Source organism: Oreochromis niloticus, linkage group LG17, assembly GCF_001858045.2.
Source record: "Oreochromis niloticus isolate F11D_XX linkage group LG17, O_niloticus_UMD_NMBU, whole genome shotgun sequence".
Classification (NCBI taxonomy): domain Eukaryota; kingdom Metazoa; phylum Chordata; class Actinopteri; order Cichliformes; family Cichlidae; genus Oreochromis; species Oreochromis niloticus.
In genome coordinates this window covers 26,077,962-26,150,050 of record NC_031981.2, presented here as the reverse complement: position 1 = coordinate 26,150,050, position 72,089 = coordinate 26,077,962, and the positions used below count along the sequence as shown (strand labels likewise).

The following is a 72,089-nucleotide window of genomic DNA, read 5'->3' as shown; positions in this document are numbered from 1 at the left end:
AGAACTCTGGGAAATGTTGATATTTAATAATTGCGGGCTCGTCCGGGATTTTTTCTGACTCAGCCAAGTCAGGGCTTCGAGCCTCCTTGGTGCGGGCCTTCTGAATTTCTGCCAACCCCCTTCGTGGTTATTGCTGTAGTTCTGGAATCCTTTCGAGGTGACTAGCAGGAGCCCAAACGGCATGACCCTTGACCCCAATTGCTGTCTTGGCAGTCTCCGTGTCTGCTGCGAAGGATCCTCCTATCTCTGTGACCTCGTCTTATGTCTGCTCCTTTCTCTGTAAGAGACAGAAAAGGAAAACACCTCTCTGCCTCTACTGAGAAGTGTGTTGTCTTCCATCAGATGCCTATGTGGAATCAAAAGAACTCGGGGAAGTGTTGATATTTAATAAGAGACAGGGACACAACTGGGGTGACAGACAGTAATCAAATCGCAGAATAAACTAGATTATAAACAGACTACAAACAGAGGATATGTTACATGACCAGGGAAATTTTAACAAAAAAACAGATTTAAACACAACAAATTCCACAAAAAAACTCAAAACACTGTGTCAGATGCGGTCTGAGTTCTGCCTGACTAAGAGGCACGTACCTTGTCACAGGACTACGAATTGCTAGAAACAATAACATAAAAACAGTTCAAAAAGCAAATGCACATTTAAACTGTGACAATATAAAGCCTTTGTTGTCTTGAGAAATGATTATGATTAATTTCTGCAGTCAAAAATTTCTAAATACAGTAGTCCTAATTCTGAATTTCTTTCATCAAATCATTGCCTTATGCTTTCAGTCTCCTCTACCTTGTTTCAGACTCTGTTTCAAAATTCAGGACACCGTGAGAGTAATATAAAATGCTAAATGGCTGGTTCTTATATAGCGCTTTTCTACTCTGAGAACTAAAAGCGCTTTATACAACTTGTTAACTAACATTCATACACTCCGATGGATGCCTCAGAGAACAACCTGGGGTTAGTATCTTGCCCACTGGAGCAGACTGGAGCAGACTGGGATCGAACCAACAACCTTCCGGTTAGTAGGTGACCTGCGCTACAGCCACCCCGCAAAAATACACAGATATTGTGTATAAAAATATACAATATCCGGTGACATTAACTTAAAAATATTGTTGTGTCATTTTTGCTATTGAATCTTCTTTAGTATTAACTGCATGTTTAAAATGGAGGTCAGAACATAATTAATACAACACACACTTTGGCAAAGCTTTCTTATGCATGTACTATCCACACACACATAAACAGGCAGCAAACTGCTTTGCACTGCACAAAATGCTCCTTGTCCTTTGTTGGGGTTATATTTTTACTATCATGTGCTTATTTGGATAATGATTCTTCATTAATGTATTGACCCAAAACATTTTTACATGAGACTGATGAGTTTTGCAAAAATTCGATGAGATTAATGATGTTTTTTCTGGTTTGATGTAAACACGAACATGATCATGAGATTTCAAGTTCAAGTTTCAAATAAAAACTGGAGCTGTATTACAAGTTACAGTTGCCAAGACTTAATGATATGTCAGGCTAGTTGTCTTAACTTTAAAGTCCTGAATATTTTTGATTTATTGCCTTAATAAACAGGACTGGTGATTGTGCTGTTGGTGTTCCTCACCACACCTGCTCTTGTTGAATGGATGTCACGACTACTCTTACTTTCAGCAATAGGGCAGTTAACGTCAAAACTTACCTTCTTCACTCAACTGGTTGAGCAACACACAGAAACACCTAGGTTATTATAAGGTATTGTTGTTGGCGTCTTCATCACTATTGTGTGTTTATTAATTAAGGTTGTTAACAACACTATGATGAAGATACATGCACCAGCCTGTGTGTTCATTTTGATTCTCCATTCAACTGGGCCTAAAGTAGTCTGCGTTTAATATGGCTTTTGTGTTGTTAACAGGTTTAATGTTTTGTATTTTCTTCTATTTAATCTCAAAAAGCTCCTAAAACAGTCAGTGATCACTGTTGACCTCCCTCAGCTTTTATTATTGCTAATCATTTATTTAAGCTCAGTTTTTAAAACCTTACGATGTAACTACAGCACAGCCCATGCAGCAGTATATGAATGACTAACCTCGTATTGTGGATGGATTATCTCACTTGTTCTCCTGGCTGAAGTTTAGTTCTTTTACAGCATCCTGCCATGCGATTACATTTGTTCCTGACCACCGAGAACACTCACGTTAACTTTTATCGAGTGGGGAAAAAAGTTAGCTTGTTTATGTTATGCTAACATAGCTGTGTCGCTAGCCGTCACGTAGCACATCATTATAGCTGTGTCCCAAAACGTTGGCTGCATCCTCCGGAGGCCGCATTTGAAGGCCGATTACGTCATAGCCAGGCGACGAAGGCTGTCCCAATTCGTCGACTCCTTCAAATGCGGCCGACAAATGCGTCCTTCATTTCCCCGAATTTGAAGGATGGGTCCGGTGTGTCCTTCGTGGCCCACCATATCCCAGAATTCATAGCGCGACCCAGCCAAATTTCAGCTACCAACAATGGCGGCCGCTACTAAGATTTAAAATTACTCTTATTAATCTTTCTGGGTCACAAAATAAACTTTTAACATATTTTCAGGCGAGAAAGTAGCTGTGTAAACTTCAAATATCTGCTTGGTTTATCAAGACATCGCATATTTGCAAAAGTGTGCCGACGTTTTCGGAGACGTCTGTTACCCAACCGCTCGATAGCAAGCCGGGGGGTTCAATTGGTCGCTCGAGCCGGCGAGAGCAGCAGACTCCCGGCTTCATCGTTTTCAGACCCCCGCTCTTTCGCTACTCAGGTTAAACATGATATATAAGTCCCTCGGATAACTTAAAAATGTAATTGTTTGCCTTTTTTCGGTGTTTTATTTGTTCCGGAGTAAATCGGTTTGGCTGAGATCAAAGTTATTAGATTATTAGATTAAATAAAACTTTATTAATCCATCGGGTGGGTTCTTCCGGGATTTTCACACAGCTGAATAAACGTCAAACAGAAAACTGATTAAACCGAAGTGTGAGACGGTCGAGAATTTACGCCAGTGTCCTGTTATATTTTAGATAGCAAGGAGCAGACGGCCGAGTTTATTAAACTCCACCGACACAGCGGTGACGCAAATCTGAAGGCTAGACCGTCCCATTTCACAGCCTCGCACTTCCGGCCTTCTCGATCTTCGAAGGACCCGGCCCACGTAGACCACGAAGGCCGGGTCCTCCGAAGGATGAAGCCGACGTTTTGGGACACAGCTAAAATACCAGCTAGCCAAACTTCAGTAACCCTACAAACGTCACTGCTGTTTAGTTTTCTGTCTTCATTTATGTTGGAAGTTATAGCAGAGCTGTACGTTTGAATTTTTTTCCAAAACCCCGCAGTCAGGACATGCTATATTGTATTTAGATAGAAGCTAGCGAGCTAACTTCCCGCTAACTTCTAATGCCGTTAAATGTCATAATTTCCATTTTCATGGATGCCTGGATGTTAAACTCAATTGTTACACCTGGTAGAGCAGAACACTGATCATTTTTTTAAAGATGAAAGACTTTAGACAGTTTTTCAACTCTCAGTAATGCCACAGTGATCGTTTGATATATGGACCTGCAGCGGAGTTTAGGCCCAGACACGGCCAGTGACGTCAGACCGAACAACCGGATTGCATACATGGCAAATGACTTCTCTCTTCTCATCTGTGTTCTTGTACACACAGGTTAGTTGATCTGCACAGATTTCAGTTTGTTGAGCTATTTCAACTCCACAAACAGCCAAGACTTGGTTTGTGACACATGTAGTAAGACCAAAAACGTTGTCAGACAAACAAAACCAAATCATAACAGAGAATATGAGTTTCTGATGAGGAGAGGGACAGCTGCTGTCTCAGCCTAGTTTATAGATGCATGTTACAGATAATAACATGTATCTATAATAACTATTGTCACAAACACTTTGTTCTTTCTAACATTCACAGATGGGGATCAAACCACCAACTTTTCAGTTAGTAGGTGACCCCCTCTACCACCCGAGCTACATTTTCATACAAAATTTAAATAATTTCCTTGTTTACTCCTAAATCTATGACATGAGTGTATATACACCAAAATGGTACCTTTGTATCACATTGTTGTCCTGAAGCATTGAACCAAATTCTGGTGAGTGTGGGATAGATGGAACAAATTTGATAACTTATATATCAACAGGGATCCACAAGCTCTTAAAAAGTAGAGTGTAATATTTTCACTCCAAAAACAAAGTTTATGCCATAGACAGTTAAGAAACTTTGTTTTCCGGGTTAAAAATTCTGATCCTTATGACCAATTTTGAGATTAAGTTTTATTCTGTTTGCTAAAGTGTATGTAACATTTTAATATCCAAGAAGATTTCCGTGATTTGTAAGGAATACAATTATAGCAACTTTCATAGAAAGTAAAATATCCTTATTTTAAAATGCCTCAGGAAATGTTTTATCTGCATCCTCTATAATTATTTCATTTGTATTTATTATTATTTTTATTATTATTATTAGTAGTAGTAGTAGCAGCAGTAGCAGTAGGATTATATACAAATCAACTGACATGCTGTCAGTTTTTCGACTTTATTTCCAATGTCCTTGTTTTCTTATTCCAGTTGTCATGTGCAGTCATTTAAAATTAAAATGACGTGGACTAACATTTTATATAACAATTATATAACACTTTTTTAATCTTACTGACTATTCAAAACACTTTAGATTACAAGCCACAACCCTTAAAATCTTTCAGGACTTCGTTCTGTACATTTTAATCACTTGATCTACCTCCTGTCTATGGCCAGTCTAGAATTACCAAATACTCTGACATGCATGTCTGGTGTACCTGGAGAAAACAAAAGAGAATGGGATGATTGGAAATTTTTGCCATAGTAATGACATGAAAGGGGCTTAATTTGTGAATTTGTCAGAACTCTGTCGGCAGAAAAAAAAAGTGATACATTATCCTACCCTGTATTTTTGATCTGAACACATTTGTTTTGTCTCACGTGTTTGTGAGAAAAAGCGAAGAGAAGGGTTTGTCAAAATGGCCCACAGAAACTGGAAAAATGTTAAGCTCTGTATAATAGTTAATACCCAGTTTTCCACAACAACAAAGTCCAAATTAAAGTATTGCTCTTTCTTCTCTTTTTTATTGCATACTTCAGTGTTGAACAACGATTACTGAAAATTATGCAAACAGCAAAATGCCTCCACTGCTAAAACATAACAATATAACTATGTGGAACCAGTTGTGATGGACATCTCCAATGCCAGTCTGGCCACTACCTTGTGGTTCACCTTTGAAGGCTGGCAAAAAAAAATTACCCAGAGTTCTAAAACTCAGAATCAGTTGTAATATTTAAAGTTTCAAATATATTTGCCATTGACTGTATTACAGACATAAAATCACCACATAGTTTCAGTTCAAGTCAAGAAAATTCTTTTCTCTTGTGCTGTCCTGTTAATGGTATTTGCCACACCTGCTGAACTGATGTTAATGCTACTCCAAATATTTATATTAATAATAAGATGATTGATGTCTTTATATATCTTCCTATTTAGTACAGCTAATTAGAGTAACACTCACACCTAGGTTACTGTGCTGTGTTTATAGGCATATTCATCACCATCTCTTGGCTGTTACCAGGGGGAAAAATTGCTATGTTCCATTTATTTTAGTTTTAGATTTGTGTTGACAGTAGTCATTAATAAAATATTTACGGCCATAATAGGTGTGCCCTTCCGGGCAGATTATGAAGCCAAGTTTTGCTTTCTTTATTAAGTAATAAAGCTTGTGAGGCTGTCTTAAGCTAGGCCACGAGGAAAGTATCACAAAGTTCTATCTCAGCTTAGCAGCTATGTTATGTATGTAGTTTGTTGAGCATTAATTAAAAAGTTATAGAAGCACTGTATTGCTTTGCCACAGGTTTTGACATACATTGATAATGCAAAACATGAAAACACACTGCTCCCAGGTTCTGTTTTATGCAGCACCTTTCAGCAACTGAACAAAAAATTAGAAAAATAATTAGTGTTCTCTGGTTAGTTATTCATTTATATCTTTATTTCACCAAGGTCCAAATCAATTTATTTTATGATACTGTTGGACCTGAAAGATGCACATAATACTATAAACACCGTAAGGTACACCTGTAACAGGTCACCAGTTTGTTGCGGGGTTAACACGGACAGCATGACCACTGTCTCTCCCTTAACATACATTTCTGGGTTATGGGAGGAAGCTGGGCCAGAAAGGGCCTCATTCTGGATTTGAAACCAGGACATTCTCGCTGTGTTTTAAGCGACATGCTACATGTTTCTCTGAAAAAAATGGTAAATGGACTGACTGCTCCTTATATAGCACTTTTTTTCTGTCTTACACTGTTTGAACACCCAAAGTGCTTAATGCAACTGGCCTCACTCACCAATGTGGGGGGGGGGCTGTTCTATCATGTTACGCACAGGGAAACAGTGGACCAACTTAGTAATTTAATAACCTTATTTGTGTTACCGCTTATCCTGATCACTAATGTTAGGGTAATTGAATCCAAATAATGAAAAGATCCGGGTATGTTGAACTCATTTTGTAGCACAGAGCCTTAGCTACAGCCATCCTGTGAAAAATTAATTAATTAATCTTACAGGTTATGTTGCAGAAATGCTTTCTCACATTACTGGTTTTACATGGTTTTAGATGATATTTTACAATATAAATATTTTGGACTTTGCATATTTTAAGTTTATTATAAATTCGGCATGATGTCAACAAGTTTGCACACGTCTTAACACCTTAACACTAGTTTTATTAAGTAATGGTTTAATTACTGCCACCTTAAAGGCCTAATGTACATAGCCCATTAATAGAGATAAACTAATCATTTTTACTCTGGTAGCTGGGGATCGGTCCGCCAGAGCCTCATGGCTACCGCCCAGCACACATTGCACCCGATCCCTATGGCACCTCCTGTGGGTGCTAAGCCTGCAGGAGGGTGGGCCCATGTCCCTTTTTCGGGCTGTGCCTGGCCGGGCCCCAAGCACAGAACTAAGGCCCGGCCACCAGACGCTCGCCCTCGGGCACCCTACCCGGGCCTGGCTCCAGGGCGGGGCCCTGGTAACCCTATCCCGGGCAGGGTGAACTGTTCCCTCGATGGTCTTCTCACAGGAGTCTTCTGAATCACTCTTTGTCTGGTCCCTCACCCAGGACCAATTTGCCATGGGAGACCCAACCAGGGGGGCAAAAGCCCCCAGACAACATGTCCCTGGGATCGCTGGGACACACAAATCCCTCCACCACGATATAGTAGCGATTTGCACAGAGATTTTTGCCCTGGTTGTGGAGCACTTGACCAGCTCTTGATCCTCTTAAGGATACTTGAGGAGGCATTGGAGTTTGCCCAACAAGTCTACGTGTGTTTTCTGGACTTGGAGAAGGCATTCGACCTTGTTCCTTGGAGTGTCCTGTGGGAGGTGCTTCGGGAGTATAGGGTGTCTGGCCCATTGCTACAGGCCATTTGATCGTTATACAACCATTGCAAGAGCTTGGTCTGCATAGCCGGCAATAAGGCGACCTCGTTCCCGTTGGGTGATGGACTGCCAGGGCCGCCCTTCTGTTTGTAACTTTTATGGACAGAATTTCTGCTTTTTGCAGATGATGTGGTTCTGTTGGCTTCATTGGGTGATGGCCTCCAGCACGCACTGGAACAGCTCGCAGCTGAGTGCGAAGTGAAACTCAGCACCTCAAAATCTGAGGCTATGGTCCTCAGCCGGAAACGGTTGGTGTGCCCACTCCTGTCCTTGGAACGCTTTGGTGTTCCTCCGGACAAGCACCATTCATATTCGTCACACAGAATTCAGAGAGTAATTTGTCCAGTATGACACATATTCTCTCTATTTAGCTTGCACACACCCTGGCTTGACTTGATGTTGTGTACTACTGTATTCTTATTGTTCTTATTTGTTTATTGTTGTTTAGTAACAACACACAACATTTATTATTATTTCATTTATGAGTACCTTTCAGGTTAATAGACCAAAGTTAGTCATGAATGCAATAGTAAATACCCTTGGGCATGCTGGGTGTGTGTGTGTGTTTGTTAGTCAATCAAAGAAGGTATGTTTTAATTACTATTATTTAGCTTAAAATAGTGTTAGTGACGTTAATTCAACAACAGCAGGTGTGGCAGAGCATCAACAATGCTGAAATTACTGAGAAAACATACTGAAATGTAGAATATTTAGTCAGCTAAGTCCATATTTCCAAACAGTTCAAGGTTCCTCTCAGAAAGTTGCCAACATAGCACACCCAGCTTCAAAATGCCTTGTGAAAATTCTCAGAAGAACTCTAAGCAGGGAAGCAGCTGTGGTCACACTAGGCAGCACTATGTGCTGGGCCCAGGCAGGCTTAAGCAAAACATGATTCAGTTGTACTTGGCCAAGGCATGCATGTGACGCTTCCTCAGTGACAGCTGGCTCGATAGAAGCTGTTGTAATTAATAAACATGTGAAAGCACAGTCTTCCCCTGTTTCCTTAATCATGAAATGTCTGTTCTGCAGTAGCACATTTCAAAATTGTGTGTGCGCATGAAATGGCACACAAGTGAGGACTCTAGAAACAAACTGATGTGCATTCTGGTTGGGTCAGTGTGAGCGCAGGCCAGCAGGTGAGTGAGGAGGCATAACATTTGTGCTTCAGCAGGGTACAGTGGTGTGAAAATGTTTGTCCCCTTCCTCATTTCCTTTTTTTCTTTTTCTTTTTTTGTATGTTCAAATATTAAACAAAGACAACACAAGTAAACACAAAATGCAGTTTTTGCACAACAGGGTTTTTACATGAAAGTTTATTACTTGTTTTTTTTACATTTTTTCTTCTGTTTTCAGAAAAACAGTTTTACAGGAATTTTATTGTTCTGAAAGTGTTACTATCTTTTACTATCCTAAAACAGTACTTGCTGACAACTATCAAATTTGGACATAGATTATGTTTAAATTCTATTTCTGTGTTTGACCTTTAAATCTTTAATGTTTATATTTGTTCCCAAATTGTAAAACTCTGAGTTAAGCACTGAGTCTGCAACTGAGAGAATCAAAACTAAAACTGTCAGGAGCAGGATATGTTCAGTTTCAGTTTCAATTTGACTAGGAGCACTACATTTTTACTCATTCTTTTTTTTAAAACATGTTTAAAATTTGTTGGAAGAATATGTTTTTATATTTGCAGCTTGTTAAGTCATGCCTTACTAAAACAACTGAATTAAAATCTGGTGACTTAGAAAATGTGTAAAATGTGGTTATACATGATTTGAATCTCCTGCCAATTTTCTTTTACACAGCTGGAAACACAGTACACACATCAAGAATACCTGTTAAACCAATCAAATTAATTTGATTTTGATCTGTGCAAACTAAAGGGATTTCCATGTCTCTTTATCAGGCTGTAGGACAGTAAGGTTTAATCTTTAAATGGATACAGTTTAGAGTTTCAGAGTTCTAATCTGCAGCCTTAACCTTAGAAATGAACAGCAGTACTGAGAGTGTACTCAGTGATAATAAAATAATTAACTGGAATAAAAATGTTGATTTTTACCAGTCTGTCTGAATCACCAGATTAATGATTAACGATCATCTCTGGTTCTTTTTAAAACAGCACTGTGTTTTAATGTTCTTTATAGATTTTGAATCTGTATTTCATAACATCTCTGGAGTAGTTGGTGTTATGGTGCTCCCTTTTTTTCCAAAAAACTGGATTTCTTATTTCCAACTGAAACCTGGCAGCGCGATGGTGACTATTCATCCCTCATCGAACTTTGCCCGGGTGGGTACTCCTTCATCAGCCAGCCTTGGACGTCCGGTCGAGGAGGAGGTCTCGCTGCGGTGTTTAGAAGCCGGTTTCACTGTTGTTCAGTAATGGTCAGACACTTTTCATCATTTGAACTACAGTTGGTTAGAATTGGAAATAAAGATCCGTTTTATTGCGCTGTAGTGTATCATCCACCTGACCTAAATAGCATGTTTTTAAAGGAGTTCAGTGACTTTTATATCCTCCACCTTGAAGGTGTCCAGACTGGTTATAGTCAGGGATTTTAATATCCACATTGATGATGACTCAGACCTCTTTGCCAGAGGTTTTCTTAGCCTCATGGATTCTTTTCATTTTACACAGCATGTGTCTGGTCCCACACACACCAAACGGCACACACTGGACCTTGTTTTTACTTTAGGTTTAAACATTGATTTTATTTGTACTGAGGACATTTTTATTTCGGACCAGCGTTGTATTCTTGTCTTGTCCTGTTCGACATGTGGTTAGCTCTTGCATCTTAAATTCCTCTACTGCTGTTAAATTTTCCAATGCTTTTAATCTAGTTTTACCTCCTTATAACTAGAGATGGACCGATCCGATATTAGGTATCGGTATCGGTCCGATACTGACGTAAATTACTGGATCGGATATCGGAGAGAAATAAAAAATGTAATCCGATCCATTAAATATCAAAAAAGTACCTCACAGAACTTGCGACACGCGTAACTCGGCTCATAACCGTAGCATGTCGGAGTAGTGTGCGTCACGTGATTGAGCGGCTGTGTGTATTTGTAGCCTCCTAGCAATCCAGCATTTCATCTCCGAGGAAGTTATCCCAGAGAGAAGTAAAGCAAGTGTGTACGTTCATCTCTGAATGTTTGTAAAGCGTTCCCATGTTAAGCTTAACAACCGATATATGGAGCGAGTGCCTCTTCTCTCTCCCTCCCTCTCCTGCCGCTACGTCAATCGTGAAACTGATCAATGATCAGCTGATCGGCTTTTCTGTCGCGAGTCCGTCTCTCTTCTTTGTTTTTGGCCCACTTTGCACCAGAAAGAGGAAACCAGCGGCTGAACAACAGCAGCACGTTTAACCTTGATAAGCTGTTGTTAGAATTTATTTAATATTACTTTCTACACCAGGATCCTTTTCTACGTAGCTGACGGCTGGTAACTGTGCAGGGGCGGATCTAGCAAAGTTTAGCCAGGGGGGCCGATAGGGCATTAACAGGGAAAAGGGGGCACAAAGACATACTTTTCTTTCTTATTCTCATTTAAAATATCTAGCTTTTAATAAATAATTATCTGAATCTTACACCCAAAGTTTTAATCTGATGTAAAATGTATAGAAGTCCATTACTGTATATAGTAACTGTTAAGTCTAATATACCCTAGTAAGGTATAGTACTTTTTCCTTTGGGAAGGTACCATCTGTGCAGTCTGCAGTTCTGTAGAAGAAAGATGTTGAATCTATTTAATTATTCTTGAAAAATAATTTATTTCTGTGCATTTTTTTTTTCACACTGTATCAAATTAAAGTTGATTACGTCGATTAAGCATCATGAGGTGGAGGGTGGGGGGTGGTTCCCTTTTTTTTTTTTTTTTTGCTGGGAGTTTGCAACCCTATTAGTTAGGTTGCTTAATATTTCTGCTAAGTACTCTTTAAAATACCAGAATAGGAAGGATGGTGTAGGTTTAAGTTTATTAGATTGATCAGTGTTGCTGAACTATGAAATATTTTGGGTGCAGTGTATTTTTTTACATACAGGTATAACAGAATAGCTTTAGTGTTGTTGTTTATTTAAACTGAGTATGAACTTATACAAAATGCAGCAAGATATTAAAAAAACAGTTTTATTGATTAAAAAACACACAATATCGGATTCATATCGGTATCGGCAGATATCCAAATTTATGATATCGGTATCGGACATAAAAAAGTGGTATCGTGCCATCTCTACTTATAACGATGTGGCTTTACTAACAAATCTTTTTTAAAAACTCTTGTTCTGTTATCACTAAAAGTTGTAAAATGTTGTATCACTAAAATGTCATTCTGTCAGTTGTTATTCATTATGTGTTTACAGCACCCTCTGTGGTTGCTCCAAGTAATGCACTTAGAAACGGCTTTATTTTGAAAAAACTTTATTGAACAGGAAGTCCGCTCAATCAAGAAAAGCGAGTGAGCAAAAAGAAGGGAAACATATCGACACACAGTTTATGGTGTCCTGTTGGAGAAAATACTGTCCACATCTTCTGTTTATGGTTGTATCGCGGGTATGCAGGGGCGGATCTAGAAGGGTGGTATGGGGTGGCAAGTGCCACCCTAAAACGATCCCTTGCCACCCCAAGTGCCACCCCAGTTTTGCATATGACAGTGTTGTTTATTAAAATAAGACAGCATTAACAGTTTAAGCGTAGTTACAGTCAACAGTGAATATAAATGCTAAAACTGAATATATTGCAGTGTTCCCCCCCTCCACCATTAACAAATGGTTCAGCCCATAGCAGACCGGCTTTTTTCTTGTTTTCAGTAGCAAGCGATTTTTATGATTGTGCCAGAGCACATTTTGAACAACACCATGGGAATTTCGGATTTTACACAGGTGGTTGGATGTTACACTCTGGAAATGGAAGGAAGGTGAGTGTCATTAACTCTCTGTGGTCCACGGACACGCTGCACCTCCAAATCACATGACTATTTTAAGCTGACATAGCAACAAGCTGCAGCAACGCTGAGTCTCTATTTCAGCTCACATTGAAAGTTCGAACTTCAAAGTTTTTACATTTTAATTAAAGGCCAGTAAATCCAGAGTTATGATAATATATATAAGCCATGCTTTTTTCTAAATACTGTCGTCACGTTTTTGTGTGTGTGTGTTTTAAGCGTTTTCTAAGGACAGCGCGAAAACAGTAAAGAAAGGGGGAAAAAAGCCACCGCTTTCCTATCGGTGGAAAAATGTACCATGTCGACCAATTGAAAAAACAGTCAACACGTGGGATTTGGTTGGTTAGGAAGAGGGGAGAGTTTTGGCAGTGACGGTAACGCCAGCGAGACAGAGCAAGCGAGTGTGAGAGAGAGAGAGAGAGAGAGTTTTTAGATGTGGGAGATTTGTGACGTTTAGTGTGGAGTGTATACTTAGTGTGTTGTTTTGTCTTGTGTAGTTGTTCTGTTGTGTAGTCGTTTTGTTTTGTGTGTCAGTGAGGGCACTAATGAATTTCACAAAGGCACATTTGCAACGTAAACACTGTCACTAAGTAGAAAACCAGCGGAGTGATCAGAGGTGGGACCAAGTCATTGTTTTGCAAGTCTCAAGTAAGTCTCAAGTCTTTATCCTCAAGTCACAAGTCAAGTCTCAAGTAAAGTCAAGCACGTCAGAGTCAAGTCGTAAGTCAAGACAGACAACCTTCAAGTCAAGTCCCAAGTCCGAAACTTTGAATTTTAAGTCCTTTCAAGTCTTTTTTTTAACCCTCTGGGGTCCCGGGTATAATTGGCCGTTCTTGACTACTTTTGATTTTACATCTATATTTCACCTTTAAAATATGTTTTTCTTGCCTTGTTTGGTATCATTATTTTCAGCACAACCTCAAATATCTGAAATTTGAGTTATTTTTTTCATTTTGGTATACTATATTAGCACAGTTGATCTAAATTCAGACAAAAAATTCAGAATCCGAGTAGAAAAAAAGTTATATTTTTTTACATGTTTAAAGAATCATTTTCATAACTTGAAATGCAAATAGAAATTGTACATTTCTAAAAATTATGAACAAGTTTTGCAAACAACAAAGTTATATGGTACTATTTACCTAAAAATGCAGCAAAGGCCTCAGGCGTTTTTTATATAACCATTTAAATCTATTTACAGAACTATCAGGTGTGCTGCATCAAATAAGAAGGCACACAAATTATTTGTGCCAGTCCAAAAAATGTAGTTTGTGTTCAGTATAAGACGGAGGAGAACACCACAGGCCTAAACCCTGCAGGTCTGACAACTGGAAGTGCAACAGTCCAGTTTTCTATGTGGAGACAGCGTTTACACTGGAATCTGCCTTTGACAGCTTTTTTAGATCAAATATGAAATTCAGCAGTCTAACTGACACACAATACAAAACAATAACTACACAACAAACTAACTACAGCCTCCAAACACGCTAAACGTCACTGTCTCACATATGAAAACTCACTCTCTCTCTTTCTTTCGCTCGCCCGCTTTCCGTCGCGGGTGTCACTCCTAAAAACTTCCCCTTCTCCCTAAACAACCAAATGTCACATGTTGCCTTATCATTTTTTTTGATTGGCTGACATGGTAAACTCTAACACCAATAGGGAAGGGGTGTTTTTCTTTTTTCACTCGCAAGTGGAGAGCGTATGCTAGGCTGTCTGTAGAAAACGCCGTTTTTGTCTAGCATCCCTGTTGAGAATAACCTTTGCAAATAAACAACAGCTAATAACATAAGATCAAAGTATTTTATTTGATGTATTGACATAAATGACAGAAGAAAAAGGCCATGTATAGCAGGACTACTCAATTACACACTAAGGTGGGCCAGATTTTCTAACCAAAAAAAAATTTCCCAGGCTCAGACATGCAAAAGTTAAACACGACCATACACTAATTGCAAATTAAACACAGTGATTTTGAATTGTGATGCGATGGTAAAATAAATATTTGTCAGTCTAAACTGGGTTAAATCTACGGGGTTAATGATGGGGAGGAGACGGAGAGAGACTGAGTACAGCTACAGAACCCACTTTCTGAAACGGACCCTGCTCACCATTCACCGACAATTCTGAGCTAACAAGTTGCATGTTATTCTTGGATGCGCTTGCAGGACCGGATTTAAAATAGCATGACAAACATATCATACCTGTTAAAGCCAAGCAGTATCATCAACGTAGCCCGAAGAACATTTGCTAATAAGATGAAGTTAGCTAAGTCAGCTATTTCATCGTAGCAAAAAAAAAAAAAAAAAAAAAGCAATTTCAAATGTCAGACAAAGTTGGAAGTTGTTCCATCTCCGTCTGTGATTCTCTTCTTGCATGTTTTGCATATTGCATTTCGTTTTTTGTTCACTACTTCGTAGTTTATGTACCCGAAAGAAATTACTCTTGGGAGCATTTTTGGCTCGAGCGTTTTTGTTCTTGTTTTTTTTCAAATCTGGTTAATTTGATTGGCTGTGCTACAGCCCACGCTCACATACATACGGAGTGTGGTAAGAATGAATGAATGAATAAAGTGAATTAATGGTCCGCACTTTTTATATAATATGTATGTTAAATTTTAGATTTGGGTAAAATATCAAGTCTTTTCAAGTAAACAGGTTCAAGTCCAATTCAAGTCCCAAGTCACTGGTGTAAAAGTCCAAGTCAAGTCACAAGTCTTACAACCTTTTTTCAAGTCAAGTCTAAAGTCATAAAATTAATGACTCGAGTCTGACTCGAGTCCAAGTCATGTGACTCGAGTCCACACCTCTGGGAGTGATACACCTCCTGTTGTCAGGCCTGCAGGTTTATCCCTGTGCTGTTCTCCTCTGTCTTTTGGTGGAAAAACTTTTTTTTTTTTACTGGCACACATCATTTGTGGGGCATCTTATTGCGACACCTGATTGTTCTCTCATTTCAGTTTTAGTAATATTTTAAAAGGTTGTACAAAATGAAAAAACGGCAGGTGTATTGGCTGCATTTTTAGATAAATAGTTGTATATGTTTACAAAATTTACAATTTATATTTGCATTTCAAGTTATAAAAATTTACTCAACATGTCTGTTTTTTTTTTTTTTACAGTAAAAAAAATACTACTAGGATTTGAAGTTCTTTGTGTGATTTCAGATCAGTAATACTAATGCAGTATGTCAGTGAAAAAAACAACTAAATTCAGTTGAGCTGAAAAGAATGATACCAAATAAGGCAAGGGGGAAAAAATAAAATGAAACAATTTGAGGGTGAAATACAAACGTAAACTCAAAAGGAGTCAAAAATGGCCGGTTGTATTTCAGACCTCAGTGGGTTAATCCAACAAATCATGAAAAATTAGGTTTAAATTTTTGTTCATGACAGTGCAGATTTCTGACATTTTGTGTAATTTAAGCATGTAACAATTTGATTATTTTCTAACAAAAAACAGTGTGAAACTTAAATTAGACTTGTGTTTGTAAATGAACCGCCCCATGTTGTGTAGCTTTCTGGATTTTATACTTATTGGTAGAGCTGGGCGATATATCGAGTTTTTTTAAAAATACCGATATATTTTTTATACGAGATATAAGATGTGACAATATCCTTTATATCGATATAGTCTATGTTATGTTATAATTATAGTTGCGGAGCCGCAAGTTTGCCTCTCTTTCGTCCACTTTTGTCTTTACGCAACGTTACTCGACCTCGCCTCTCCTTCACTGAACACAACTCCCCCTCCTCCCCCATCGCTTCACCTGCAGGCAGCGACAAGATGGACATGGCAAATCTCCGTTAATGAGTTACTGCGCATCGCCCCGTGCATGGGGCTGGACGGCGTCAACGTGTTAACGAGCTAACCACGCTAACGAGCTAGCCACGCTAACGCCATGCACGGCCTGAAATCCTTTCATTTTCTCAAAAGTTGACTGCGCGCCTTTTGTATGAATTCTGGTTGTGCTTGATGACCACGAACCGATTTTATGTGATACACAGCACTCAGCAATCTGTCAAAAAATGTTTTAGTTCGACTTTGGTAAGCTACGGAGCTGCACCGCTTGATGGATTGTCGGAGCATTATGGTTACCAAGGAGCCTCACGGAGTAATACGTACTGTGCTTCAACGTAATATTACCGTATTGTGTGTGTATAAGGACCATAAATGGCACCTGTTCAGAAACATGGTTACGAAGCAGATTTCAAACTCCAGGCTGTCAGTCACGCAGTAGAAGTTGGGAACAGAGCAGCTGTGAAATCTGTCTATGTTATTATGCTCAGCGTCTTTTAGTTTACATTTTGACTGCACAATTGTGAGCTCTTTGTTATGCACAAAACAACATAGTTTTCTTTTATTTATAGAGCATCATTATTTAATAAATGCTCATAATTTATTTTTGAGTAGTTTTTTTTCATGTACATCTATGCTGTATGTTAATAAAAGTGCCTGTGTGACATCTGGCACACAGCTTTGACTAAAAACTCTTTTTGTTCTTACTTTATGGCTTTAAAAAAATATCGAGATATATATCTTATATCGCCATCCAACTAAAAAATATCGAGATATGAATTTTGGGTCATATCGCCCAGCTCTACCATCTAATGACTCCATGATGAAATTGTTAGCTCGGCGCCCTGTTGTTTCCATAACTCCTGAGCAGGTCTTCAAGGTGTATGCTGCCGTGCCCTCTTTAACTCCAAAGAGCTCAAAAAACTCTGTTCTTGCCAAGGACTTATTGCTCTGCTCGTCGAGAACAACGTACGCCTTAACAGCTTTCTCCCTCTGGCCGGCTGGATAAACTCTGACAAGACAGATTTTGGAGCACAACCTTGTTCTGACTATAGTCCCACAAATGTCTGTGCATTTTGCTGTGACAGCTTGAGGAGCTTCTTCTCCTTGCTCCCCGCCTTGCTCTCTTGTGGTTACAGAAGTCTCTGCTATCCAGGGGGCTGGGCCTGGGTGTAGCGCAGTAGGGTGGTTCTCACTCTTGCACTCTCTGCACTAAACGTTTTTGTGGCAGTCTTTCGCTAGATGAGTGAATGAAGCGCAGCACTTAAAGCAAATATTATTCTCTCTAAGATAAGCTTTCCTTTCATCCAAAGGTTCTCCTAAACCCTCGACAGTTTCTGAGGAGGTGTGGTTTGTTGTGGAGTGGGCATTGTTCATCTGGTTTGGCCCTCCTCTTCCCTGAGGGGCTGGCTTGCATGCTTTTAGAGTTTGAGGAGACTTCTGTCTTTTTGACAGAAATGGGTATTTTCATGTTTTGTTTGAAACAGTGTTCTGGCTTCCCTGTCCTCCAACCACCTGTGAGAGGGGAAAAGCTTGGATCATTGAGTGTTTTGGCTTGATCACAAACAAACTTTGCAAAGAAGGAGAACGGTGGGTAAGACGCTTGATGATTTTCTTTGTAACAAGATGCTAGAGAGACCCACTTGTCATGCAGGGAGTATGGCAACTTTTGGACAATTGGAGTGATGCCCCGAGATGTGTTCAGGTAACTGAGGCCTGGTAGGAACCCATTGGCTCTGGCGACTTCAAGCTCCAAGAGAATGTCTCCCAGCTCTCTCAGCTTTTGATTTTCTCGATTTGAGATTCTTGGAAAATCATCCACTTTCTTCAGGAGAGCCTCTTCAATTGCTTCTGGTGATCCATAGCAGTCTTCCAACCCAATACAGCTACTGCTGTATTGTCTCATATCATGTGACTGTGTCTGGTGTCTGTAGGTATCCTTGGATGGATTTAAGCTGTGTGAATGTTCTTGCTTGAACGGGCCTGTCTTGTAGGGGCTTTGAGTACGAGGGTAATATGGAGTAGCATCTTGACTCAATTTGGATGTTCTCTGAACAGGCAAGTCGTATTTGCTGATCTCATCACTGTCGATGGGTAGTTGGTGCATCAGAGTTGGCATGAGTTCTGGTAGCTCTGAGTCTTGTTGAGGTTCAGGACTTGGATTATGCTCAACGTATTCATTTTTCAGGCTAACCCAATCTAACTCCCCAAATTCGTTCTCAACAGCTGCTTCAAGAACATTTTCTTTAGCAATGACAGCTGCAGCTGCGTTCTCAAGTCTCAAGATATGTAAACTGGCTTGCAGCTCTGCTTTCTTCCTGGCAGCCTCAGCTGCTGCTTTTTGTTGTTCCTCCTCAATATATGCTTGTGCTTTTAACATATCTGCCTCTTTTTGTGCAAATAGTGCTTGACCATGTGCAGCCTCTACTTTTGCCCATGCTCTGGCTGCAGTGGCACTGGCTGAAGAGCGCTGACTGGCATATGAGGTGTTGGAGCATATTGACCGCGTCTCAAGCGTGTCGTCGTTACTATCCATTGCAACTTAGAAAAAACAGAAGAAACTGTTTCCACGCAGATCCACTTTTCTGTAGGTAGCCGTTTTGGGACAATGCCTTTTTACTATTCTGCCCTCACTAGCGTGTGAAGCTGGTTTCTAGCTTGGCAGATAGCTAACAGGTCCACAATAAACATCTAGGAGTCAGCGGATACGTTTTAGATGTTTACTGTAGAAGCACTGTAAAACTGGTATAGAAACAAAAATAAAATATTACATTTCTGCTGTAATTGCATTTTCTTTACAACATCAAACATTAAGCCATGCACTACAATGTATATAACACATAAACACAAGCATATCCAGAACCTTTCACTGGTTATTAGGCCCAGGCATTTAGCGATTAGCTTAATGCTAACATTACATGGGAAATCCCATAAACGGGCTAACGTGTTAGCATCGCGGCCGTTTTTCACACAAAGGAAAGTTTCTCACACAAAACTCTAAACTGCTACACAAAACTATCGCGGGAAAGCTTACACAACAGAGAGCAACTACTTACAGGCATGTGCTCTCTCAGGCTCAGCAAGAAAAAGTGAACAAAAAGTGGAACAGACCCCAGTTTGGCTAAAAGACTGCTTTTCACTGGTGAGGTACGGCAAGTCTGCTGGTACAAAAATCACACACCCAAATTATCATGCCTGCCTTAAAGGGGCAGCACACCATCTGTATCAGGTGTCTCAAACTTAAATGAGCTGTGGGCCACTGCTGGCACTGTCATGTCATTGGAAGGCCACTTTAGTGTTCAAGTAGTACAAAAAAAACCCCAAACAAGCAAACAAGAAGACACACAAAAATTTAGTGTTTTGTTTGTTTTTTTTAATTTTCAGATATTGTATAGCAAGACAAAACTGCAAATGTGAATGCATTTTTTTTCTCCCTCTTAAGTAACTGACACCTTTCATTGAACTAACAAATAAACAAATTGGTACTCTGTTTCTGGCCAGACACATGACAGCACTTCTGCTACAATTTAGTTATTTAACAAAATAAAAATGCAGACACAAGTTTACAAATTAGTTTTTGACTGCTAGTAAAAATTGTTTTCTTTACAAATAACTCTCTTACTGAACTAACACAGCCAATCCCTCAAGATGTTTGTACTCTCTGTTCATATTACCTTCATATTAGATAATTTTTTGCTATTTACAGAAGTTAATTTAACATTGCACTCAACAACAATCACATTCTCCCTAACAAAATAGGAACTTCAAGGGACAAATTGCATTATATTTCTCCACATCAATATACGGGCTGCAAGTAGGGGTGACGTAAGCCCCTGGCCGCGAGTTTGGGACCCCTGATCTGTATTTTCCAGTATTGCATGATTACAAAACTTCTACTTAACACAGTAAGCATGTGGCCATCACTGTAACACAGCACCAAAAGACATACTGCAGGATCTCTAATGCAACATCACAAGAAAGGTGTAACAGTGAAATTACTAAAATGTCTCAGAGCAAAGTGTGTGTGTCTGTTTGTGTGTTCATTACTTCAAAGAACATGGCAGCACTTATTCCAGAGTTTATTGACTCTGGTATGACCAAAGGCAGTCCTGATTTCCTCTGCTTTGTCATGAGTGTCACTGTGTTTTCAGTGTACAACATTCTCACTGCAGGATCATTATTATTTATCTTTTAAAACACAAGTTGCAGATTTTAAACCACAGTTTTTTGTTTTGTTTTGGGGTTTTTTTGTTTTTTGTTTTTTTTGTAAAGGCACTGAATTACCTTAATACAGATGAGTTATATAGACATTGTAAATATATGACGAATAAATAAACTAGATCATACATCAGATTTTTGCATGTTAATTATGAATATGAATATATTTTTCATTGCAGTATTGTGAGTGACCACTACGAGAGATTATTAACAAGGCTATACAGTTCTACCATATAAAGCTAAGTGACACCAAAAAAACTGAGCTACACAATGGAACACACAAAGGTATTTTAATATGAGATATACACCAGTTTTCCCCAAACATCTCATGCATACTGTTTAAACAGGCCTAATAATTTTGGACATGGGCGCATCATGGGTGTGATCTGTGGTATCTATGTCCGTGGGTTGGGAATGTATCCTGTAGGCTGGGGTTTAGTATTCTGTGGAACAAGTTTGCTCTGACACACCTCACTGTACTCACTGAGATGAACACTCTGATCATCTACTTGTTAAAAAAAAAAGTTTAATAGTAATAAAAGTGTAATTAAGTTATCCAGCCAAGTAACTGCACTTTGGTAGCAGTTTTTAATGGTATGGTACCTATATGGTATGGCATGTCCATCCATCCATTGTAAATTATCTGTGTCCAGATTGAAGGGGCACCAGCCTAAACCACGATGCCAGACCTCCCTCCCCATGGCCAATACCTCCAGGTCTTTGCTGTGACTACAAAGGTATTGTTAAATCGGTTGAGGAATATACAGTGGGGAAATAACTTTTTGTGTTTGCTCGCTTCCATTTTTATATATGTTTCATTTTAATGGAGAGAGAATATCAACCAAAAATCCAGACGAAACACATTACATAAAAGTTATAAACTGATTTGTATGTCACTGAGTGGAACGTAGATGGATTTTGGAACATCTACAGTGATTTGGACACTGAATCTTCTGATTTATTTCTCAATCTACTTCTCTGTGCATCCCAAGGTACTTAAACTCCTCCACCTGGGAATCATGTCCTCTGAAAAAAAGCATAAATGTGATTTTGAACTAATTAATTTGTTAATTAATTACATGTGGAAGAGTGATACACAGTCACAAAAGCCTTGCATCTCCTCCTCATGCTGGTTACCAGCTTGGTCACACACTGGTGTCGGTTGGCATACCATTTTTCAACCAGCATTTGTCACAAGTCATTGAAAGTTATTGTGCTGGTCACTGTGACACAAACAACACTCACGCTGATTCCACAAGTACACAATGAGGTTTTAGTCAGAACTGCATGTGTGCCATTCCATCCACTCCACTCCTAAATTATGGGTGCGATCTGTAGTATCTAGGTCCGTGGGTTGGGAATGTATTCTTTAGGTTGTGGTTGGGTATTCTGTTTCCTCTGGCACTCCTCATTGTGTTGAAACTTGAAAAATCTGAAATAGTCTCATCATTTACTTTGTTAAAACAATGTATCCTGTCAATAGCAATTACAATTAACGTAGGTAAGTACATCAAGTCAAGCAACTGTACTTTAGTAGTAGTTTAACTAATTTACCATTTAACTAAAGTACATACAGTTTGAACACTCACCAATACTACAGAGCCTTCACAGTGACACTCAAAGCGAAGTGGAGATTGATAACCACATTTTAATGGAGAAATATCAGATGAGGTCTGTAACATCAAAAACTATGCTTTAGTCTTAAAGCCATTTCATTCTTACCACACAGAGACATCATTTAGCATATTTATTTCTTAACAAACAAATATCAGCCTGATGGTATAGTATTAAAAAAATAAGGTTATTCTTTACCTGTTTACATAAAACAGGTAATACTTGTGCCGCTTCAGATACAAAAAATTGGCACCTATAAATTTAAACATCAAATACTTGCATATAATTCAGTTTTTCAAACTGGGGGAATTTCATCTCAGGTGCCCATAATACCTAAGGCATCAAGTAAAGTAAAATGAGTCAAATAGGGACATAATTAGGAAGAGAGAGATTCAAGAATTCAGGTAAAATGAATGACTACTTTTACCCTGAGCCACTGCTAATAGCTAAAGTGTAGCTTTTAATCATTGTCACGTGTTCCAGTGCAACTAAGAACTGACTCAACAATAACTGTACCAACCTGATTAAAATCTGTTTCACTATATATATAAGCAAAATTAATATACCCCAAATTTAATGTCGAAATTGTGCCCAGTTTGCCATTTCCCTTCCTGGTGTCATGTGACACGTTAGTTTTACAAGGTGTCAGGTGCAAATGAAGAACAGGTGTGTTGAATTTGATGTTATTGCTCTCACACTCTCTCATACTGGTCACTGGAAGTTTAACATGGAACATCATAGGAAAGTATTCTCTGAGGATCTGATAAAAAGAATTGTTATTGTACATAAAGATAGCCTAAGCTATAAGAATATTGCCAACACCATGAAAATGAGCTGCAACCATACAGCAGTTTAACAGCACAGGTTCCATTCAGAACCTAACCTAACCTCGCCATGGTTGACCAAAGAATTGGAGTGCACGTGCTTTGCATCATAGAGATTGTCTTTTGAAAATAGATGTATGATTGCTGCCAGCATTGCTGCAGAGGTTGGAGGTGTGAAGGGTCAGTCTGTCAGTGCTCAGACCATATGCTCCGCACAATGCATCAAATGGCTGTCATCCCAGAAGAAAGCCTCTTTAAAGATAATGCACAAGAAAGCCTGCAAACAGTTTGCTGAAGACGAGCAGACTAAGGACATGTATTACCTGTGGTCTGATGAGACCAAGATAAACTTATTTGGTTCAGATGGTGTCAAGGGTATGTGGCGGTAACCAGGTGAGGAGTACAAAGGCAAGTGTGTCTTGCCTACAGTCAAGCATGGTGGTGGAATGTCATTCTTTGGGGCTGCATGAGTGCTGCTGGAATAGGGGAGAGCTACAGTTAATTGAGGGAACCATGAATGCCAACATGTACTGTGATATACTGAAGCAGATCATGAGCCTCTCCTTTCGGAACTGGACCACAGGAAAGAATTCCAACATGATAACAACCCCAAATACACGAACGTAGAGACAAGGATGACAAGAGGTGACAAAAAGGACACAAGGGAGGCACAGCAACACCTAAACGCTAGAAATGATGAACCAAAACCCAGAACCTAACTAAAACTCACTGTTTCAAACTGACAACATGTGGTTATCTTCAGTAGACTGGACTAATCGACAGAAGGACCTGAGGCTTCACTGCACTTTTTTGGTAACTGTGTGTGTTTGTTAGCTTATGCTTTCTAGCAAGGATGAGCAGTTGGGTGTTGGGGAAAGCCATGTTGATTAGATAATCGGTACAAATGAATGATTTTTGACTACAGAACTCACTTTATAATAATAATAATGGATTGCATTTATATAGCGCTTTTCAAGGCACCCAAAGCGCTTTACAATTCCACTATTCATTCACTCTCACATTCACACAATGACTTTGAGCTTGAATGTTTATTAAAGTCAGTGCTGTAGTTCAGACATTAGCTCTACTGCTCTAACTGAACTAAACTGAAGGATGTTTAGACCTGCAGCTGAAGATGAGGCACTGAAAAGGTTTGTTAAAAGAAACATGGAAAGGTCACCAGGCTAATCGGTCACTAACTAACATTACCTTATGTTAAACCAACATAATTGTTTCAATTTAATAATTATATAGACTATCTCAGGGGTCCCCTTTTAAAATAGCAGGAGGTCCACTACTTCCGTCATCCAATCAGTGTCGGGTCCAAACATTTTAAATGAACCGACAAAAATATTTTCTTCCATTTTTGCTTAACATTTAATTAATAATATAGATTTTTGTCTTGTAACTACTGATCAATTATTAATATGCCCATTAAATCATTTGCTGAACAGAAAAGTGCAATCCAGTTCAAGTACAAATATTTAACAATAAAAAACTGGCATTTTAAACTTAGGGTGATATGGGGTCAATGCAATTCCTAAGCATGCATCCAAATGTTCATTAGTCAGTTGTGAAGTTTGTTTTTAATCATGTTAACAGTTGAGGAGGCTAATTCAAAACTGTATGTAGATCCAAACATGGTTAAGATATACACCGCCACTTTGGTAAGCCCTGGAAACTTTTTGCATTCAGAAGGCAGTATGATGTTTCACAATGCTCTCTTAACAGTATATCAGCTTGTAAATCCACAAGTTGAATTACTTTAAAAGCAGTAAGGCAATAAATAAACAATAAATAAATAAACTTTCTTTAACAAAGTATCTGTACCCAGGAAACTCAGCTTTGTCCTGATGGTCTCCCTCACTCATTTTTCCCCAGGATGAATGTAACTGTTGATAACAATGAAGATTCTGTTATTAAATACAAGAACTAATTATACTTCCATGAAACCTTTTCCTGTTGTTTTAAATCTAACATTTTATTTAAATCCTTGTTTCCATGTTACAAGGCTGTAGAGCGCTCTGTGAGTTAAAATCTTCAGTTTTATATTAGAAGAATATTTAATTTCCAGAATATAATATAATAATATAATATAAAGAGTAACTCTGGGCCTCTGTGGAGTGTGAAGCTGATGTCATCTCTCAAACAAATTAAAAACAGGAGCTACAGAGTGATGTTAGATGTTGTAGAACTTTACGATGTTTGTGTGTCTTTTTAATTATAGCAACATGGTTGTTTTTACCCAGGGCTGGACTGGTAATCTGGCCGGTTTAATGGCCCCCAGCGCACCAGCTGTACATGCACTGTCAGCAGCCCATTCATTGATTTTCATAGCTGATGCCGGTTTGCCCAATCCAATTTGTAAACGTACCTGCCTTTCCTGATAACATTTACATTTACGATAATTGATTACACAGCAGTGGGGAGTAGACTTTATCACAGTAGATGTCTTTCTGAAAGCGCTGTAACTAAGTTTAAGAATATAATCCACCCACTGTTAGCATCTTCAATGCCCTGTACCAACACAGAGCAGAGCAGTTACCTGAACGCTACGCCAACAGAGGTCGATCATCTTGTTAATAATTTTACCTAATCACTACGTACGACTCTGGATACTATAGCTCCGGTGAAAACTAAGGTCTCAAATCAGAAGTACCTGACTCCGTGGTATAATTCTCAAAAATGTAGCCTAAAGCAGGTAAGCCATAAGCTGGAGAGGAAATGGTGTGTCACAAATTTAGAAGATCATCATTTAGCCTGGAGAAATAGTTTGTTGCTTTATAAGAAAGCCCTCCGCAAAGCCAGAACATCTTACTATTCATCACTGATTGAAGAAAATAAGAACAACCCTAGGTTTCTCTTCAGCACTGTAGCCAGACTGACAAAAAGTCAGAGCTCTGTTGAGCCAACCATCCCCTTAACGTTAACTAGTAATGACTTCATGGACTTCTTCACAAATAAAATTTTAATCATTAGAGAAAAAATTACCAATAATCATTCCACAGATGTAACATTATCTACAGCTACTTTCAGTACCATTGATATTCATTAAGACTCTTTTTCTCCAATTGATCTTCCTGAGTTAACTTCAATAATTACTTCCTCCAAACCATCAACGTGTCTTTTAGACCCCATTCCTACAAAACTGCTCAAAGAAGTCCTGCCATTAATTAATGCTTCAATCTTAAATATGATCAACCTATCTCTAATAATCGGCTATGTACCACAGGCCTTCAAGCTGGCAGTAGTTAAACCTTAGTTTAACTACTAGTTAAAGCCATCTCTAGACCCAGCTGTCGTAGCTAATTATAGGCCAATCTCCAACCTTCCTTTCATATCTAAAATCCTTGAAAGAGTACTTGTCAAACAGCTAACAGTCCATCTGCAGAGGAATGGCTTATTTGAAAAGTTTCAGTCAGGTTTCAGAGCTCATCACAGCACAGAAACAGCTTTAGTTAAGGTTACAAATGATCTTCTTATGGCCTCTGACAGTGGACTCATCTCTATGCTTGTCCTGCTAGACCTCAGTGCTGCGTTCGATACTGTTGACCATAATATTCTATTAGAGCGATTAGAGCATGCTGTAGGTATTACAGGTACTGTGCTGCAGTGGTTTGTATCATATCTATCTAATAGACTCCAATTTGTGCATGTAAATGGAGAGTCCTCTTCACACACTAAGGTGTGTGTTCCACAGGGTTCAGTGCTAAGACCAATTCTGTTTACATTATACATGGTTCCCTTAGGCAGTATCATTAGAAGACATAGTATACATTTCCACTGCTATGCTGATGACACCCAGCTCTATCTATCCATGAAGCCAGATAACACACACCAATTAGTTAAACTGCAGGAATGTCTAACAGACATAAAGACCTGGATGGCCGCTAACTTTCTGCTTCTTAATTCAGATAAAACTGAGGTTATTGTACTTAGCCCTGAAAATCTTAGAAATATGGTATCTAACCAGATTCTTACTCTGGATGGCATTACCTTGGCCTCCAGTAACACTGTGAGGAACCTTGGAGTCATTTTTGACCAAGATATGTCCTTCAATGCACATATTAAACAAATATGTAAGACTGCTTTCTTCCATTTGCGCAACATCACTAAAATCAGAAAAATCCTGTCTCAGAGTGATGCTGAAAAACTAGTTCATGCATTTATTACTTCCAGGCTGGACTACTGTAATTCACTATTATCAAGATGTCCTAAAACCTCCCAGAAAAGCCTTCAGTTAATTCAAAATGCTGCAGCAAGAGTACTGACAGGGACTAGAAAGAGAGAGCATATTTCTCCAGTATTAGCTTCCCTTCATTGGCTTCCTGTTAAATCAAGAATTGAATTCAAAGTTCTGCGCCTCACATACAAGGTCTTAAATAATCAGGCCGCATCTTATCTTAATGACCTTGTACTACCATATCACCCTATAGAGCACTTCGCTCTTGCACTGCAGGCCTACTTGTTGTTCCTAGAGTATTTAAAAGTAGAATGGGAGGCAGAGCCTTCAGTTTTCAGGCCCCTCTTCTGTGGAACCAGCTTCCAGTTTGGATTCGGGAGACAGACACTATCTCTACTTTAAAGATTAGGCTTAAAACTTTCCTTCTTGCTAAAGCATATAGTTAGGGCTGGACCAGGTGACCCTGAATCCTCCCTTAGTTGTGCTGCAATAGGAGTAGGCTTCCGGGGGATTCCCATGATGCACTGAGTTTTTCCTTTCCAGTCACCTTTCTCACTCACTATGTGTTAATAAATCTCTCTGCATTGAATCATACCTGTTATTAATCTCTGTCTCTCTTCCACAGCATGTCTTTCATCCTGTCTTCCTTCTCTCACCCTAACCGGTCGCAGCAGATGGCCCCGCCCCTCCCTGAGCCTGGTTCTGCCGGAGGTTTCTTCCTGTTAAAAGGGAGTTTTTCCTTCCCACTGTTGCCAAAGTGCTTGCTCATAGGGGGTCATATGGTTGTTGGGTTTTTCTACTGTGCAATATAAAGCGCCTTGAGGTGACTGTTGTTGTGATTTGGCGCTATATAAATAAAATTGAATTGAAATTGAATTGAACCTGCCTCCTCCCCTACCATCGCTTTCATGCCTCTTGTAGAAAAGGTTTAGTGTGGAAGAACTGGCGAGAAGGTGGGGCTGGAAGGCTGATAGAAAGGAAATAAATAGAAATAAAAAGAAATAAAAAGGAAACTAAAAATAGATGCAGCAAAATGTGTCAATTAACCTACATGTTAGCAGCTGCTGCAATGTGAACAGTAGAACCAGCAGCAACTAGTAACCAGGCCTCACTTTCACAGAAGAATTAGAATTAGAATAGAATTCAACTTTATTGTCATTGCACATGTCACAGGTACAGGGCAATGAAATGCAGTTTGCATCCATCCAGAAAGTGCTTTAGTCGTGATACAGATATATTACAATATAAATTAGCAATAATAGAGATGTGTAAGTATATTACAGAAATGGGTCTATTATGGTTTGTTATAATGTACATAGTGTGAAGTATGTTATGAATATTCTATAACTAAGTATGTACAGGCTGTAGTGAGTACAAGCTATGTACAGGCTATGAACAGGATATAAATATGAAATAAAAACTATACAGAAATCTGAGATATACAGTTATACAGAAATGTGAACTATGTAAGTTATAAACAGTTGTGGGATTAAAAATTATCGTATGTACAGAATGATTATCTACACAGAACTATACAGTAGTGGTAAAGTGCTAGTGGTTGTGTGTATGTTCAGTCCATGAGTTTAACGTGGGTCAGATGTCAGGAGGCAGAGTTCAGGAGTCTGACAGCTGTGGGGAAGAAGCTGTTCCGGTGCCTGGTGGTCTTAGTCCGGAGGCTCCTGTAGCGCCTCCCAGAGGGCAGGAGGGTGAAGAGTCCATGTGATGGGTGACTGGGGTCTCTGATGATTTTCCCAGCCCTTTTCAGACACCGCTTCCTGTAGATGTCCTTTATGGCAGGAAGTGGTGCTCCGGCGATGCGCTGGGCAGTTTTCACGACCCTCTGCAACGCCTTCCGGTCCGAGGCTAGCAGAAGGCTGCTGCTAGCACCAACTGTGGAGAAGTGAGGAAGAGAGAAGGAAGATGAAATTAACGTGCTAAGAAAATAGATGGAGGGACATAATTAGGAACAGAGAAATTCAAGGATTCAGCTAAAAAGATTGACTATTTTAACCAAGAGCCACTGCTAATAGCTAAAGTGTAGCTTGGTGTAGTCTGGCTCCAAAAGTGCAATATGGCAGCCCCTACAAACAGGAAATTTTGGCTTCATTTCTGTACAATGGGAGAAAGTGTAGCCACATTGTCCATCTTTTCTACAATCATTCATCTGGAAGCAGTATGGTAAACATTAACCTTATGCATTTTTCTTCATTCTTCATACTTTTAAGGCAATGTAACACTTACTTACAAACTGCCCTGTATTTGTAAGTTTGTCATTTGTATGGTCTTTAACAGCTGGTACAAAACACAGTTTTGTGTATTTGAGTATTAGTTTATATTTACCAAACAGACCAAAGGCCTTGAAGAGTATATTGCTACAAAAACAAAAGTTTGAAAACATTTTGAATATACAAATATATCATCCAAAACAATTTAAATACACACAAAGCAGTGAAGCCATCATTGTCTCCCATTTCAAAAGTACCCCCTATCTCCTTTCCCTAACCTCTTTTCCTTGACCTGAATAAAAACATCATTGAGATGAAAGAAAATAGGTTAGGAGAACTGCTAAGCACTTAGGAAAAGAAATGAGCTGGATGCTGAGAATTGGAAAAACCTTACAAATGACATCTAATTTCGCCACGTGTTCTGACCCTATTGTTTTATGGAGGTCATATAAAAAAGAACAGCTTGAAAAATATTCCTTCATTACAAAGGTTGGCATTTTAAAGAAGGAACAATTAGTAATAGATTTACTAATGTCTGCTGCAGCTGAAAATCTACTTTTGACATGTTTTCTAATTATTGATAGAGCTTTAGCTGGTGTCATGAACAGAGATGGGTAGTAACGCGTGTGGAAAAGAGGAAATTGCTTTACTGCTACAATATATTAGATAGCATATTAATCAGCATTAATATTATCTCGTATAGCTTTAAGCTGGCCAGGTGACAGTTAATACACGGACACCATAGTAATCATTTAACACACTGACACCTTATTAATCCTTATTACAGGTGCAGCATAACCACTTTCAGTATTATTATGTCTTTATACACATATTGCAGTCCTGTGCTCATAAGGAGTTGAAGCTTTCCCAGGTAATTAAAGGTCTCAAGCTTCATTCAGCGTGACTGTCTGGGTGACACATTGGTTAAGAAGCCGGGAGCTTAAGAAAGATTGCACACATGCTTACAAAACACATATATATATATATCACATATAACAGAACCAGATTTAAGCATAGGCCTTAAGGTATTGAGCAAACATGTTGCACTGGAGCTTTCTTGACAACAGGTGACGCGTGGAGAGGACCAGCCCCTGGAGACTACAGAGGCCCGAGTCCATTGCCTTTTTTGGAAGAAGATGCCAAAAAGAGGAACCTCTATGTTTGCCTTTTTTGGAAGAAGATGCCAAAAAGAGGAACCTCTATGTTGCATTTTATGCTTAAAATACATGAATGTTCTGTACATGCAAATTATGTGCTTGTAAACGCTAGAAGGGGCGTCATAATACCCTGATGCTATAAAAGCAGTCTGAAGTATAATTTTGGCGAAGACCCTTGCTGACGTGTGCAGTGACTGTCTTCCCGCGCGTGTACTTCAATAAAAGATCGCTTTGACCCAAATCTTCTGGACTGTCTTGCCTTTCTATTCTCGACCAATTTCGAACCCATAACACGCGTCACAAGTAATGTGTTACTGTATGAACTTACGATTACTTTTTTCAAGTAACGATTAAAGTAAGGGATTGATATTGCAAAAAAAAGTAATTAGATTGCTGTTACTTTCCCGTTTGCACGCTGTGTTACTGCGTTACTAAACCGTCATGATTTTGTTTGTGAGAGTGTCTCATGACAATGAAGTAAGCATGTGTGACGTGCGTGGCAGCAACAGACGTGTGTAGATCAACAATGGATAATATGGAGTGTGGGAGAGAGTACGACAATGCAGTGTTTAAAGCCTGGACGTGCTTACATTACTTTAAATTTTAGTTTGTAAAAAGTGACAAAAACATTAGCATCCTCTATACACTCTGCGTGGGAAGCAAACTTCTTTCTGCAGCAAAAAATTAAACTTCAAATCTAAGTAAGCCATGGGAATGTGAAATTCACAGAGAAACCCCGGATCCCCCCACTGACGTGACCGCTGCAGCACCAGGCAAACCTCCACCGCCCCCACTCCTGCTAAACAGGTGAGAATAGATTTATTGCTGCCGAATCTTTGATTTTATTTATTTTTTCGCTGTGTTTTACTTGCATCTATTTGAAAGAATGAGTGTAAACACAAAACATTATTTTATTTTGTATGCTGGAATATGGAGAAAATAGGTTTAAATGTTAAAGAATTTCTTCAAGTTAAAGACAGTTGCATATAATTTAATTTTTGCTTAATGCAATGTGCATCAAATTAAAAGATTAAAACTCATAAAACAATTTTTAAAAAGAGCCTTTCCATTTGATTATATTTTATATCATTGATTATGCACAAGAATAGAATTGGGCTATTTGTCAATAGCATATTTAAAAACGTTACCTTAGAAAACTGGTGATGTGTGTAATACTTTTTTATTTGCCCGCTGTATCTATTGCCTTTTAAAAAGTAGTTTAAGTAGTGTGTTTGGGGGTTTTCGGTAAGTGTCATGGCCTGGGTCTGGGGACCCAGGGCTCGTGTGTATGTTTTCCTCAGGCTGGCGATCCTCCTGGGTCATCCGGCCCAGGAGTCCTGATAATGTCTTATTTTCTGTGTGTGGTGTTGTGTTCTCTCCTTCTCCCTCCATCTCCCTGCCTATGGTTATATTCGCTCACTGTCCACCTCTCTCAGTTTTCATTACCACTAATCATTTTAAAGCTCAGTTTTTAAAACCTTACAATGTAACTACAGCCCAGCCCATGCAACAGTATATTAATGATTAACCTCGTATTGTGGATGGAATATCTCAGTTATTCTCATGACTGAAGTTCGGTCTGTTTACAGCATCCTGCCATGCGATTGCATTTGTCCCTAACCTTCGGGAACCCTCACTTTAACATTTATCATGTGGAAAAAAGTTAGCGTTCATCCTCCAGCTTCACTGTTTATATTATGCTAACATAGCTGTGTCGCTAGTGATCACGTAGGACATCAATATATACCAGCTAGCCAAACTTAACCCTACAAATGTCACTGCTGTTTACTTTCCCGTCTTAATTTGTGTTGGAAATCACTCAGTCAGAACATGGTATATTATATTTGGATGGAAGCTAGCGAGCTAACTCCCTGCTAACTTATAACTCCGTTAAATTTCATAAATTTGGTTTTCATGGATGCCTGGATGTTAAACTTAATTGTTACACCTGGTAGAGCAGCAATACTGATCATTTTATTACAAATAAAAGGATTTAAACAGTTTTTAACTCTCAGTGATGCCGCAGTGATCGTGTGACTTAGGGACCTGCAGAGGAGTGGAGTCACGGTGTGGAAGAGGAGTTTTGGGGTTGCGTTTTCACCTTCTAGATATTATGCACTGTGTGGGGATTCTGTGAAGGAATCACCAAGGAGACCACTGTTCCTGGGAATGTACATAGTTATATTTTCACCACTTCACTGTAAATAAACCTCACTGTTCATCTGAGTCTTGGGTTTGGGTCCTACTTTTCCCGCAACTCCACAGTCGGCCCCAGTGTCTGTGACAGTAACATTATTTTTAGCCTTCACTTGATTGTGCAGCAATGAAGACAGACAGAAAACACACAGCAAATGCAGTTTGAGGTTTGAGAAACGTTGATGTAGGTCGTGCCACTGAAAAGAGCGATTCAGTGATTATGCTAATTCAGTAAAAAAACATGAAGAGAAGATATTTTATGCTTATTTATCCAAAACAAACAAGGATTACACCATAAGGACCTGAATTTAAATAAAACACAGGAGTGTTACATGTAACCTAAAGGTATAGGCATTAATCACTTTTTAAGTTTATTTATTAGAAAAAATAATGTGGTATACATTGAATACTCTATAATTACATCCTCCAACAAATGTTCCACCAGCATTTACAAAACACACCTGTCCTCCCCTCAAGCCTCATCTACCTTAATCAGGCCTATAACACATGGAAACATACATAAACATGGACTTTGAACTACAGGAAAACATCTCCATGAACCAAAGAGTTCTGTTGCTTTATTTTCAAGCACTCAAGACTACAATTGAATTCAGTTTTATTTATATAGCGCCAAATCTCAGCAACAGTCAACTTGAGGCTATTTACACTGTAAGATAAAGGCTGTACAATAATAAAGAGAAAACCACAGCAATCAGAAGATCCCCTATGAGCAAGTACTGGTTGACTGCGGAAAGGAAAAACTCCCTTTTAACATGAAGAAACTTCGGGCAGAACCAGACTCAGGGAGGAGCAGGCACCTGCTGCAACCATGACCTGGATGACTGAGAACCTACACAGTCAAAATCATTTAATCATATGCATTTTTCAGTGCAGAAAATACATATACACTCTGTTCCAAAAGGTTAATGAAAAAAGAAAAACAAAAAAATGGAAAGATCACATTATGTACAATGCATTAGAGCAAAACTGTGCAAAATGTTGGATGGTGAAACGCTTGGAAATTTTGTAATGGCAACCTTTTTTTTATTTCCTAGTGTGTTCACAGTGTCACCTGAAAATTACTTGAAAAGGAATCGTCAAAGTGGTCTGACCTGAGAGATATACATATTTACCACATTATTATTAATGTTGATTCACTAATTGGTCAATGGATATGATATGAACTTACCAGTCTTCAAGAGAAGAGACCATGTACTATTTAACACTACTGGCTTGAATAACTGAAGGAACTCTAAATATAACCAGCGCAAAGCATGGGGAGAATGACAATAAGTAATAAAATGTAAGTAGAGGAAAGAAACTACACTGAAATTGTGGAAAATTTAGGAAAGATTCAAGAAAAAAAAAGTTTCTGTTACAGTACAGTTAAACTTAGGTGTCAGAAGGATAAAACTTTCCATAACTCATTTGGGAGCTTTGAATCTTTCTACGTCAATCAAGTAAAGAAGTACAGTTATAGCTGATCAATTTGGATAAACTCCAACAGCACAAACACTGAGAAAAGGTTGTGAGACTTAAATTAGCATACCTGTCGATTAAAGCAGCCACATGCCTAGGTATCTTTAGAGGCCAAATACAATTTTTGTTCCAGTGTGTGCTTTTTAATCCTGTAAGGATATTTAGATATGCGAGACAAAACTACTGTCTCACTTTGGAGCCAGCTTCATGTAGCTATTTAAGGAATGTTTGGCACCTTTCTTTGACCTGAGGGTTTTTGCTTGATCACACCTCATATTGCCTTAATCCCCAGTGTATTAGATCTTCTTTTTCCTGTAGCGCCACCTTTTTAAAAAATTATTTATAGCTACAAACAAGAACTACCACAAATCTTTTTACTTCCTTAACACAAATGAATAAGCCATGGCTTTAGTGTAATGTTACCAAAGCTGTGACTCATTTTCTGCTCAAACCTGCCAGTTTCCCTGTGGTATTGTGAAATAATGTGCTGTTCTGAAAACTTGTGTAAAACCGTCCAGCATAAACTCAACAGCAAGGTATTTCTGTGATCACAGTAAGTTTATTCCACAAATCAGAATGAATGAAAAAAAAACAAAAACATAGATGAATAAACCACGTCTGACACATTTAGAAACGGGTGTGTTCAGATGTTTTACACTCAACAACTTGCATAGAAATTTCATACTGGTGCTTAATCAGTGCTTTCAGAAAGCAACAAATTTGCTTTTATTCTATGAGTGGAATGGTTTATTGGAATAACAACAGACTCTAAGCGCAATAAATGTGTACAGTTTTTCCTGGTTTGGTTCATGTACTACCACTGCAGAACATTAAGTAGAGTCTTGAAGCGAAATGTGTTAAAGCTCTTCTTTCTTCTTCAAGATTATTTGCCGCACCATTTCAGCAATTTTGGGGCGAATTTCTTTGACAGAGACTTTTGGTCCCCATGCATCCACCACTTTGCCGTTAACGTCAATTAGATACTTCCAGAAATTCCAGTCAGGCTCCTTTCCAGATGCCTCTGTAAAAGATTAAATGACATAGATGTCTGAATAACAGGTTAGTGTAAGCTTGTAACCTTTGAAAAAACATTACCTTGGTATAAATTATACTGCACGGTTTTCTGTCTTCTGACATTAATGCCATATGTAGTTTCAGAATATAAAAGAGTTTCCTTATAATAATGGGTTGCAACAGACTCCACTCTGTTCATTTTAAAAGAAGTGTCTCATTTCCATTTTCTTCATGAACATCGATGTGGTTGGAGCTGCACATTTAGTAGTAGATTTGTTAAAGCGAAACTATTAGCTGTTTTGTTACTTTTAAAAACCTGCAGATAAGATCTTTGGATTCTACACTTTGTAGGTGAAGCTATTCGGGAAAAAATAACTTGCAAATTAAACAATGGTTCAACTAGTTGAGTCCTGAAAGTTCCATCTAACTCACCAACAAGGTACTTGTAGACATTGTTGGCTCCGGTGCCAACAACAGCAATTTTGCTGAACAGAGGAAAGGAGACTCCGTAGACTCTGCGCACAAAGCTGTCAATCTCCTTGTCACTGCCGGGCTCCTGCTGTCCAAATTGGTTACAGGGGAAGGCTAGCACATTGAAGTGATATGGACCAAAGTCCCGCTGGAGCTGCTGCAGTTGTTTGTAGTGTTCCTCAGTGAAGCCACATTCGCTGGCTACGTTTACCACCAGGGAAACCTAAAGCCACCAGAAAACACTGTAAAAACACCACAAAAGCTTTCCTAGCTTAATATGTGTCAGTATATGTTTTCTTTAAACATGCATAATTAAATGAACTACCTGCAGTTTTACACATAAAGTTGGCAACCACTGGATTGAATCACCCCACTGTACAGTATATGTTGGATCTAAAAAAGCTATATGTGTTAGTTAAAGGTTACCATTGACCAATTTCACAAGGCTGCTAAGGATGAAACATTCAGTGAAGAGGCCACCTGCTATAACTGAAACAGATGTGGATGTGTTTTCATTATTTCTGTTAAATAACGATTCCTTTCACTGAGACCATATCTGATGTAAAATTGTTTGTTTAGTTGTCTCTTTTTAGACTATTTTAGTCTTTATTGGACTGTGACAGTGAAGATGGACAGGGAAATGGAGAAGGCACACAGGCCAGGCAAGGACTGCCAAGCGACAGCTGCATGGGGGAATGGGCCAAAATACCTGCAACAGTGTGTGGAAACCTTGTGAAGACTTACAGACAACATTTGACCTCTGTCATTGCCAACAAAGGGTATAAAACAAAGTCTTGAGATGAACTTTTGTTATTGACCAAATACTTATTTTCCACCATAATTTGCAAATAAATTCTTTAAAAATCAGACAATGTGACTTTCTGGATTTTTGTCTCTCATAGTTGAGGTATACCTCTGATGAAAATTACAGTCCTCTGTCATCTTTTTAAGTGTGTATATTGCCCCACGGTAGGTAGGTAGGTAGTGAAGTGTGGCTGACTAATTATTTGGACCACAGACAACAGTGATTCAGGCCATTACACATTACAGATGCCATTCACAGATACAGAGACTAGTAAGTATCCTAATACAGATTATATTAGGATAGCTTCATACTTTAACTTGCAGTTAAACTAGAGAAGATCGTCACTGCAGAAGTATGGCTTCCAGAGAAACCAGTGTGCAATCTTATCATCTAGTGACATCTGGTGTCAAGATGATACAATTACAAGTGTGACATATATGACATGGGATCCTGAAAATATCCACATCTCTAATAAATTAAGCTCTGTATGTGTCTGGTATCATATCTCAACAACAGTTCATCTGATTAACTTCAAACCTAGTAGGTGTAGGTGCTGAGAAGGTAGCGTTTGGGGTCATTGGATGAGTCCCATTTTTTGAATTAAAGTTATTATCTGCTACCTGTGATTTCTCGTGGATGATTGCTTAGCACACACAAAGGCACACTTGTCTTTGTGAGAAAATTTGCTGGCATTACAGTTTCATATAAATCCTTGTTAATATGTTGTTTCCTAGACTACCTAGGTGTATATCAACAGCAGCCCCAGTGTGTCTGGCAACTTCTACTTCTGTAATCTAGCCATCTAATAAAGCCTTATCTGCACTCAGTTTACTAGTGGACAAGCCAACCCATTCCCTTATGTTTTCTTTACTGGCACGCTGTCACTGGCAGGGCTGCTGTTTTGGCAGTCCTTGATGCCCTTTTTACAGTGGCCCTGAGAGGTCAAGAAAATACCAGCAAATAGAAATTCACCCCAAAAGCACACAAAGCACAACTCTAGTTAAAATAAAACAAAAACAAAAAACTCGAACAAAATACAAGAAAGCACAGTTACACTACAGTATGATCAAGGACTATAATCAGCATGCTAGAATCTGGGACAGTGGAATGGGAGTTCATCCACAGAATGTGGATCTCACTGATGAAGCAGCTGATTATACTGTTGATTTATTAGTCACAAAGTACTGTGCCATTATCTTATTTTTAATAATGTGTGACACACATGCATATAGAATGAGATGAGGGTGTGAAAAGGGTGAGGTGAGGTAGGATGGAGGAGGGACGTCAGAAAACACAATAACCCACTAAATGAGAGTGACTCTGGTAGACTGTTTTCAAATATGGGATGTGCATAAGGACATCAAGGGGAAATGGTTCAAACAAATCCTTGACACTATACTGCTGCAGATCTTACATAGAAATGCTTACCCTAATTGTTAGGGTTATTTTTCTAATATTGGATGGTCTTTACTTTGTCATATAAAGCGCCTTGACGTGGCTTTTGTTGTGATTTAACACTATAAATACAGGGAGTGCAGAATTATTAGGCAAATTGTATTTTTGAGGAATAATTTTATTATTGAACAACAACCATGTTCTCAATGAACACAAAAAACTCATTAATATCAAAGCTGAATGTTTTTGGAAGTAGTTTTTAGTTTGTTGTTAGTTTTAGCTATTTTAGGGGGATATCTGTGTGTGCAGGTGACTATTACTGTGCATAATTATTAGGCAACTTAACAAAAAACAAATATATACCCATTTCAATTATTTATTTTTACCAGTGAAACCAATATAACATCTCCACATTCACAAATATACATTTCTGACATTCAAAAACAAAACAAAAACAAATCAGCGACCAATATAGGCACCTTTCTTTGCAAGGACACTCAAAAGCCTGCCATCCATGGATTCTGTCAGTGTTTTGATCTGTTCACCATCAACATTGCGTGCAGCAGCAACCACAGCCTCCCAGACACTGTTCAGAGAGATGTACTGTTTTCCCTCCTTGTAAATCTCACATTTGATGATGGACCACAGGTTCTCAATGGGGTTCAGATCAGGTGAACAAGGAGGCCATGTCATTAGTTTTTCTTCTTTTATACCCTTTCTTGCCAGCCACGCTGTGGAGTACTTGGACGCGTGTGATGGAGCATTGTCCTGCATGAAAATCATGTTTTTCTTGAAGGATGCAGACTTCTTCCTGTACCACTGCTTGAAGAAGGTGTCTTCCAGAAATGGCAGTAGGACTGGGAGTTGAGCTTGACTCCATCCTCAACCCAAAAAGGCCCCACAAGCTCACCTTTGATGATACCAGCCCAAACCAGTACTCCACCTCCACCTTGCTGGCGTCTGAGTCGGACTGGAGCTCTCTGCCCTTTACCAATCCAGCCACGGGCCCATCCATCTGGCCCATCAAGACTCACTCTCATTTCATCAGTCCATAAAACCTTAGAAAAATCAGTCTTGAGATATTTCTTGGCCCAGTCTTGACGTTTCAGTTTGTGTGTCTTGTTCAGTGGTGGTCGTCTTTCAGCCTTTCTTACCTTGGCCATGTCTCTGAGTATTGCACACCTTGTGCTTTTGGGCACTTCAGTGATGTTGCAGCTCTGAAATATGGCCAAACTGGTGGCAAGTGGCATCTTGGCAGTTATTTTGCACCTTGGTTTTTCCACACGCTTCTTGCGACCCTGTTGACTATTTTGAATGAAACGCTTGATTGTTCGATGATCACGCTTCAGAAGCTTTGCAATTTTAAGACTGCTGCATCCCTCTGCAAGATATCTCACTATTTTTGACTTTTCTGAGCCTGTCAAGTCCTTCTTTTGACCCATTTTGCCAAAGGAAAGGAAGTTGCCTAATAATTATGCACACCTGATATAGGGTGTTGATGTCATTAGACCACACCCCTTCTCATTACAGAGATGCACATCACCTAATATGCTTAATTGGTAGTAGGCTTTTGAGCCTATACAGCTTGGAGTAAGACAACATGCATGAAGAGGATGATGTGGACAAAATACTCATTTGCCTAATAATTCTGCACTCCCTGTACAACTGAACTGAAACTGAATATAATATTTTGAAGTGAGATGCAGTGAATAACTTTCAATGCTGTGCTATTGTTGTCTTCAACTGGTTCAAAGATCATCCATTTTTTGGACTCACTCTTGCTAAATTAAAGTATTAAACATAAGGCCTGTGGCCCAGAATGAGCCCAGTAAAGACCTTAACTTAATACACAGCTTTGGAAAATGCAAAGGAGAGCATAAATATTGGACTTTTAACTGATTTTGTTTTTTTTACAGTTTTTATTCATGATAAAGACCGAGTATAACTTATTAGATAAACAACTAATTGACAGAAAAGTTCTTATTTTTTCTACTTTTTTCTATTATTTCTTTATGTACTAGTTAAAAAATGGCATTTTCTGTCAGTTAACAAAACTTTGTTTTATAATTAGATGAAATTCTGTGCAATGAGCTATCACAAATTTTAAAGTAATTTTGCACATTTATTTCTTATCATTTACGCCAAAACATTCTTTTGCTCTTTTTATTTTTGAAGCAGTATTTTTTTATCCTCTAGAAAAATGTACAGTTGACCTAGGTGTACTACTTTCTTATATTTAATTACCCCAGAGACTAAATATGTAGTTAAATTTGTTTGCACTGACAGAAAGAGGAGCTTCAGTAGTCCAGTGCACTTAAGATCAAATGTAAAATGCAAATTTTTTTCTGCATGTGACAATAGAAGGGAAAGAATGAGAAGGAAAAAGAATGCAGGTTAAAATTCCCCACTGGCTTCACTTTTTAGACTAGGAAGCTTTGCTTGTCTTTGGTATTCAGTACATATTACTGAACATCTTTGAATGCCAGTGTGCGTGAGCAAGTGTCTTATCTTAGTGGCTGTTTGTCCAATCTACACAGCAGCACAGCAGATCCAGCAAAGTTTTCATGTCTAATGGAACACCAGTTTTCATTTTTGCTTTTACATTGAAATGTAAATTGGGACTATACGTACACTCAAACCATTTAGGCACTGTACTAGTTACACTAACTCTTCCTTAAAAAGTGCACCACCACAGCTCTGCAAACTGTGCAAACTGTTTCATTCACTTGTAGTGTGCGAAAGATTTATAGTTTAATTTGTCTGTTTGTGTTTATGGTTAAAACAAAATCCAGAGAGTCTTTTACCTTGTTACATAAAGGATATCTTTTTAAAAGATACCGTCTATAATAATCATTTAAAGTTCTGTGATTAAGAATTTGGAAGCAAATAAAGTCGAAAACAGCTAAGTCAAAAAAAATGCAGTGTGTCTTATTATTATCATTTTATATCAAAGCTGTCTTATATAATATAGATCGTTGTTGCATTATTACTTTTTTTTATTTTTCAACTTTATTACAATAACTGGGGTAAAAACCAAACTCATGTATGTTCCGTTACCTTTGATGACGGATAGAGTGAAGTCTTCAGACAGATTAGGATTAACCCGGTCTGGTGATCCGTAACTTGTTTGAATGAAATCGCGGCACTTTCTGCAGCTTCAGGGGCTGCAGGCCTGCCACGTAGGCTATCCGGGCTACATGACGGGACATCCCCACCAGCAGCCCACAGTCAAACTGATTCTCATCACTGCTGTGTTAGTTACATCTACAAACAACATTTCATGGTGAAAAGTAAAAGAAAGAAAGAAGCCAACATTCCCATGCAACATTCATTCAAGCAAAGGGCTGGCATGCCGAGAAACTGCACTCTAATATTTGTAGTTTAAGCTGTTGTGAGTCACACTTACCGAACCCCGATATTTCTCCAGAGACACCAGCTTGCCCCTGCTATTCACCACTTTAAAAGTATAAAAGTCTTTCTGTTTGCTTTCAGCGAGGCTGAAGAAAGTCAGTAACAATGTGAGCACTGCAGGGAACATCTTTGCAGTCAAACCGCCAACCCAGCACCAGCGGAACCAAGATAAACTCCTGCAGTCTTTCTCCGTCCGCCCCGCAGTCACCAGCAGTCTGCGCACCTCCTCTCCACTCAAGTTACACACAGCCATCAGCGTTTCCTGGGCAGGAAGCGCTTAACAAAAATAAAAGTCTTTTTAGTCTTAGGTTTTATTCAGTTTGAGCAGAAACTAGCAATTTAGCCTGTAAACTCGTGAGGAAAGTGTTTCTTGATCTCTCAAAATAACGGACCTGAGGCCCAGTTTAGGGTGCATTCCACTTTTATTTAGGAAGGTTCCTACGTGAGAGCAGTGACCCAGAAGTATCTGTGTGGTGCCTTAGTGTTGTTCCAATTGTCCAAATACCAAGGAAATAGTTGCTTTATTGCCACTTTTAGCATAAACTTGGATCATCCTTTATGAAAAGAAATGGAAAAAAGGCCATTTCATAATTCATAGCAATGGACCATCCATTCCTCCAACAAAGTTGACAAAGCAACACAGATCATTATCATTTAAAACTGTATTTAAAATTCATGCCATAACCTGCTAAAATGTTTTAAATGTTCAACAGCAGGTTGTTAAATTCAACAGTCATGCTGCTCTAAGAAAGTCTGATTCTGTGTGTGTGTGTGTGTGTGTGTGTGTGTGTGTGTGTGTGTGAGTGAGAGAGAGAGAGAGAGAGAGTCAGTTGGGAAAATGAATGGGGGGAATTTTATTTTAGCCATAGACATCCTAAAGTGGGAGAAGGAAAGGAATTTAACTTAACAGGAGGAACATTTAAGAAAATACGATACGATGTATTTCATTTTAGAGGCTATGGGACAGATTTATTAAGCAAAGCAAGTGACTGTGATGTTGCAATCTCAGTGTGATCTATTAACAGTGTTCTTTTTTATATATGAAGACCAGCCAGTGCATTTCAGCAATTAGTAACCAGCATTACTCAGAAACCAGCTGACCTGATGAGGGAGGATGAGGGCAAGTATGATGTAGGCCTATCAACAAAAATAATATAGCATAAGGTCAGCTTTTACTCTTTAGGTGTTTCTCGCTGAAAACAGAGCAAAAATTCAGATGATTGAGAGGAGGATAAATGAGAATTTATGTTTCTGATATCAGGGATAACTATTGCTGAGCACTGTGCTTTAGGTACTTAAGTGAAGGGCAGGAATTATCCTGAGGAAAACTGCATTATTATATACTATATTATATACTATTCCAGCATATGAGCCTGTTTCTGTGTGTAACACACATTACTTACCTTCACATCCCATCCATGCCAGAATCAGCCCTACAAAGATTCCAATCAGGTCGACTGGATGACTTTGGAAGAGTCGAGTTGATTCAGTTCAATTTAGTTTAATAAAACGTTATTTTTATATAGCGCCAAATCACAACAAGAGTTGCCTCAAAGCACTTTTGCAGAAAGCATAAATTTTCAACTTCTTACTATATTTTGAGAGGTTTTATAACTCTTCCTATTGAGGAAGACCTTCCCAATGACCATCCATCCAAAAACTATTAGTAATCCATAGCCATTCATACAATTAACTAACAGATACATATTTAATGAAATATTTTTTTCATGATATACCATAGAAATTTCTGGAGGTGGGGTGGGGGTGGTGGGGTCACACCTTAAGTAAAGAAAGAAGGAAAGTAAGAAAGGTGCATTTTCTGTGAATTAACAAAACCTTCGTTTTATAATTACAGGTAAGCTATGAGCTATTATAATTTTCGGTATTATCTCACATACTTACAATTTAAACCCAGAGTCATGCTGACAGATTTTGTTCATTTACTACAGCAGCTTTTCTTTATTATTTAGATAAACTGAGATATACTGAAACTGAAATTGCACTTCTTTTCCTTATAGTGAGATATTTCAAGAAATAAATGTGTGATTAAACTTCTTTACATGTATAAAAAGGGTGAGTTTCAATGACCTGGCCCATAGTCAGGAAAATTTGCCCTTGTCCAGATCTGGGATCTCCTTCCTAGGGAGCCCCGCAAGGGACATGGGAGAAAAAAAAAATTACGATGAACTTTTGCGAGATCTCGCAAAACAAACTCGGGATCTCGCAAAAGTTTTAGCCGCATTCGGAGGCTGCCAGCTCGAAGCCGACCGGGAGGTCGAGGCACGATGTGCGGGGAGAGCAGTGTTCCCCCCGGCTGTAGTAGGTCTCGACCTCCCGTTAGCTTCGAGATGGTGGGTGTCAGACATCTCCGAAAACGTCAGAGCACTTTTGCAAATATGTGATGTCTTGTAAACCGAGCAGATATTTGACGTTTACACAGCTACATTCACGCCTCAAAATATCTTAAAAGTTTATTTTGTGACCCAGAAAGAGTAATATTACAACTAAGTAGCTGCCACCATTGTTGGAATTCAACTTTTGCGAGATCTCGCAAAAGTTTTGTGAGATCCCGAGTTAGTTTTGCGAGATCTCGCAAAACTTCATCTTAATTTTTTTTTTCTCCCATGTCACTTGCGGGGCTCCGTACCTTCCAGGTCCGGACAAGGGCATCAACTAGACCAGGTCCTGGACAATCTGATGTGTAACCAGGTGGAGTCAGATGGACCTAAACAAAATGTGTTGTTCTATCGGTGGTCTATTAGGTCAGGGAAGCTTTGGTGCCTGTAAATGGAATGAATTCCTTGATCCTCCAGAAACTATTTGCATACTCTTGCCACGTGATGCCAAGCACCAAGAGAAACCAGGATTCAGTGCACCAGTGTAGGGTCTGACACTGGGTCCAAGGATTTCATCCAGATACTGAATGGCAGTCATTGTGCCATTGCATGGCATGTAGAGTTTCATGTGTCCCTCCATGGATATGTGTCACTGACCCACCACCAAACTGATCATGCTGAATGATGCTACAAGCAACATAACTCTCTCCACAGCTTCTCCAGACACTTTATGTCCGTGCTCAGGCTGAACCTGCTCTCACCTGTGAAAAGCACAGGGTGCCAGGGGTGGACCTGCCAACTCTATGGCAAATGCCAATATGGATTTTAGTGCTAGGCAGTGAGCACAGGGCCAGTTAGAGGGCATTGGGCCCTCAAGCAACTCTTGTGAAAGCTGTTTCTGATTGTTTGGTCAGAGACATTCATACTAGTGACCTGCTGGAGGTCATTTCATAGGGTTCTGACAGTGCTCCTCTTCCTCTTCGCACAAAGGAACAGATACCGTTCCTGCTGATGGGTTAAATGCCTTTTATGACCCCATCCAACTTTCCAAGAGTAACTGGCCATCTCCTGGAATTTCTTCTGTGCTCTTGAGCGTGTGCTAGGAGACACAGCAAATCTTCTGGCTGTGCCATATAGATTGCCACCCTAGATTACTTTGACTACCTGTGCAGCTTCAGTAGGGTCCAGGTTTATCACAGTAGTAGTAGTGACACTTACCCTGGATAAATACAAAACTAATGAAAAAACAGTCAGAAAAGATGAGGATGGAACAAATGTCAATGGCCTGTTAAAACCATTAGTGTTTTGGGGGTTGTCTCATTTTTGCACCTTGAGTGCACATGCCGTTAATTTCATTAACACCAAAGCAGCTGAAAGTGATTAACAACCCCTCTGCAACTTAACTGACCAGATCAATATCCCAGAACATGTTATTGTACTTGATAAAATAGTCTGATTGAAGTGTATTAATGTAAACAAAAATCAATCAGCAGTTGAACAGGTGTACCTCATGAAGGGCGAGTGAGTGTATATCAACATGCCACAACCTGAAGGACAGTGAATGACCTGGACACACACACACACACACACACACACACACACACGTACGTACATATAATACAGAACTATTTTTTAAGCTTATTGATTTAGAGTGAAATGACCTGAATTGGAACAATAATTAATATACTATTATACATATATACATGCAGTTACCATGTGTAATGATCTTTGTGTTATTTTATACTTCTGTGAATTGTATTTTTTTTTACAATTGTATTTTTATTTTGATAATATTGTATACTACCATGCCAATAAAGCATTTGTCTATATATATAGCGAGAGAGGGAGAGGGAGAGAGAGAAAGCGAGAGAGGGTGTTGTATACAAAGCAAGGACTTTCCTAGTAGTACATGAACGCGGCACGAAACACGCCCCTCTTCATCATCACTGGCACTCCCACAATGCAGCGGGGTAATGTATTAACATGGCGTCAATGGTTGCTGTTTTGACCAGGGCCGTGGGATTTGAAAACATTATGTAGACCACAACCATGGAGATAGCTAAACAATAATTTCCAATCAACTTAAGAGTTCGAAAGTAAGTCAGTGCATGCTCTGTTGTGTTGTAACGGTTTAAGCGTCTCCTTTGTGTTTTTTATGACTTGCTGCTGTGTAGTAAGTGAGTGCCAGTATTATTTATTTCCCGTAGCTAGCTCAGGCGAACGACCGGGCACCGCAGCTAACCCTCAGTAACATTACGGAGAGGGCTAACAACGTACTCTGCAGAGCAAAGCAACCCCAGGAAGTAAGCGTGAAGCATTCCCATAACGTAAGACGGTACATTTTAGCTTTAATGGTGAGCTTTTTAAGTTAATTCTATTTTTAACGCATAATTTTTCTCTGCGTGATCCCCCTCCCTTATTTGTTGCTCGGAAGTTTAGCTAACTGTGTGTGTGTTAGCTTTCGGTATTGAGTTTAAGTTTGTTTTTCTCTAAACTGAAACTCATGGAAGCCCCAACGAGTAGTCATGTCTGCAACCCCTAACCTGTGGTTTATTGTAAAACGAAATTAATCTCCAACTGCGATAGTGGAGGTGGATTTCCAGGAACAGACCTGGGAGGAAAAAGCAATCAGGGTGGTAAACTGTCTATTTGGCATTTGTTTTTGATCTAAAAACGCTAGTTTAATTAAGTTGGAACTGTGATGCTAAATTTTGTTTGATTAATTTCGACATTTTATAGACAAATTAGTCTGTTGCTTTATGACGAATGAAAATGATCATTAGCAGCAGTGTGGATCTCTGTGCTAAACGATTTATCTTTTAACTGAGAATATTACAAACAGATTAACGAGCTTTATAAATTGTACTGTATGTGCATATCTGTCAGTTTTTGTTTAGTGTTCTCACACAAAGATATTTTAGTTTGATTTCATAAAAACTTGTTGATGTGGTAACTTGGCTCTGGGTTTTTCTCTGTTCAGATTGGACAATGCACAATAAAAATGATCTGTTTGAACTCTAAAGACAAAGTTAAAGTTGCTCTCCACATAAAGCAACTTTTCTAACTTTTTTTTTTAAACACAACATCTTTATTACTTTTAAACAATGATAAATCCTTTAAACAAAAGAGTAAAAGATAAAGATCTGACTCAAAATTAACTCAACACTTCCTTATTTATTTATAACTTGGTTATTCACCTTTTTAGAGTCAAAGTCCACTCTTTAAAAAAAAGGGAAAAACAATCTGTCGTTGCAAAAAAAGTTTTTAAATAAACAATAAAGTAACAATTATGAACTAAAGTTTTTTTTCTAAGTTACTCGTTCAGAGTTTACATATGCATTCGGCTAGTCAGCTTCACCTGAATTGTTAAAACAATGCACAACATATTATTTCACTGCAGATACAATTTATGTCTTCTTTTCCTAGACTTTGGGTGGCTTGCCTCCCTGGCCATCTTCAGTGTGGTGTTGACTCCACCAGGAATAAGAGCAGAAGAAAAAAGGGATGGATGAGTCCTTAAGTCCAGTAAAGCCAGTCAAACAGTCTCAGCTCAGAGGAGCTAAAGCTTTATCCACTGAGAAATCAAATAAAGAGACTCTTGTGCAGAGAGAGGGTCATAAGTCTGCAAGCCGCAGCAAAGAAAACAGCACGACTGCCAAGGATGAACATAATATAGGCAGCCAGGTTAGTCGTGGGCCAGGCAAGACTTCTACAGATACTCCCCAGGACAAGAGAAGAGGTCGGCCATCCAGATTGAGTAGGCTGACTGGAAGAACGGGTTCTGGGGAGAGAGGTAAAGGAAAAGGCGCAAGCTTACAGCAGCACCTTGTGCCACAGGCTTCTGAGTCCAGGGCATCTCTTTCTGCAGACAGCAGCCCCTCAGCAAACAAAGAGAGCAGCTCTTCTGTAGTGCCTGTTACCCCTGACAAAGGGCTTACAGAGCAGGCCAGGAGCTCTATTAGAGCCCTGGCAAAAGAAAAATCCCACGGTGGGTTGTAAAGCATTTTTCCTGAAATAAAGAAGTCTTCTTCACCAAATGGAGCTCCAGTAAAGTGCTTCGTGTTTGCTGTTTTTTAGTGTTGAAAGCTGCAACACTGATGCATCAGTCTGTGCAAGAGCGCCCAGAGGTGAGGCCCACTGTGGAGGAAGGACCTCTCACAGAGCAACAGCTGGGCCTCCGACAGGCAGAGGACCGTCTCCGCAGAGACTACATCTACCGACTGCTGAAAGTGAGAAAACCACTCAGTATAACCTTTGTATCCCAAATTTTAATAATATGTATGTATAATATGTATGTAATAGATCCAGAGTAACTTACTAGTAAATTACTAGAAAGTACAATAAATCAAAGAATTTTTTTTAATTTATATTTTTCCACATGTATAAAAATTTTAAAAAGCCACATCTTAATTTGAATGTGTTCATAACTTTATTTTTGAGGTACACATTTTTATGATACTTATTTTCATAACAGCAGCACAAATGAAAATATCCAAATATCAAAATGTGAATGGCTCTTCTGTAAATAATAAAGGGTTAACTAAAGCTTGAGGACATTTTGGCAGTAAGGTCTTGCCTTTACATTGGAATAAATCAGCTTACAATTTAGCTATGAAGCAGATTGTTACTGTACTATAATAATAGCCTAGTTAAATTAAACGTGGGAAAAATAGTGGCACACAGGCAGCTCATGTGTTAAATCTCATTTTCATTTTTGGTGCTAACCTAAATGTGATCATTCTGATTAAAACATTGATGCACTGATCATTAATGGCTAATAATTTCTGCCTCATATAAATGGGGAAAAAAGACTAAAAGGCTCATTCTAAGAGAAAAGTCTGAGTAAACTCTCAAGATTGAGCTCAGTTTAAATTGGACATATTATGGTATTGTACTATTTGGACCATGGTGATGTCCCTCAGTTCTTCTAATTGGCTGCTCCTCTTAAAAAAAAAAAAAAAAAAGCACACACACACACAAAAAAACAACAAAACAAACAAACCCAAACCATTCACTTCCTCATAATATTTGATATGAACATTCAGTTTTTAAACAGGATGTATAACAGAAGATCTATTCTTCCTAATTTTCACTATTTCATTCTTCTGTTACCTTTGAGTCATTTTCAGAATGTCTTTTTTTTTTTTTTGTACTGGGCACTTGTTATTTTTTTTAATCTCTACCCAGCATGGCAAGGTGAGATCCATTGTTTAATTATCAGCTGGAGGATCCAGATAACAAATCCCCCACATGTAGAGAACATAAATTGATTGCCTATGTCTTTCTGTTTTTACAGCAGTCCCCTGAGTACCCAAACTACCAGTACATATGCAAGCTGTGCTCTGTGCACATTGAGAACATTCAAGGAGCACACAAACACATCAAGGAAAAGAGACACAAAAAGAACATAATGGTAAGTACTTATGATATGCTAGTGTTTATCTGAGTGCACTGATAGGAAGAAAGTAGAGTAGTTTACACATTCTGCTTGTGACATGTTAGGAGAAACAAGAGGAAAATGAGCTGCGTGCCCTGCCACCTCCTTCTGCTGCTCAGCTGTGGGCTGTCAATGCCGCTGTCCTAGAAACTGCCAGGCAGCAAGGGATATCAGATGAAGACTTTGAGATTCGAAAAACAGTTGTCAGCAGGATGGAGATCATTATACAGAGACACCTCACAGGTTGTATGATGTGATCGCATCCAGTCAGTTCCTTGATTTTGTCTTTATTCCAAGCAGTTGGCAGTCTTTCTGTGAGAGTTATTCTGCGTAGACTATACATCTTCTGACGTTGATTCTTTGGTTTCCAGCTTGTTCGCTCCGTCTCTATGGTTCGTGTCTTACCCGTTTTGCCTTCAAGACAAGTGATATCAACATTGATGTCACCTACCCTCCCTCAGTAAGTCTGCTGCTAACAGTTTGCAATCCATTTACTTTTAACATGAAAGCACAATGACAGCAGTGACCTTTTCTTATATCTGTTCAGATGACACAACCTGAAGTCTTAATTCAGGTGCTGGAAATCCTCAAAAACAGCCGTAAGTTTTCTCAGTGCAGTTGCGTTTTATATTAAGTTGATGTGCTTGTTACAAACAGTAATTGATTATTTTCTCCCTAGCCGAGTTTTCTGAGGTGGAGTCAGACTTCCATGCCAAAGTACCTATCGTGTTCTGTCGGGATGTTAGCAGGTGAGCATGAGCAGGATCTCTTTTTGTCCCTCCATGTTGTATCTCTATGACACAGCATTATCTTCAGTGACAGAGAAGAAGTTAAATGTAAGGCTAGGTAGTAGAGTAGCCTAGGTAGACTGGGAAATTTTAAGTAAAAGTTTAAAATACCTTAAACCATTTAGTTCAAGAATTGGGTGCAAAGTTTAAATTGATTTTGAATTTTCTACAATCCACAGTAAGATCAAAATTATACACAGGTTTGAATACAGTTCCAATCAAAAGTTTAAGACCACATGAAAAATGGCAAATCATATTTTGCATGGTTGGATCTTAACAAGGTTCCAGTAGAGCCTCAACATGCAACAAGAAGAAATGGGAGTGAGATAAAGAAAAACAACAATTTTTAGAGCATGCAATTTATTGAAAACGTTTAAACTGAAACAGGCCGTTTTACACCTGATCAAAAGTTTAGGACCACATGCCTTTAAATGGCCAAATCTGTGCAAAAATGTGGAGTCATTGTCATTTTCTGTTAGGTAGTCACTGTCATGATGTTCTGATGGTAAAGACAAAAAAAAAAAGTTCCCTTTTTGAATGTGTTTGGGTTGTTGAACTGCATAAGCAGGGTCTTTCACAGCACGCCATCGCTGCTGAAGTGGGGCACAATAAGACAGGTTAAAAAAAACAAAAAAACTTCACCAGCACTGAGCCGGAGGATCCAGTTGGCTGTCCGTCAAGAAACTGGACGATCCTCGACCCAAATAAAGGGCATTACTGGTGCCGACTGCAGCCCCATAACTATCAGACGGCATCTGAGACTGAAGGGCTTCAAAAACAAAAAAATGTCTTCTAAGGCCTCGTCTCCTTGAACGCCACAGAACTGGCCAGAGCACCAAACATAGAACATTTAAAAGGTGGAAGAAAGTTTTATTCTCAGGGGAGAGAGAAAAAAAGAAAAAAAAAAAATGAACCTTGATGGTCTGATGGATCCCACTTGCGATGTTTTCTACGCGCCACAGTGGAGGGGGGGGGCCATAATGAAATGGGGTGCCTTTTCCTTCAGTGGAGCAATTGAGCTTCTGGGGGTGCAGGAACGTCAAAAGGCTGTTGGCTATGTCCAGATGTTGCAGAGAGCATCTTTCATTACTAAGGGGCCCTCCTCTGTGTGGTTACGACTGGGTTTTTCAACAGGACAATGCTACAGTACACTGTGGGCGTTTATCAATATGCGTACTTGTGCGTACTTGCGTTCTCGTGTACTCGTGATACGTCATCAGTCGGAGACCAAGTACTGTTCCAATTCGAAGTACGCATCAAGCCGAGAACGCGAAAAAGTCCCGGATGTGTTCTCGCTCCGCCCGTTTTATCGAGCATGCATCGGTGTGGACTTGGGACAGCTAAATATCCCAGAATGCATTTCGTCCAAAACTCAACAGCGGACTCCCGGCACATCGTTTTCAACACCCCCCCCGCTCGCGGACTTCTCACTACTCATGTTAAAGAAACTCCAGCAGCTGTCTATAGTATTGAGTGTCCACTAAAATAGAAATAAAAGCGTTCTAACATCTCACCTGCTTGTTTTTATTAAGGTATGTACACGTATGTACATGTACACTATTTTTATTAATAGAGGTTTCACTACTGAGGTTAAAAAAGTCACTTAGATCACTTCTAAATGTTAATGTTTGGTTTATTTCAGTGTTTTATTTGTTCCTGAGTAAACCGGTTTGGCTGTGATTACAGTTAAGCTTCATAACATGTTACTCACAGTTAAATTAAGAGGGGACGGCAGTAAAAACTCCGGACCTGTGACATCATCACGTACGCAGGTGTTCCAATTGTACAAATCGCGAGTCCGTGCTCGCGTTCTCGGCGGGTACGTACTCCCGTGCGTTCTCAGCGAGTACGTACTCACCGAGAACGCGAGTACGTACTCGCGTACTTGGGCATTGATAAACGGCCAATGCCTGCAGGACAAGGGACTTCTTCCAGAAGAATCACAGGTTTTTTTTGGAGGTGTGGTCCTAAACTTGATCAGCTGTAAAACATCCCATTTCAGTTCAAGCATTGTTTAAAACAAAAACAAAAGGTTTTGGCGCACTCCCATTTCTTCTTGTTAAATGTTACGGATCTACTTGGAACCTTGTTAAGATCCAACCATGCAAAATATTGTTTTTTTTGCTTGCTTGCCTTTTGGTCTTAAACTTTGGATCAGGACTGTATATACATACAACCCCAGTAACATTTAGATAAATGTCGCTTTAACAAGTTGCACCTTGACCAGATGGTTTTGGTAGCCATCAACAAGCATCTGAGATAATTTTGACTGTATATTTGACTCTACTCCTTGGCAGAATTGGTACTTGGCTTTTAAGCATAGCGCACAAATTTCTAATAGGGATAAGTTTGGGGCTTTGGAAAGACCCTTTCAGAAGCTTATGCTAGCCTGCTTTATCCATTCCAAAACCACTTATCCGGGATCATTGTTCTGTTGGAGCACCCAATTATGTCCAAGTTTTTAAGATAAGATAAGATGGCCTTTATAGCAGTCTGTTGATATGAGGTGAAATTAAAGAGTTTGGAGACGGTCCCCCTTTATCATTCCCTCCACTTAGTACAGTCTACCAGTACCACAGACGGCAAAAAACCCTGAGAGCATGGTGCTTCCTGCACAATGGTTGACAGTTAGTACATTGTTCTTAGGTTTCAAAGTCTCAAGCGAGACAGCCATGATGTTCTTAAATGTCATAGTCACCCTCAAATCTGCATCATTACCTCCAAAACAAGGACTAAAGTGAGTGCAGGAAATGGTGATTTGCAGTCCAAAGCAGTGGAGTTTGAGTAAGACACTGCAGCGCAGCTGAGTAACATGAACTGCTACAGCAACGACCTGGTTAGGTATCTGTCAGGGAAAGACAGCAGAAGAAGGGCTGAGGCTCCAAGGACAAAAAGAGTGTGTGTGAGTGAGAGAGTGTGTGTGAGAGAGAGTGTGAGTGTGAGAGATATCTATCTATCTATCTATCTATCTATCTGTATGTGTGCCAGCTTCTTGTGATGTTAAAAAATGAGACCACAAAAGATTTCAAAATATCTCCCACCTTTAATTTAACCCATAAACTGTACAATTCAAAACAAATCTGTTGGGGTAAAAATAAGTGTAGATTACACAGTGTTCAGTCTTCTTGGCTACACACCTGCCATCATTTAAGGGAGGCTGATTAACCCCAAATAGAGTTCAGCTGGCCTAGTAGGATTTTCCTGACATTTACCATTTTCTGTTGCAGCAACAGCCATGGTTAAGAAAGCTGACAAAGCATCTCACTGTTAAAAGGTCAAGCGAAAGGTACAAGAAGTCATATCCAATATTTGCCCACCCTTCCTTGCAAAAGCAAATCAGTCATATTGTAAGGGCATGTCTTCTGCAAAGTCCTGTTCAGGTCACCTCACAGATTTTCCATTTGATTTAGGTCTGGGCTCTGGTAGAGCTGTTCCAAAACTGTTTTCTGGTGAAGACATGGTATGGATTTGGATGCATACTTGGGTCATTGTCGTTGGTGAAGAGGTGATAATAATCCTTAGCTTTCTAGTACATGTTTGTAGGTTTTGGGCTAAAAGGGACTGTTCACAATCTCCCCCCCCCATGACTAAAAGCGCAGCTCTAGGTAAATAAAAGCAATCCCAAATCATAAGCAATGCTTCACCGTGCCTGTGGTGCCCTTTTGATAGAAGTTTTTCTATTCCCCTCACCCACACTTACCTTTCAGAATTGTGGTCAGAAAGTTCAGCTTTTGTTTTCATCAGATCAGAACACATTTTCTCTCATGCCTTTTGGAGAGTTGATTTCTTTGAAAGTTGTAGCCAGTTTTTTTGTTTTTATCCACTTTGATATGTATGATATATCTAATGCTTTGTAAATGTTTTTTTGTTTTGTTTTTTTTAAACTGACTAATACCTTTCGACAACGAGACTTCTTTGATGCTTTGTAGGCTCTTAGCAAACCATGACTTCTGCTGTAGCAGAAAATAGTAAAGATCTGGACAGCAGCTGAACTCTATTTGGGGTTAATCAGAGTCTCTTAATTGATGGCAGGCATGTTCCCAGGAAGTCTGTTGTAATACCTTTTGATTTATCACAGTATTAGTTTAAGGATGTGGACACTTATGCAACCAGCTTAATTTTTTGAATATATTTTTTCCTAACAACTTTGTTTTTCAGTTGAATTGTACAGGCTCTAGGTCACATTAAAATGGGAAAAGTGTATACACTGTTTATGTCCACTGTATATATTACGAAAATAAATATGAAAATTCTAAAGTAAGTTGTGAATTATCAAAATGTATCAAGTGCCCTGCCTATATAAAGTCTGTGTGTGGGAAATCATTGAGGCCTGCAGTCTGGTATTGTTGTTTGTTTTTTAATGTGACATCTTTCAAATTATGAGCCATTATGACAATTAGAATTTGGTCCAGCTAATTATCATCTTCCCCCACCTCTGTTTCTGCACAGCGGCCTGATGTGTAAAGTGAGTGCAGGAAATGATGTTGCTTGTCTTACAACCAATCATCTGGCAGCCCTGGCTAAACTGGAGCCCAGATTGATTTCATTGGTGTTGGCCTTCCGCTACTGGGCGAGGGTAAGCCTGTTTCTGACACTCAGAATGCATACACCTAATACATGTGTCATTTGTTTAGTGCAAAGGTAGTTCTCAGCATGTTGTCTCTTTGTGTCATGATACTTGATAATTAATGTGTTTATGAAATGACACAAAGGATATAGTGGATGATTTGGATATGAAAACTGACAGACCAGAAATAATGATGATGTAATGGAAGTGTTTTTTGGGGTTTTTTTTTTAAATCTCTTGTTAAATGAGTTATTTTTAACCTTATTTGTGTACAAAGATAAAACTTAGATGCCCAAATGGCAAACACAGATGATCTGTTGGTCTGTATGATGTATTGTTTGGACCAAAATTAAAAATTTTGCTTTGATGTTTCGCTGAAGGCTAAAATAGATTTTTTTTTTTTTTCCCCCCCCGTTTATGTATTTATCCACACAGTTGTGTCACATTGACTGCCAGGCTGAAGGTGGCATCCCTTCATATTCCTTTGCCCTCATGGTCATCTTCTTCCTGCAGCAGAGAAAAGACCCTATCCTCCCTGTCTACCTGGGCCCCTGGGTAAGTTACTGAGAAAGGGCCACTCTGTATCTGTGCTCCTTGGAAAATAACCAACCTTAAACAAAATTATTTTTAAATCCTTTTCTTTATATTTTACAACCTGGAATAGGGTTGGGAGATATAGTCTCAAAATTACATCTGAGATTTCTGAGAGTATTTCAGTAAAGTTTGCGACAATGACATTTCTGAGAGTATAGGAAAAAAAACAATACAGAACAATGATCGGAGCATACAGCTTCCAAGCAGCAGCATTTATAAGTATAAGTGAATGAAGGGCATTTACCACCTTCATCTTCAGTGAGTTACTGTCATTAGTGACACTTTACCTATTTCAAAGTGTGAAATGTATTGAAGCAGCAGCAGCAGCAGCATTATAGTGCAATTGTAGTGATGCAATATTATACCAAGTGGCACAGCATACCTCAAATGTAAACACAAAGGTAACCACCGTAGCGTTTTCAGTTGAAATCTTAAGTAAACATAGAACTGCTTAACCTTTTTGTTTAAGAATAACTAAAGTAACTTAACTGTGTAATGCTTCAGGAGCCTGTACAATAGTGTAATATATTAAAACTGAAAAATGTTGCATCTTGGGTTCAGTTTTTTAACCCGCTGTGGTAAGTGGTAAACCCACCATGTAACCACATCAACAATTTCCATCCACTGTTTGCGCTCTACATTAAGTGCAACTTGCAAGTAAGGTTACACATTAGAGAAAATAAATGCATAGTGTTACTTTTTGACATGATATGACACTTTCATATCATGTCAGTATCAAGTGTTTACCAGTGGTAGCAGGGCCCAGACAGTGTAATGTTGACAGTGTCTGAGCATTTAATGGACAAAATGACACACATTTTCTGTCTGTGTGTCTTCAGGAGAGTTGGGTAAAAAAAACCCCACAATCCCACATGGCTCGAGTCTCTATTTGGAAATTAGGTGTAAACACAAGATGTTGATGGAAAATTGTATCATTCTTGTGACGAATGGACACATTAACTCAAAAAAGTACAACACTAAAAATATCCTGTGTTGTTGCTTAGATTATCTCATCAGACTTGCTGAGCACTATGCTGTATGCCCTGCATGTGTAATAAGGAAAACTCTTCTGATGCTCCTGCTGTAAATCATTAGTTTTCTTTAAAGATGCCTACCTATACTATACCTGTGCATTTATCAAAAGGTAATGATAAACTCACTGTCTATGAAATGTTAACAGATCTTTTTTTACTGTTAGTTTTTAAAAAAGATAAATAAAACAAATAAAATAGTTTTTATGAGACTTGTTGCAATTTTACCACATGGTTACAAATGTGGATGACAAAGGGTGAAGAACAGAAATGATTTCATTACAAACTTGATCTAATGTTGCTCACTGAGATTCATTGCTTTTTAGTAATGTAAGGTCTAAAAACATCCCCTGCAGAACATGATATGAGAAGGTGTCAAGTCTAATGGCAGTAGCTTCTCTGTGTGAGTGACGGAGCTACTTGTTGTGCTAGTTAAACAAGTCATGCCACAATAACGATGCACACCTGCTATAATCACAATGAGTAACATACAGAGATTTCTTAGCTTTTTCACACTTAAGTTGTAATCTGTCAAATTTTTATTTAATCTGGCATCCAATGATTAGGGAAAACAACATAATCAGAGTATATTGGTCCTTTCCTTTGCTGTAGTGCATTATTGGGCTCTCTTAAAGCTCACATTCACTCGCTGTTTATTTCAGTTCAAGTCAACATGACTGAACCATCTGAGAAGTTTCTTCAGTCCTAAAACTAAAGAAGCTTCTCGGACGAGAGGTGAAACATCTTCAAGGAAACTTACAGAAGTCCAGACATTTTACTTTTCAAGCTCCTTAGACAGGAAGAAGAGTAGTTCTTATATACCCCTCAAACCAAACTGTTTGCGGATCGTTTTGTGTAAACGGAAAAAAAATTTTTGGAAAGGATGTTGCTTATGAATTTTTTAAAAGTATATTTTGATGCTTTAAGCACGCCATCTCTATAGCTCATGTTTCCAAAACTGGGCAACTAACAATCTTGAGTGAGAAATGGCATGGCAGGCTAGAAAAAATATGTACATTTAATCTGCAGTTAGGTGATCTTGTAAGCCTGCAAAGCAGAAATATGGCAGCTTTGCAGCCTTAAAAGTGTTTTTGGGGATTTAGACATACAATACTTTGCAAAGGTTTTGATCCACCTTTTATTTCTTTATATTTTGCTGGGAAATCGTAAAAAGGTGTGGTGATTTTTTTAAATGTGCAAACATATAGTATTAAAGAAACCCTATAGTTCTTCTGTCTGAATCAGGTGATGAGTAAACTACAGGTTTACAATGGTTTGGTTTGTTTTCACATAGAGAAAAATTCAAGTGAACTCTGAGCCAATCAAAATGTGTCAGTCTGCTTATTAGGCAGATGTATCTGGGGTGGGAGCAACAAAAGTAAATACAAGAAGAAAGTGCTATGTGAGAAAAGTAAGAATTTACATTCATTTTCCAGCTAGTTGCAAGCCCTTACAGAGCTTTTACATTTATAGTGCAGAGCACTGTCCCATATTTAGAATAAACAGCATATTTTGCTACAGGACACTTTCTTAGCTTGGGCTGGGGTCACTTTCATGCCACAAACGAACCACTCGAGTTCATTTGGAACCATAGCGAGACCACCTCCTCCAAAGTGTCTCTGTGCAGTTGCTTTGGTCGACACCCAAGTGTGATTACTGTGTTTACACCTAAACAAATAAACCCCACCAAGGGGAAAATGAACCAGAGTTTGATTTAAACTGACCAAACTGGTGTGAAAACATTCTAAGAGAGGCTTGCTTTTGTTTTGTTACCTGTCATGATCTCACAGCACCTCAATAATGTTGGGATCTGGCTCTGTAGGGGACAGTCCATGACTTGCTTTGTTCCATTATGTGTTTTTCGGTCTGTATGATTTGACTGCATTGGTTTTTGATGTCATTATCATGCTGAAAATGAATTTGTTGCCAAACATTTCCAGATGGTGCTGAAATCTGACAGTATTTTTAGTCTTCATAACTCCATTAGTTTTGACAAAATTCAAACACCACTAGCTGGAATGCAGCCACAAATCATGACGGAGCCTCCGCTGTGTTTTACCGTAGACACTCCCTGTTGTACCTCTTTGCTGACCTCCTCTTTACGCATTGACAATGATTTGAATCACAAATTCAAAAATCAGATTCATCACTCCATAAGACCACTGATTTTCAGTCAGGCTTCTGCCTTCTGACCTTTGCAATGCATCAAAAGTACGACAGTAGTAGAAAATGTAGCAGTGATATCAGATTCTATGGGTTAAACTGGCTTTTAAACACAAGCTAGTCACCTCTTTGCTAACTGTTTTACTTTGCTTCTACTCTCTGTTATGTTTGTCTTTGCTTTGCTCCTGCAGATTGAAGGCTTTGATGTCAAACGTGTGGATGAATATCATTTGACTGGAATTACAATGGACATGTATGTCCAGTGGGAGCATAGACCTCCGACCTCTACAGAAGGCCGGGGAGAGAACAGAAACGAGGCCAAGGGAGAAGGCAGGACCAAACCTCAACACCGCAATGATGCCCCTAACTCAGAGGGCTTGGTAAGATTTATTTTACCTAACTCGGTGACAGTGTTGATACTCTCACTTTTGCCCCTGGGTTTTGCTCTAACCATAGCTGCTTTCACCTAAAGATCCGCCTAACCTTCAACGTGGGTAAAGATGTTGCGCTGGGCCAGTTATGGTTGGAGCTTTTACGTTTCTACACACTGGAATTTGCACTTGAAGAATATATCATCAGCATCCGCTTAAAGGACCTCCTCTCTAGGGAAGTGAAGAACTGGCCTCGCCGCAGGCTTGCTATCGAAGGTAAGAGATAGTTCTATTGGAAAACTCACTTTCCAAGCATAGAGAAATGGAGAAACTAATTCATTCTTATGTTCCTAGATCCCTTTGCCTTGAAGAGGAACGTTGCTCGAAGCTTGAACAGCCAGATGGTCTTTGAGTACATCCAGGAGCGTTTCAGAACAGCTTACAAATACTTTGCTTGCCCTCAGAAAAAGGGCACTGGAGGACGCCAAACAAAGAAGAAAGCAAGGGCACAGGGTGTAAAATTGGAAGAAGCTGAGAAGAAAGAGCCTTCATGTACGAACAAGGACGAGAACAATGTCAAAGGAGAAAAAAGCCAGAGTGTTCAAAGAGGGCACCAGGGATCAAAGGAGGACGAAGAGCCTGACAATGATGATGAAGATGGTTCAGATCCATCCAAAGAAAGGAATGAGAGCACTTTAGACACCCGCCTCATGGACATGCTTCTCAGTGAGGGAAACACACCTTCCTTCTCCCCCAATGGCCTGCTGGACAGTGACAAGGAAGAAGAAGAAGAGGAAGAGGAGGATAACGGAGTTTCAGAGGATGACGGGCCTGTTGCACCAGATGATCTGCACTATGTGTTTGACAAGATGATTTTCACTTGTGGAAAGGTAAATAGTAATTAATATCATCCATCCATTGGATTAATATTTGTAAATACCTTAGCAAGATTTTGTATGTAGTGTAGTTTGAGATGAGGCTTCTGACCTGTTTGTAATAGAAATCCATTAAACTTGTTGCTGTAGTATAGAAGAGTCATCATCTTAGCTGCTCATGCCACATAACTGTGTGGTTTGCGTGTTCTCCCTGTAGCGGGTTATTTTCTCACCTGTTGTGGGTTATTTTCCAGTTACTCTGGCTTCCTCAAACACATGCATGCTAGGTTAATTAGTGATTGTGAATGAGTGTGAGCGGTTGTCTGTCTCAGTGTTAGCCCTGTGGTAGACCTGAGACCTGTCCAGGTTTTACCCCACCTCTTTCCCTTTGACAGCTGGGAAAGCTTCCGAATAGAATAAGAAAATGAATGAAAGGATGGGTGGATGGATGAGTTGGTGGGTCAGTAGTTTTGAATTGGTTTATTTATTTGAAAATCGTGTCAATGCAATAACTTGAAAAAAAACACATTGTAGGATTTTGAAGTTGATAACGTAGGTGTGTCTACTTAGAGGCTGAGTTGTAGCACTGGCAGTTCCCAGTATTTTTAAGATTGCTACAGTATGACTTGCTTCAGTATTTAGACACATTAAAGCAAACATAAGGAAATGTTTTCAAGCTTTGCAATATGTGACATTCGGAACTGTTACATAACATTGAAGCCGTTCCTGGACATTCATTTTCCTGTTCCAGCCTCCAACTGTCGTATGCAGCATTTGCAAACGAGATGGTCACCTGAAGGACGAGTGCCCTGAAGACTTTAAGAAAATTGAGCTGAAGCCTCTGCCCCCTATGAATGACCGCTTCCGAGAGATCCTCGATGGCCTCTGCAAACTATGTTACTGTATGTAGCGAACATTGCACTTCTGACTTGTTTCACTTTAGCATTTTCCCGCAAGGAATCATTTTGCTTGTATAGCCATTATCTTTGAGTAAAATAAAAACCAATCTTTCCTTCAGTGTATTGTGTGCAGCTGGCAAATTCCTTATGATTATATGTGATAAAAAAGTAAAGATTCTACAAAGCATAAGAAAAATATCAAAAATTCCTTTAATACATGAGAAAACAAATAGCAACAAAAGCAGATAATTCTCACATTGCTCAGTCTGAAACCAGCATTTCAGCATTTCTTAAAAAAGAAAAAAAAACTTCAATAATTAAGGCATCATTATTTCTTGTTTTCTCTTTGTGTGTGTGTGTGTGTGTGTGTGTGTGTTCCTGATCTGCTGTGGTAGATGAATTGTCACCTACACATGCTGAACAGCAGAGGAGGGAGCAGATCCTTGCTAGCCTGGAGAGGTTTATAAGGAAGGAATACAATGGTGAGCCTGAAACAAACTAGTGCAAACAGAAGTCTCAGATATTTCTCTCCATTTCCTTGGCAACTTTGCTGTGTAGTGTTACTGTGTGTTTTGCACAGTTTAAGTTAAAAGCTGTCGAGCAGTTGACAAGACACAATATATTGAGGAATAGATTCATTGTGAAGCGACTGTTGAGTTCCATGAACTTAATCAGTATTTGCAGATTTAGTAGAACTGATAGAGATGAGTTTAGAGAGTACAACATCACTGTGAGAACACTTTAAAAGACTGATGTGCCTTGTTTTTGTTTTCTTTTTAAAACGTCCATGTTTCCACAGAAAAAGCCCAGCTTTGCTTGTTTGGATCTTCCAAAAATGGCTTTGGATTCCGTGACAGTGACCTTGACATCTGCATGACTCTGGAGGGGCATGAAACTGCAGAGGTTTGCAGACAAAACATCCAGATGCACTCACCTGAATAAACATATGACCATTACTTCATATGATCAGTGTTTAATTTATTTTTTTGGATCTGCCTGAACAGAAGCTGAACTGCAAAGAAATCATTGAAGGCCTTGCAAAAGTGCTCAAGAAGCATACAGGTCAGTTAAAGTGTTCCTATTATTTCTCCCTGAATAATTTGGTAGGAGACTCCTGTCTGTGTGGAAGAACTGACTTTAATCTCATAATTTCCATCATCTCAGGTTTGAGGAACATCTTACCTATCACCACAGCTAAAGTGCCTATAGTGAAGTTTGAACACAAACAGAGTGGTTTGGAGGGGGATATAAGCCTTTATAACACACTGGTAAGTGGTAGATGCCCTCATTATCACAGTTGTCATGTAATGTTATAAGAGATGTTTTATTTTGTCAAATATGTTGCATTATAAATTAATTTGGAGGGTTCTTCTTTGTAGGCTCAACACAACACCAGGATGCTAGCTACATATGCGGCTCTGGATCCACGTGTGCAGTTCCTGGGATACACAATGAAGGTCTTTGCAAAGGTATGTGAAAATTGACAATCTGGTTTTGTAACCAGAGTACTCAGGCTGAGTATTCAGTGATCTATGATCCTTCTTGGGTGTTTTCAGAGAAGCACAAATTCAGTATTTGCAAGCGATATCAGCCCATTCTGACTCTAAAAGGTGGAATGAGTGTTCGTGACAGCAAACTGTTGAGTTTAGTTCTGTTACTGTGAGTTCTGTTACTCCCACCCCATACCAGTGGGAGTAACAGAACCAATACAGCAAGTAAATGGAAGCTGTATAAAGACTCATCAGCATTGAGACCAGTGCACAAACAAAACCAAAAAAAAGACAATTAAAGTGCAGTTATATTAAAGAGAGTATGTATACAATAATGCTCAGTGTACCAATAAACACATATCCACCTGCATGTTTTCAAACATACATGAGCTTATTCTTCTGATGTCTGCACTTGACCTTAGCAACGGGTTTTACAACAAATGTTAGCAGGGTTTTCTTCCCGATTAAAAATCGGAAATCTCACTGAAAGCATAATACATGTATGTTAGTCTGTTTTTGTTTACCTTTATTTAACAGTGAGCTACTGTTGAAATCAAATCTCTTTTACAAGGAAGAAAATGCAACAGAACATATAAGATCTATAACATGATTTAGTGTGCCCTCTAACAAAAAACATCCACAGGTAGCATTCACCACGTTCCTTATTGTTTCTCAGGAGTGTCGTCTCTTCCTGTAACTAACCCACCTTTTGTCCTCACAGCGCTGTGACATCGGTGATGCTTCCAGAGGGAGCCTCTCTTCTTATGCTTACATCCTGATGGTGCTTTACTTCCTGCAGCAGAGGCAGCCACCTGTTATTCCTGTCCTGCAGGAGGTATTTACCACTGATTAACTCAGTCAAGTGCTGTGCCTGAAACTTCAAGAGGCTTTTTTAAAATTATTTTTGCGTTTAATTTCATGAAGTAAATAGCTCTAAATGATGTATGATGTCTTTTTAGATCTTTGATGGGAATACTGTTCCCCAGCGGTTGGTAGATGGCTGGAACGCTTTCTTTTTTGATGACCTTGAGGATCTGGTGAGTTGGAAAAACAAAAAACATAAGAGTTTCACAGCTTAGCAGCCACGTTAAAATGTCTTATGGCAATTATTTAGAAAAATCATTTAAAAGCAAGACCTAAGTTAACTTTAGTCTCAGAGTTCCCTGGGGATTTAAAAACTACATATATTGAATAATCAGTCAAATCTAATTAAACAGCACACACACAAAAGCGGCAAGTACAGTGTGTCTTGTAATGACTCTGGAATTTGTCTCCTCTGTTCTCACAGCGTCGTCATCACTCAGAAAATCAGCAGAACACAGAGTCTGTGGGAGAGCTGTGGCTGGGACTTCTACGCTTTTACACTGAAGAGTTTGACTTCAAAGAGCACGTGATCAGCATTCGCCAAAGGAAACGCCTCACCACGTTTGAAAAACAGTGGACCAGCAAATGCATCGCCATTGAAGGTGCTCACATGGCTCTGCATCTCTGTCAACTTGATTTGCTTCCAGACTCACAGTTGTTTTAATCCCACTCATATGCTCTTCTTCTTAGATCCCTTTGATTTGAATCATAACCTCGGTGCTGGAGTTTCTCGTAAAAGTAAGTGCCTGGCACTCGATACAAAAAATATCTTATTGATGCATTCTGTAGAGTTTGAAAACTTGTCTTTGGTTGTGATAAAGTTTCCTAAAACCTCTGTCAAGTTATGGTGTAATTTTGGTGGTTGAACAATCTTACACAATTCTTGAGTTTTATTTCCTTTTTTCGTGCCAATTGAGCCTCCTACTGGGTTCAGGCAACTTTGAAATAATTGAGTAGCCAGTCTTACCTTGTGCTATAAAGGCTCACCCTCTACATCATTCATTCATCCTCTTATATCCTTCTATGTGGATCTTAGCGGCATGTGAAACATGAATGTTATTATTGTGATGTCATCCATTGCTTTCTGGTCCTGAAGTCTCAACATTAATGCTTATATAAAGTTGTTACTTGTGAATCCACTGCACGTTTAGTGAAAATGAGCCATAGCATACAGTGCCACCTACAAGGTCAGGACACTTGTCAAAGTGGCCACACTCCATCCAAATGAATATTAAAAATAAACAAATAACCCACCGTACAGTTGTTATGAAGGGGAAATATGTAGACAAATGTCAGGATTCTGTGTAAATCAATTCAGAACTGCTCTGGGCCTGGGTAAATCTGCAGAAGCTTGCTTCAAAGCTGTGAAAATGCCCGTTACTTATGCTGCCTCTCATTCCTCCACCAGTGACAAACTTCATCATGAAGGCATTTATAAATGGGAGAAAGTTGTTTGGAACTCCCTTTTATCCCGTCCCGGGCACTGAAGTGGTAGGTCATTCATGTAACACAGTTAAATGTTCAGACTTTGACTGCTGTCTGCTGTGTGTCCCAGCCTAATGGTGTTTTGTGTTTTGAATGTGTTCTGTTCTGTTGCAGGAATACTTTTTTGACTCTAAGGTGCTGACAGATGGTGAATTGGCTCCTAATGACCGGTGCTGCAGGATCTGCGGAAAGATTGGACACTACATGAAGGACTGTCCAAAGAGACGCAGGTGGTCCCCTCTTCATTCACAGAGATTTATCTCTCAGTTGGCTAGATTTCCAAGAAAAAAATGAGAAAACAAAATAAATATGCTAAAATACTAAGAACTTCTCTCAGTTGTTTTCTCTCACACCTTAAAAATACAACTAAAGCTGTGGAAGGAACTATCCAAAAGAATGTGGTCTTGACAGCCGCGCATCCACTGAGATCATTTCTCATGAGATTTCCATGAGCAATAGAACAATCAAGAGATTGGCCATTTGTATCTCTCAGGAAAATGTCAGGTTTTTTTTTTTTTTTAAACGAAAGAAATGGTAAGCCACTTCTTTTGTTCTCTACTTGTCCAGTTTCCTCAATTTGTTTCTAATGGGTGCACTCAAGCATATGCCAAGCTTTTGGTTAACAGCGCGCTGGGAATCACCTTGTTGGTGCAAACATTGTATTTGTGGTTGTCAGACTGTGTTGACTTTGGCTTTTTTTTTGTAGATTAAGGTAAAGAAATGGAAACTAATGCTGTGTTCTTGGGACAGGCCAGTATTACCAAAGTACCCAAAGGTACAATTTAAAATTGGTTCTTGTCCGTCATGTGTTATGTGTAGACATCACACTGGTTCATCCCTTGCTTCTTTAAGCTTCTTTTTAACTGTTGACTGAGAAAGGGGCTTAACATCCGAAAAAACATTTCTCTGAAAATGGTCAGGTACAAGGACAGGACCGAAGATGAGTCACAAAGCAGCAATTGTCCTAAAAACTTTGAAAGACCTTCAGGAAGCCTGGAGACCATTGTTCAAGATACCTTACAAGAAAGGCAGGCTCATTGACAACAAAATGTAAAGAAGAGAGAGGTGGCTCAAGGCTTTTGCACAGCACTGTACAGTACAGAATAATATCATAACTTTGGTGCCTAACATTTTGCTATTCAATCAACCAGCCATGAATGTTAAAGTACTAAGGCAGTGCACTGGACGTAAATTACTTTCAACTACCAAACTTCAGATACATATTTTCAGTCAAAGTTGTTTTTATTTGACTTGTACTAAATCTGGCACATATTTTCATACCTTCTTGTGGTGACATGATTTTTTTTTTACATTTTTTTTTGTCAGAATGAAGAAGAAGGAAAATGAGAAAGATGAGGACATCAAAGAGGAGGAACGAGAGCCAAAGGATCGGCGTTGCTTCCAGTGTGGGGACATGGGGCATGTACGGCGAGACTGCCCTGAGTATCGTCACCTCAAACAAAGAGCTGCCGGAGCACCAGGTCAGCACAAAAAAAGCTTCTGTTTTTCCCTTTGAAGTTGTGTATGAAAATGAATATTTGTCAGGATGATGTTTCCGTTTCGAGTAACTATTTTTAAATCTCAGGAGAATTGAAACCACATAAGCTAGCGCAATAATTTTTTTTTTTGCATATGAAACCGGAGGAGTTGTACTTACATTTTATTTCATCAGCTTGTCCTAGGTCACGGTTTCCTTCCACATATGGCTTTGCAAAAATTGCATAAAAAGCACTTGCAGCAACAAAAACATAATATTCCAGAAACACGCTTTGCCGATCAGCTGTTCATAGAACTTTCTAGGTTGGAATAGACATCAGCGCGAGCTGTCACATGTCGGCCATTGCCTGCCAAAACCAGAAGTGACATCATATTTTGTGGGAAATTTAGTTTTTCCCTTCAAGGCCTTTAAAAGCCTATAATGGTGTTTTTAAAAGTCATGTTTGACTTCATTCTTTTCTGTGTAGTTTCTGAGATGCTTAGAACTCAAATTACACTGTTGGAAATAGTTTATTTTGCTGCACATGCTGTTTTTTTTTTGCAAATTTGCATTATAATATTTATTTTTGATTTTCTTGCAGTATATAAAAATTGGTATATTGCAAAAATAAAACTATGAAGACACTCAAAATAATTTTCCTGTGGTTGGAAACAATTTTGTGCAACTTTTTTGTGGAACAAATTTTCTGTAACAAGAAATAAGTGTAAAAAAACCCAAAACAAAACAAAAATGATTTTCAATTTTTTTTGTAGTTTATTGCACTTTTTTTTTTACAATTTATGTAGTTACTATGGATTAATGCATACATATTATTAAATTTTGGGATATAACAGTTGTATTGATGTATAGCAACTTGAAATACTACAGCATGTAAAATGGTAAATGGCCTGCATTTTTATAGCGTTTTTACTTAATCCCTAAGGACCCCAAAGCGCTTTACACTACATTCAGTCATTCACACACTGGTGATGGCAAGCTACATTATAGCCACAGCTGCCCTGGAGCACACTGACAGAGGCGAGGCTGCCGGACACTGGCGCCACCAGGCCCTCTGACCACCACCAGTAGGCAAACATGGGGTTAGTATCTTGCCCAAGGATATTTGGCATGCAACCTGGAGCAGCCTGGGATCGAACCACTGCCCTTCTGGTTAGTGGCTGACCTGCTCTGCCACCTGAGCTACAGCCACCCCAAAAATAGAAAGATAAGCTCTGGCAGACTTGGTTCTGTGGTAGGTCTTAAAGGGTTAATACTAAAACAAACATGAAAAGAAGGTAAATTATTCCCTCCAAACAAAATGTATAAATTCTAAACGTGCTAATCAGTGCGTGCATGATTACATTGCTCTACCCATCAAAAAGTCACCTGTGCGAATATCATCGGTTATTGGACTGGCAGTTGTCAGCTGGGAAATTTTTACATATCACCCAACCTTATCATGAGTCTCTTTAAAATCTTAAATATCAATGTATGTAAGTGCCCTAACAATTGATTTTGAGATATAATTATCAGATGTGGGACACATCAGATATTCTCTGCAGTGGGAGCTCAAAAGCTTATATGGCTTTTTATTCTTTTACAGCTTCTCACATGGTGCGAACTATAGTGAGCTCTCAGTCCATCCCTATTCCCCAGACAGCTGCAGACTGTCCTGGAAGGACCAGACAGGCCTCAGAATGTGTAAGTACAACAGTTAACCTTCCACACTACGCTTTCAAAATTATCACTGACACTGGCTACCACAGATGTGACAGAAGTTCGTAAGTGATGCATATTCACCACTGAGATGTGATTTTCTTTTTTTGTGTACCAATTCCAGTTCTGAGAACTATAAAAGTGGCAGCATGTAACAACATGTGATCAGCTTTTCTTCAGCATAGTTTTATTTTCATAATGAGGGAAGTTATTAAACTTTGCAATGTCTCTCAAACTACTCTAGGTCATAGGATCTTCTCTCACTTAAACAACTGAAAATTAAGTGCATCCTTCTGGAAAGAGATGCAAATAATTAACAGAAAATGAGTTTTACTGGGCATATTCAGTTAGTTTCATTTATACAGCGCCAAATGACAATAAGAGTTGAATCAAGGCAGTTTATATTGTAGGTAAAGAACCTACAATAATCCCAGCAATTGTGTTTTGCCATAAAAATAAAACAGATTGTAGTTAGTTTGAATTATGAATGAATTTAAGAAAACATGTTCCAAAATGTCTTCACTTTTATATCTGAATTCGATAAATCATGAACAAATAAAATTAGAACTTATTTGCACATCAGTTGTTCAGATTGCTGATTTTTAACTTCTTCCTTTTTTTGTTTTCTTTCTTCCTAATAGTCTGATAGTCGTCAGACTCCACCCTACTCACCACAGCCCACTGCTGTCCCCCCAAGTTCCACCCACTCCTCCAGTTCTCCTCAGCCCTCCCACACTAAGACCAATTCTGCTGGTCCCCTCAAGCAGTCTGCACATCCCCAGGTCCCGCTCTCTCTCCTTAGCTTTCCTACCTCCCACCCAAGCCAGTATCACCCAGGTGCACTCACTGCACTGGGACTTCTTCCCACCCACCAGCACCAGTCACACCAGTCCCAGGGGCAGTCTACTCACCCAGTCCACCTCCCCTCCACCTCCTGGCCCATCCACGGACCAGTCCTCACCTCGTCCTCTCCCACTGCCCCCTCTCCGCCTGGCATGAAATTCGCCCTGCGATCAGCGTCCGGGAACGGGAGTCCCACAGGTTCAGGTGGAAACCCCAGCCCCATGAATCTGAATGACCCCAGCATAATATTCGCCCAGCCGGCGGGGAGACAGCTGGGCATCAGCGGGCCAGGACGGGAAGGACACTGGCACAACCACTTGGCACAGCCTGGGTCACTCATGGGCAATGGCACTGTAGTCAAGTCAGGTATTCACTGGGTGATTTGGGGACACCGTCCATCTGTGTGGGATTCTGTCTCTATCTTTAGCTTTAAATAAAAGCATCAAACCATTTCTTACTTTATTACACCATCACCTGACTCTTGTGCTCATGTATAGCTGCTTTAGAGTCTGCACTTTCTTTACAGAGAAAATCAAGGAATTATTTCATTCAGAAGTAAATCTGGAGTTTTTGTTCCAGGATGATGTTTCGGATTTAGGTTGTGTGTGCCTTAGGGAACTGCAGATCCCCGTCACAGCTAGGCGAGGCTAAAGGAAATGGTGCAAATGTTGAGGAAAAGTTACCAAACCCTCATGAAACCCTTGATTGTTTCTTGACCCTGACAATTTAAAAATGTTAGTGAAAAGAACGAGCTACACTGGAGCGACAGTCTGCCCGAGCTCTGAGGCTTGTCGGTGTCAGTTTCATACGCTACCAGCTGTTTTAGTTTGTATTTAGTTGTTTTTATTTTTTTTAATTTTTCTATGATATTATAATAGTCAAAAGAATTTCATAAATTTTAATGATTTTATTTGTAAATGGATCGAATTTATGCAAGTAGTCAGCATTTTCAGTGTTGACCCTTCTGCAGTTCCCTGTGGCATGCTGATTCCAGCTCCTGATTACTACCTTATGGGTGCTGCACCCACAAAACACAGTTTGATTTGCAAAATGTGGACCAGGATTAAAATTCTTACCGGTACTGATTGTCTCTTTTTGACAGTTAAAGAAAGATTTTTTTCCCCTTTGTCTACAGAGTCTGGCCATCCGGCTTCGTTTGTAGCTGTGAGCCAAGGCTCTCGGTTATGGGAGCACAATAAAACCCCTCAGTACACTCTGTCTCCATCCTGGCCCTACAGAATGCCCCAGAACTACATCCAGCAGGGCAACGGAGGCTACCAGCATGGTAAACCCTTTGTGGCCCAAGGTTAGATATGATGAACAGCAATGTTTTTTTTTATTACTTTTGGAAAAGAGACACAATTTTTTTTTTCTAAGGGATTTCTTTTCTTTTTGTTTAGGTTCTATGATGCATCCGAATCCCAACTTCCCACTGGTCCCTCATGTCCGGCATCCAGTGAATTTGAATTTCATCCAACAGAAGAAGTAAACTGGCATCTTTTTTTAATCAGGCTTATGGTCAGTAAAACAACGCATAAAGCATCATTTGATCACAAGACGATTTTTAAAATGAATTTTATCATTTTTGTACAGTTTTTAAGTTTTACTTTTTGTGTCATTACATTGATTTGTGATACAAATGTCAAATATTTTAATACCCCCGTTTTTGAGGGGGTCCAAAAAAGTGTTTTTATTTTATGTGTAAAGTAAGGAGGACAAATGTAAACCTTTATTTTTATTAGCTTTATTCATACTTTGCTTGCCACAAGATGAAGGCTTTGAATAGATGTTTGTTTTAAAAACAATCTAACATGTCACCCTAAGTATGTAGTGCCAAAAGCATTGATAGCAAGAAAAAAGGGGGAAAGTCTTAAATAATAATTAAAAAAAAAAGCTATAAAAAAATAAAGAAAAAAGCAAACCGCTTCACTGTGTCCTGTGTGTTCATTTCTCTTATCAATACTCCAGCATACTAGGTATGATCTAGTTTGCATTTGTACTTTGGTCATTAGAACTCAGACTACAAGCAACGACTGCATTGAGTCCATGTGGCGAGCAGAAGATTTGCTGAAATTGAATATTTCCTACCATCCAGGTACACTGGCTCCACTGAAAGCCCCCAAAAACGTTTGCATCCAGATGCTTAGTGGACTAGTACACATTGTAACATGAATATTAAGAGTTCTTTTATCTTTCTAATCACCTGTGCTGATGTTTCTGGGATACTCTAGAGAGTAGAAGCAGTAATGTGTACGACGTATATTAAAGATGCCCGTTGAAGAGATTTCTGTAGTCGAGTACAGATGTGACTTAAGTCTACATTCTTTCTAATGGCAAAAAGAAAGCAATAGTGCTGTTTTCACAAACCGGAACAAGGTCCTCAAAGTGTTTTAGAACACTAAGATAACAATTTTACAACAGCAATTTCCGGCTGTTACAGTTGATTCAGTGAGCAGACCCTGCCTCTAAAGGCATGCACAACTAACCACAGCAGCACTGTGATCTAATCTTGCATTAATGTGATAAGTCCCACTTGATTTGAGATCGACCGCTGCTCTGAATCACTTTTGAATTAACATTCCGAGTATTTTCTTCTCCACTTTTTGTGGTTACAGCCCTGATGCACTTTTTCTGCTCTGTATCGATATAATCCAATAGGAAGGGAGCCAAATCCTTGTAATTATAATACAACATGGAAAAAATGAGCAAAGAAATAGGTAAAAATTATAATTGCAATGTGTCAAACCTCAGTATACGGCAGTGGTTAATGCTTTGGTGTTTCTTTATTGTAATTTAAAATGGTTTGGTACACACCACTTGTTAACTCTCCTTGGAGAAGGGTCTTATGGCACAGTTGCAAAATGTGTCAGAATGGCTGACAAAAAGACTGTAGCCATTAAAATAATAAAACAGGAGAACCCAAAAGATCCATTAGAAAACCAAGATGTAAAAACTGCTCCCTAGAATTTAAATTAGAAAGTTGTGTGCAGTGGATGTAAGGACTGTACAGAAATGCAGAGTCATGGAGTTAAACATACCTGCATGGTGATGGTACCAGGCATTTACTGACAGTGGACCTCTATGTCTTGAGTTTGAATATCTTGAAAAAAGTCTTTTTGACTTTATGAAAAAAAGAAATTTCAAACCACTGAGTGTAAAGGCAATTTGTCCCGTCATTGTGCGGGTGTTAACTCCATGTTTCTCTACATTTACCTCAAGTCTACTGGAACAATACACGCAGATCAGAAATTAGAGAATGTAATCTTGGTAACGCGTCAACAAGCGCCTTACTGAATTAAAGTAATTGACTTCAAAACATTAGGCTCTATAGGTTTCTCTGGTGTCTTCCGCAGTCTGACCAGTGATGACATGTATATTGTCCTTCAGTGATGCCACCACTGCATGTCATTAATGTTTGTCTTCTCTCTCCGACAGTTTGTGTTTTGTCCTCGTCCTATACTCTCCTTATCCCCCTACAACTGGTTGCAGCAGATGGTCACCTCTCCATGTTGAAAGGGAGTTTTTCCTTCCCACTGTCGCAAAATACTTGCTTATAGGGGTTTGTTTGACTGTTGGGATGGTCTTGGGTGTTGGGTGACTTTTACTGGGAATTGGCATTACAGAAAAATCGAAATTAACAATTTCAATTTTTGAAATAAAAATGTTGTACACATTTTAAAGCAAACCCTGTCCACTTTATTGTAACAGACAGGAAACAGAGTAAGACCATTTAACATCTGTTAAAGTTTTTCACTGTTAGTGATTATTTTCTCCTTTCAAGTACTCTTTCTTGAATTACTTGGCACTACATACTCAAGTGTATAATGAAACAATACATCTTAACTTAAACTAAATTTTAAATATTCCATTACTTAAATTAGGAATCAACCTACAA

At 39.1% G+C, this 72,089-nt stretch overlaps 3 protein-coding genes across 9 annotated transcripts; 1 reads left to right on the top strand and 2 right to left on the bottom strand.

Moving 5' to 3' along the window:
* Positions 1–16,958: 16,958 nt before the first annotated feature.
* Positions 16,959–19,418, bottom strand: LOC102075783 (uncharacterized). Its single transcript, XM_005468279.4, has 2 exons — positions 19,323–19,418; positions 16,959–19,008 (listed from the first exon to the last, which is right to left on the bottom strand). Exon 2 carries the CDS (start codon positions 18,800–18,802, stop codon positions 17,570–17,572), a length of 1,233 nt encoding a protein of 410 aa, XP_005468336.1. The 5' UTR covers positions 18,803–19,008; positions 19,323–19,418; the 3' UTR covers positions 16,959–17,569.
* Positions 19,419–34,699: 15,281 nt separating this feature from the next.
* gpx7 (glutathione peroxidase 7) lies at positions 34,700–41,539 on the bottom strand. Its single transcript, XM_003453999.5, has 3 exons — positions 41,254–41,539; positions 35,609–35,870; positions 34,700–35,183 (listed from the first exon to the last, which is right to left on the bottom strand). Exons 1-3 carry the CDS (start codon positions 41,509–41,511, stop codon positions 35,020–35,022), a joined length of 684 nt encoding a protein of 227 aa, XP_003454047.2. The 5' UTR covers positions 41,512–41,539; the 3' UTR covers positions 34,700–35,019.
* Positions 41,540–45,557: 4,018 nt separating this feature from the next.
* tut4 (terminal uridylyl transferase 4) lies at positions 45,558–70,120 on the top strand. Of its 7 annotated transcripts, XM_013276759.3 has the most exons (32): positions 45,558–45,690; positions 45,802–45,948; positions 47,021–47,387; positions 47,463–47,582; positions 47,672–47,823; positions 48,891–49,007; positions 49,097–49,274; positions 49,403–49,491; positions 49,579–49,630; positions 49,711–49,780; positions 54,269–54,395; positions 54,822–54,941; positions 58,366–58,554; positions 58,647–58,821; positions 58,900–59,435; positions 60,172–60,322; positions 60,715–60,801; positions 61,119–61,222; positions 61,324–61,381; positions 61,484–61,587; positions 61,699–61,788; positions 62,531–62,644; positions 62,769–62,846; positions 63,098–63,275; positions 63,364–63,411; positions 64,082–64,164; positions 64,273–64,388; positions 65,485–65,639; positions 67,239–67,336; positions 67,993–68,560; positions 69,330–69,500; positions 69,595–70,120. In XM_013276759.3, exons 3-32 carry the CDS (start codon positions 47,099–47,101, stop codon positions 69,681–69,683), a joined length of 4,506 nt encoding a protein of 1,501 aa, XP_013132213.1. In that variant the 5' UTR covers positions 45,558–45,690; positions 45,802–45,948; positions 47,021–47,098; the 3' UTR covers positions 69,684–70,120. The 7 variants fall into 7 exon arrangements, with proteins under 7 accessions (XP_013132213.1, XP_013132210.1, XP_013132211.1 ...); XM_013276756.3 differs by having other exon boundaries at positions 45,802–45,897; positions 47,021–47,582; XM_013276757.3 differs by having other exon boundaries at positions 45,802–45,921; positions 47,021–47,582.
* The last annotated feature ends 1,969 nt before the right edge of the window (positions 70,121–72,089 follow it).

Coding starts and splice junctions, on each gene's coding strand:
- LOC102075783 (XM_005468279.4), bottom strand. CDS start 18,802: ATGGATAGTAACGACGACACGCTTGAGACGCGGTCAATATGCTCCAAC.
- tut4 (XM_013276755.3), top strand. CDS start 47,099: ATGGATGAGTCCTTAAGTCCAGTAAAGCCAGTCAAACAGTCTCAGCTC. Junction 63,412..64,081: donor TGCTGGAGTTTCTCGTAAAA/GTAAGTGCCTGG, acceptor TTCCTCCACCAG/TGACAAACTTCATCATGAAG. Junction 64,389..65,484: donor GACTGTCCAAAGAGACGCAG/GTGGTCCCCTCT, acceptor TTTTTTTGTCAG/AATGAAGAAGAAGGAAAATG.
- gpx7 (XM_003453999.5), bottom strand. CDS start 41,511: ATGGCTGTGTGTAACTTGAGTGGAGAGGAGGTGCGCAGACTGCTGGTG. Junction 35,871..41,253: donor TGGAGAAATATCGGGGTTCG/GTAAGTGTGACT, acceptor TGGTGGCTTTAG/GTTTCCCTGGTGGTAAACGT. Junction 35,184..35,608: donor TGTCTACAAGTACCTTGTTG/GTGAGTTAGATG, acceptor AATCTTTTACAG/AGGCATCTGGAAAGGAGCCT.